Consider the following 72,089-nt stretch of genomic DNA (forward strand, 5'->3'; position numbering starts at 1 on the left):
AGAGTTCGCTTTTAGTTCGTCCAACGTACTGGATCTGACACGGACATTCCAGAAGATAGACCATCCCTTCTGTTCGGCAAGATATGAAATCTTTTATCTGGTACTCCCTATCAGTGACAGTAGATTTAAAGCTAGATTTTTTCTTTTTTGTTTCATTTGTATGCCTACATGTATAACATGTCTTGCAGGGGTAGAACCCTTTACCATCAAAGAAGGAAAACTTTTTTTGAGTAGGAGGATCCAGCACATTCATTGCAAAAAGATCCCTCAGAGTCGGTGCTCTCCCATATGTGAATTTTGGCTTTTCTGGTAATATTGCTCCTAAATGCCGATCGACTTTCACAATATTCCAGTATTTCTTGCAAATTTTCTCTATTTGTTTATGCTGGATGCTGTAATCCATAACAAGAGGTACAGCATTCATACATTCTTTATTTCTAGTTGAATCTTCAATAAGATTTCTTCTGTCCAAAGCCTCTACATCTTTAATTTTTTCCTTGATAAAACTATGTTGGTATCCCTTTTCTACAAATCTCTCGCAAATGAATTCCGCTTGTTTAATAAACACTTCCTGTTTAGTACAATTTCTTCTTAGCCTAATTAGTTGGCCTTGAGGTATATTCTCTAACCAAGGGGCATGGTGGTAGCTGTCCAATGGGAGGTAACTATTCCTATCAACCTGTTTAAAATGTGTTTGTGTAAACAATTTTCCATCTTCTTTGGAAATTTCCCGATCAAAAAACTGTATCTTCTCATCACTTATCTCCCATGTCAGTCTGATGTTCTTATTGTTTAAGTTCAAATTAAAACCAAAATCCATCAAGCTTTCTCTATCACCGGCCCAGATAACAGTAATATCATCAATAAATCTCTTAAATAGGAGGAGTTGCTGCGGCTTCTTGTTATAAAGAGCTTCCTCCTCCCATTCGGCCATGTAGAGATTGGCTACACTGGGTGCATATTTAGCGCCCATCGCTATTCCGCAAATCTGTTTATAATAATCACTTTCATACCAGAAGTAGTTGTGGTCCAGGCTATATCTAAGACAATCCAGCAAGAACTTCCTCTGCACAGCCTTCAATCCGCTAAATTCCTTTAAGGCCCATTTGGTTGCTTGTATTGCTTCTCCATGATTAATTATAGTGTAAAGCGATACTACATCTGTCGTTGCAAGGTACACTGGTCTATCATCAAATGTGATTGTATCAAGTAATTGTATCAGGTGTTTTGTATCTCTTTGTTTCTTACAGCCATTAGTAAGAAAAACAGTCTATATACTCTCCTATTCTCGCTCCAACTGAGTTTATTCCATTCACTATTGGCCTACCCGGTGGTTTTTCCTTATTTTTATGGATCTTCGGGAAAGTATATATTACTGGAATTCGGCATCCACGCGGCTGCAAGTATTTCGCTTCTTTTTTATTTAGAAAACCTTTTGACTTCCCTTTTTCTATTAGATAAGCTAGATCATCTTTACATCCTACTATTGGATTGCCAGACAATTTCTGATAAGTATCTCTATCACTCAATTGTCTATTCAATTCTTCCTGATAATCTTTCTTTGATTGGATCACTATGGCTCCTCCTTTATCAGCTTGTCTTACTACAACATCTTTCCTCTCTTCAAGTTTTTTAATGCCATTCTTTATATCAACAGGGTCATTTATTTTTGTGATCTTCAGATCTTGGAGATCTTATAAAACCATTCTTTGGAATACTTCAATGTGTCCTTCTGTTCCAATTGGAGGATTGAACAAAGATTTATTCTTCAAATCACTAAACTTAATCTCACTTTCCACAATAGTATTTCTTGGTATATTTTCTCCTGGTTTATTTAAAATGCATTTCTTAATATGTAGACTCCTAGCAAATTTGGTAATGTCTACATAGGCGTTAAATTTATTCAGATTCTTTTTTGATGCGAATTTGAGACCTTTATCCAATACTTTAATTTCATCTTTCGTTAATTCCACTCTACTAATATTTATTATTCCTTCTCCTACTACTCTCTTCTTCTGTTTTTTTGTTCCTGCTCTACATCTGCGCCTTGTTTTGCGTTTCTTCCAGATGGATTTTCTGACCTTCTTCTCTGAGATCTTCTTGGTCTCTCTTCCCGATCTATGTCTCTCTGCTGATCCTGATTTCTTTCTTCCCTCCTTGTCTCCTTCCTCATTGTATGATCTGGGCTCCGCCTGACTGATCTCCGAGGTCCATTCTCCATCTGGTGACACCTGGGAGAATCCAGGCGTCTCATCTCTAAAAAACGCCTCGGAGTTCTTTCACGTCCCCCATATTGATGTTTAGGTGTTCTTCCTCTTTCCTAATGATCTCTAGGGGTTCGTCCTCCCTCATCAATCCTTCTCAGATATTCATACCGGTTATACGTTGGAATACTATAATGATTATCGTAAGCTGCTTGTTCCCGTCGTCCATCATAATAGTGTGGCCTGATGTCTCTAGTACCATTTTCATATCTAGGATTTTCATAGTTTCTCCATGGAGGTGTTGGTGGCTCTCTTCTATCAAATGACTGTTGAAAAGGTCTCGGAGAATTGTAGAAATTATTATTCTGCCAATTGTTTTGTCAAAAAGGCTTTTTCCAATTATTATTCCCATTCCATCCTTGTCTCTGATTTGGAGTATTGTAATTATTACGGTTCCCCCCTGGGCCATTAATGAATTGATTCTTCACTTTTTCTGTAATGGCCATAGTCTTTTCATCTTTTTCTGGGGAGCTATTAGTAGAATCTGTTGTGGATTCTTCTAGTTTATTTCGCATTTAAAAACCAAATCATCCTCATAATCTTTCAAGTCTCTTTGATACTTTCTTCTTTTCCTCGCTGCTGTCTTATTATCTTTTTGTTCCATATCTCTCTGCAGCTGTTTTGATAGAGCAGTAAACTCAGGGAGTTCCTTTGAGATTTCTACAGATGCTTTCAATTCGGCAATATTCCTTTTTATTAAAAGATTAAGTAGTTCCAGACCTTTATCATTGAAAAATTGGAACCACTCATCAGTGGATTCCTTATCCAGCAATCCATCATTAATAGGAACATCCCATCTCAATCTTCTTGGTAATAATCTATCTTTTATATATTTTTCATGGGTGGCTATCACAATAAGATTGCACCATGTATGGGATTCCTTTTTCAATTGTATTTTTATTTATGATGGGTTTTTTTCACCTTTTAGCATTAAGCACTTTGTCCTGGACCATTGTGGACCTTATTATTTTAATTAATTCTTTAGTATAGAATTGTTGCACCTTTTGTGTATTTGCATGTTTTATCACATAGTTTGATGATTTATCCACTATTTTTATTATATTTAATTTTTGCATTGTTTGCACAGATTGCATATTTGCACATTATTTGCATGCACTTTCATTATTGTGATTTGTGCTTCTAGTGTGATTTATATTTTTTTTCATTCATTTGCTATAGGAAGATGAATTATTTTTGATTATTTATTTGTTAATGAGGTTTGAGGATTTCATTCATCTTTTAGGAATTACTTACCCTCTCATCAAGGGCTCACCTAATATTTATTTCTAGAGTGGGGTATCTTATATTAATTTATTGTTGTAACATTGTTTTTTGATAATCTCTAGCTACACAATCTAATGAAAGATTAATTGTTAGGAAGCATCATCCGTCTGGATTTTCCCTTTTGAATCTCCAAAGATTTTGTATCTTTACATTTATTTTATTATATTTTTTTAATATATTTTTTTATTAAGCGCTACATATATTTTATTTTACCATCTACCAATACCTCACACCCCGGAGGTGGGACTTTTGGGAATCCTCAATGACCATGTTCACCTCATCCACGCCAGGACTTTGCTACGTATACTATTATTTTATGCACGTAAAACCATCCTATTGCACTGGAAGGATGTGAGCCCCCTTTCAGCCCACACCTTCTTCCGCATTGTTCATGGGGTCCTTCCCAAATTCAAATTGATATACAAGAGTAGGGTATGCCCTAAGAAATTCACCAAAATCTTGCAACCATGGCTTGATGTCTCGGGGGATTTCTGGGGGGATGTCCTTTCTTCACAGCTTTCCCAGTAGGCCCACTACTAATGTACTCTAATATTACTTTTCTGCAAGATGCCAAAATTGATAATCACAGATTGTTTTATATGAAACATCCAATGCATGGGGGGATCCTAGATCTCTGCTGTCTTTACGGGGTTGCATGTGTTGCAAGTTTGAGTGAGTGCAAGTATGAATGTGTGAGTTTGTGTTACTGGGGTTTTATGTTTCTTATGAACTGTTAAAATTGATTCACTCTCCCTACTATGTAAGTGGTTCTGTTATGTGCACTTTACACAGATGCAGTTACAGTCCTTCTTTTATTGTTTTTATGTTACAAAATCAAAATAAACACCTTTTCAAAAAAAAAAAGATATTTTGGGGAGGGGTGCTGCTGGGGTCCATGTGTGCCTGTCCCCGACGGGGAATGATTGATTATTTGGCACTTCTGGGAGTTCTATCAAAAGAGGCAACTCCTCAAAATCTCCAATTCCGTCACTTCCGGTTTCTCTCCCGCAGTAGTAAACACATATTTTGATGACTTGCCTCTTTTCAATGAACACCAGCAGTGTATACACTACAGTAGACAATATAATGAGTGGGCATTGTTAATTTGCCCGCTACTAACCAACAACATGGCCGCCTCCAAGGTGGGGACAACTCTTTTACTGCTTAGCCGTTGTTCATTGTTCATCAAAACAGCCAAGTCCTCATATACCGTAGTGTATAAGCTACCGGTGTTCATTGAGAAGGGGCAAGTCATCGAAATCTGTATTTACTACTGCTGGAGAGAAACGTGACATAATTGGAGATTTTGACAATTTGGCTCTTTTGACAGAACACCAAGTCTCGGGACCATAGGATTGTGTCATTTCCTGTTTGGGATGGAGGCTTGGTTTCCATCTGCTTTACTTCCTGTGTCCCCGGTGGTCGCTGTGGATTACCTTTCCAAGACTATTAGCTGGGAATGATTTATTATTGAGGAATGACACTTTCACCGGAACGATTAAATCGGAGGATGTGAGGATGGACTTTGAGGCCTCATGTACACTGGATGTGATAAAAACGCCAATAGCTTTATCTGTAGAACGCCGCTTTGAAAACGTGAGTTTTTCTGCATTTTGCAGCAGCGTTTTTTTTTAACATTTGCGCTTTTCAGCTTTTTTTTTTAAAAACTACTCCCACAAAATCTTGAGGCTCAAAAACGCTCATAAATGCCAGATTCAGCGTTAGAGCATTTTTACAGCTAAAAAACTCCTCTTCAAACGCACTAGTTCTGTTTTTTTTTTCCAGCCAGAAAACGCTGATAAAAGTCTGATGCCCGAAACAAAAGGTATTATATGTTCTGACACCCGGGAGACTACGTATGTCATGTGACTAGTCAGTCTCCCGGGTAGACATGTGCAATTCGTTTCGTTCCAAATTCGTTTTTTTTTAGATTATATTTATTAATTTTTAGAAAAAGACACACATAATACATAACAATCAAAAATATCGACATGAAAAAAATACAAAACCTTCACATTACAGTAAACCTGGTACATGACATTCCTAAGCTATATAAATCATACAGCATTGCCACCTCCTATTGATGAACATATAATTCTAAGAGTCCTCCTTCCATATACTCAACTTTTATGAGAGTGATGGGAGAGAGAAAAAAATAAATAAATACATTTTAAAAAAATTGTTTTTTAATGAATTTTGACAAATTTATTAATTTGGAAATATCCGAATTAACGAAAAGCCGTTTAACTAACTTTTTAGAAAATTTGTAAATTAGTGAATTTGTAAATTCGAAATTCGAAAAACCGAAAACCTGAAAATTTGAAAATCTTAAAAAATAACTAACTATGAAATTATAGGTATTGGAATTTCCTTTTAAATTTGGCTGTTAGTGAACATAACGAAAAGGAATAAATCCAAAGTTACGAATTATCCAAAATAATGAATGCCGCATCTAAACGAATAGAACGTAGCTAATTAAAAATAATAACTAACAATAAGAATAGAATGTAGCTAATTAATAATAATAAATAACAATAATAATAATAAAATCGTTTCATTATTATTTATTATTAATTCATTCCGTTCCATTTGTTTAGATGCGGCATTCGTTATTTCGAATAATTCGTAACTTCGGATAAATTTGTATTCGTTACATTCGCTAACAGCCAAATTTGAAAGGAAATTCCAATACCTATAATTTCATAGTTAGTGTAATGGAAATTTGTACGTTCTGTATATAATTGTATTGTATTTTGTATGTATTGCACACTGCCCTCACTGTGCACACAGCACTAATAATGTTTTCAGTACATGTTTATATTCTTTTGAGTCCTGATTAGAATTAGCCTGTTTATGTAACGCCCCTTGTTACCATAAACGTACAATTGTAATATTAATGTGATACCTACGTAATCATGTGTATAAAAACCTTCAATTGCGTCATAATAAAGCAGAACAGTTATTTGGAAAGATGCTGAGCGTATCTTTTGTGTCTGTTCCCTACTGCAGTAGTTATTATTAATTTGGAACCACTAATCAATATGAGGATAGGAATTGCCTATCATTAATTTAACCGAGTCAATGGCGAGCCATTGCCTTAGGAGGGGATTCCAGGTGACCCTGAGTATCTGAAACGAGGAGCTTGAAACGATCCGGGAATTTCTGATAATCAGCCGGCTGAGGTAAGCCTTTTGCTTACATTTGAGTTATCAGACTTCCTTGATCGGTAAGGCATTTTCGGGACAAAGGGTACCTATTTTACTCCCCTTAATCGAACTGTATTGATTGGTGGTTATATGTTATGTTGTCCCTGTCTATTGTCCATTGGAGTGTTATAGATAAGAAAGGGAAGAATAGTGCTGTTCACAGGTATATGTAGTACATATGCTAGATAAAGTAGTTTAGAGGCAAGAGGGTATAGGTACATGTAGAGAAGAGAGAAGACTGGCCAGTCATTATGGGCATTGAATTAAGTAAGGGAATGAAGGGTAAGAGACGCTCAAAAATGCCCAGCGCAAGAGGAGCGCTATATATGAACCAAAGGTGAGGTTCCGCCTATACTGAGCCCCTAGATTAATGGTTAGAGTGGACAGGGATCCACAATGGGTAACTGGGTTACCAAAGTCCACAGGGACTAAGAATCATGCAGAGAAAACAGCTAGAGAAACAGCTAACTATGTGAGCAGGATGGATCAAGGGTGACATTAACACTAGACAGAAAGGGACATTTTCATGTTAAGTTGTGGGATGAATTTGGGGTCAGGCACTACAACTATTAGAGTCAGAAACAGAGAAATGAGAGGTAAAATAGAATACTTTATATGTTTTCAGAGAGGGAAGATGGGATGAGCACTCTGGCTGCCTGTCTGATCATAGAAGCTAGATATAAAAGATATCTGAACAAAATAAAAGAAAGTGAGAGAATGATATGCATGTGTTGTGTACAAATGGGAAAAATGTAAGCGATTTTAGAGAGATATTGGTGTATGTGTGTGGGAATGCTGGGACCTTTAGTTCTATCCCTTGTGTGTGTCATGTATGCAGATTTGACCCCCTCCTTTGTACTCTCCTGAAACAATGTGGCTGGGATGAGAGGTCAGTGATAAGCTGGAAGGACACCATGCCAATTCCAGTTTTTTAGACAAAACATGTGCCGGGTTAATGAATCTAATGGTAAACAATGTGATCACAATTATTTTTTGAATCTTTTCCAGACATGGTAAAATGAAGGTTACATTTAACCGTGTATTACACAAATTGAATATCCTTTGAGAGTGGAAACTGTGCATTTAAAAAAGGGAGATTAAGTCAAATTAAGTAATAATGAGTATTCATTTCTAATATGAGTTTAACAATGTTATTATTATAGATATATTGAAACTGGTTTAGACAACCTTTGGTTGGAAATGAAATCCAGGTTATTGGGGAAATTTGTAATAAATGGGATTAGTTAAGATTAAGATAACAATTTTGTAATTTTACGTTTATACAATAAGCCCTTATTGAGAGAAAAAAAGATTAAGATGAGGTTGTTATTTTGAATAAAGCTACCATAATATTTAACAAAGCCAAGATGGATGGGATACATTAAAAGTTTTTCTACAAAAATGAAATGTTAAGGTTTTTGATAATAACTTGATGTGCGGTCCATGATGTGAGAGTAATAATAAATAACATTTAAATATAACAGACCCATCACATCAAGTCCACACACCTTGTTAGGATAGATGCCACCTGCAGCCAGTTGTTTTATAGTTTTTGATGCTTTCTGGTCCATCATACAGATTGTTGGTCCTTTTGTTTTATTTATTTTTATTTTTGAAATCCAAAGCAGAATGTGTGGATTGTGATGTGCCCCTTTTCCTTGTACAGTGGTATAAGCAGAAGAATATTTTGGATTTATGGGCATCTCTGCATGACTGCAGGGTATTGTTATCATTTATTATAATATTGCCAGGAAGAAGTTGTCTTTTCAAACATGAAACTGGAGTTCTTACACAAACAGCATGATAGAAAACAAGCCATTGTAATATATTTATGCAAGCTGGACCCAGTAATGAAGGGTTCATCCCGATATATCAGAGCTGTAGCTTTTATGCAAAGGTGCTATTAGACAAAGTTAGATATTGTTTTGGTCAATGGTCCGACATTCTGCGCAGCAAATATACAGATAACTAAATGTTTGTCTAATGAAAGGTTTAAAATATGAGTTTGTTTATGTACAAATCTAACAATGAAAAATGTGTACATTTGAATCCAGACACCTTATTGCCTCTATTGGAGGAGGCTGGAGACAAAGGAAGACATGTGTGTTAAATTGTAGGAATCAGCTGCTGTGAGCCCAGTGCGGGACACACTCCCTGAAGACCCAGATATTTAATTTTTTGTAGATTTGAGTATGCAATTTATCACCCAGAAGGATACTCTGTATTCAAAGTCATTGGATCCTTTTGCCTCAGCTCAAGAAGCAGAGCTCCATGTTTTAGCAAAGCCTGTGAGCTATAAAAAGAGTGTACATTTATATAGATAGTCGAGATATAGAGAGCTTTTGGTTCCATTTAAAGGACCAGAAGTTTGTTTTTACTTCGGCAGGTAAACCAATAAAGCATGCCAAGTTAATTTGATTGGCTGTTTTCAGCCTTCCAGCTTCTTGCTGAGGTAGCCATATTAACTTTCACACATGGAAGCAGACCAGGCGACTAAGGATGCTGCATTTACAGCCCCGGACACTTGATGGGTCTGTGCAACTAACAGATTCCACCCTAGTTCTGGCCCAGTATAGCTGGGATTAATAATTAAACTTTAAGGACCCCAGAACGAGAAGAACAAGTGGTCCACAGGGGGCAACTTCTTATGAAACAGGACTTTGGAAAAGGTGATCATTTATGTCTGACAGCCACTCTTTTCCCTCCAGCTTGACACATGGACCGTGTCATCAGTCACAAGAAGTTATGACTGCCTTAGTAAATGAGCATGGGATAGAGCCAGGGTTCTCCACAGTTGTTTTTATAACATACCACTTCTTGCTTTACCTGCTACCAAAGGTGTTACCAAAAGCTGAACATCCCTCCCAGAGATTACAAAAAGATATATCCAGATGCCCAAGTTAGGATCTTACGAGTATGCATTTTGTCTGTATGGACATGTTCTCTGGATATCCAGTGGCAAATGCTACTGCAAAGGCCACAGTAAAAAGTGTTGTCAGAAGTAGTTTGTAAATATAGAGTGCAGAAAGTACAGAGAGTAACAAAAGAAATCATTTTTTATAGGAGAGTCCTTACTAGAAGTTTTGAGGTTTTATTTTTACACCCCCTACTGTCTACAATGTAGCGGACAAAGTAGAGTAAGAAACTAGAAAACTTTTGCCTGAATGTTTTCTTATATTTGATCAAGCCCCTAAGGGGGATGTTGGACTCTCTCCCTATGGGATTTGGTTTGGGAGTGTGTTACTCACTTGCTTATATTTTGTCTCAGCAGCTGAAGTCCTCCATTCGGATCTCACAGAGAATGTTGCTGATCTTTTAAGGTTTTTTGACAAACTCATTTATGTGTTTTCTCCCCAATTCCAGATCCTAAAAGTTTGGAAGGATCTAAAACTAAAGCCAGGTGACTTGTGGATTGTTAAGAGACATTTATATATAAGGAAAAGTTTGGAGACTCAATACAGGATCTATTTCATGTACAGTTTTTGCAAAACTTGAAGGAAAAGTCACCTGGATCCACACCAGACACTGCAAAAATGACTTAATTAAATAAATCTCTGTGTTTGATTTGTTTCCCTCTTGTGATCACAGTCTAGGGTACTTTTTGATACAATTACTTTAATTGTAAGGGATATATATATATTTGAAAAGTAGTTTAGCCATGTTGAAGTCATATTTTGTCTTTTGTACGTTTTCCATTTTATGTAGAATTGTCTGTGTTTACATATGCTGATAAGTCAGCATGCCAACAATTCAGCTAGAAGGCCATTCTGGCCACAGGAGTGTACAGCCAGTACTCTGTAAATATGTCTTATCAATCATTTGTTTTTCACAATGAAAAGTCATTTGGTAATGAAAAAAGTTGCTCAGCTATTATTTTCTCCACAATGGAGTTTTTTTTGCCTCTTTGGCCAGGACTACCTCCACCTAAGCGTGTGGAGGTTCCAGGTTAAAGGTGATAGCAGGTATGGTTAGTGATCAAAATATTGATCAAAAGAGGGGAGACTGTAATGGAAATTTGTAAGTTCTGTATAATTAATAATAATAATAATAATTGTATTCTATTTTGTATGTATTGCACATTGCCCTCACTGTGCACACAGCACTAATAATGTTTTCAGTACATGTTCACATTCTTTCAAGTCCTGATTAGAATTAGTCTGCCTATGTTACGCCCCTTGTTACCATAAACGTACAATTGTAATATTGATGTGATACCTACGTAATCATGTGTATAAAAACCTTCAATTGCGTCATAATAAAGCAGAACAGTTATTTGGAAAGATGCTGAGCGTATCTTTTGTGTCTGTTCCCTACTGCAGTAGTTATTATTAATTTGGAACCACTAATTAATATGAGGATAGGAGTTGCCTATCATCAATTTAACCGAGTCAACAGCAACTTGGCAACCATGGATAACAGATACCTCAGACCCTGGCCATATACCCTTTAGCTTAGATGTGGCCCTACTTGAGTTAGCTGATCTGACCTTGAAGGCACGCCTTAAAGATAACTAAATGGGAACTCTGCTTTATGTGCTAAAATACCAGTCTATTATTTATACAAAAGGGAGAATGGGAAAGAGCCACGTCTTTTCTTCCTTAGCCTGTGGTGCTGGTGGGGGTGATCGGAGAGGAGACGGAGTCGGACGCAAATTCCCAGGTATATCTCATTTTACTTTTCCTACATCTTACTACTTTTTCTATACCTTTTTTTCATTTATTGAAAGTTACGATTTAACTGGTTATAGTTGCATATCTAAAAGTAGATACTGTGTCTGAAGTTGTAGAGACAGGCAGAAATGGACAGACAGGCTGACAATGTGGCCTTTCAAGATCCGATGCCATGAGATACCCTGACCTGTTAGGGGTATTGGCACCTTTGTGCTGATGTGGTATGGATCTCTGGTAGATGGGGGGTCTGGGGGAGGTGGGGCCGTGAGGGTTGGTCAGATGGAGGCATTAATTGCCCCCCTGCCCTTGTGAGTCCCCGCCTCCCTCATCCCGTCACTCTCCTTGATAAATAAAGGTGGGAAAGAAGTGATGTAAGATGTTTGTCCTTTCTAGAAAGCTTAGCCATTGAGCCACACAGACTCCATTATATTGCCACTTGACCAAACTGTTTTAGACACAGACTAAAATACCAGCTACAGTTACAGCAGTTGCACATTCTTTATTTTGAAGTTGAATAGTTATTATTTATTTACTTTTACTCTTATGTTTATTACTATTTTTCTCCTGTATACATTAACAAAAAGAAAAAAGTAAGAAAGATTAGTGTATTACCTGGAGTTATCACTTTTTGAAGACATAACTGTACCTTACAGTTTGCTATTGTGCAATGTAATATTCTGTCATTCATAAATAAAGATTTTATAAAAAAAAAAAAAGTTATAGCTTAAATAAGGTGCAAATGTACAATCTAAATGTCATACTGTGCATGCCATGCACACAGCAAGCAAACACTACACAAAGTGACTTGTGCAACAGAACCAAAATCCTTGTGATTAAAAGTACAAAAATGTCCAAATAAAGTGAACATATAACAGTCCTCTTTAAAAAAATGGGGTGGCTGGAACCAATCTATAGTGATACTTCCACTTTGTGCAACAAACCACACACTTATATAAGTAGTGGCCCCTTACCTTCAGGTAATGGGGTAACAGCATAAGACCAGTATTAGCAGTAAGCCTTTTATCCTTATGCAGGAACTTGGTCCTTCCAGATAGCGGGGTATCAGCGTATGACCAGTATTATTGAGTAGCAACCTTTTATCTTATAAACGACATGCTCATGCAGAAGCTCAGTCCCTCCATGGATATAAGGGGGTAACCAATGAAAGAAAAGTAAGGTCCTAAATAGTGTAATATTGTCGGCTGAGAACTTGGTTTTTATTAATATATTAAAGTACTCACATAACAGTAAATAAACAGGAACCTTATCTCTGACGAGCGGCGAGCTCGTAATCTCCAGCTAGCATAGAGTGTCTGTCCCGGGACAGGCACTCTATGCTAGCTGGAGATTACGAGCTCGTCAGAGATAAGGCACCTGTTTATTTACTGTTATGTGAGTACTTTATTATATTAATAAAAACCAAGTTCTCAGCCAACAATATTACACTATTTGGGACCTTCCTTTTCTTTCATTGGTTACCCCCCTTATATCCATGGAGGGACTGAGCTTCTGCATGAGCATGTCGTTTATAAGATAAAAGGTTGCTACTCCCTAATACTGGTCGTACGCTGATACCTCGCTATCTGGAAGGACCACGTTCCTGCATAAGGATAAAAGGCTTACTGCTAATACTGGTCTTATGCTGTTACCCCATTACCTGAAGGTAAGGGGCCACTACTTATAAGTGTGTGGTTTGTTGCACAGGAGGAAGTATCACTATAGATTGGTTCCAGCCACCCCATTTTGTAAAGAGGACTGTTATATGTTCACTTTATTTGGACATTTTTGTACTTTTAATCACAAGGATTTTGGTTCTGTTGCACAAGTCACTTTGTGTAGTGTTTGCTTGCTGTGTGTATGGCATGCACAGTATGACATTTAGATTGTACATTTGCACCTTATTTAAGCTATAATTTTATATATATATATTTTTTAGATTATTTTCACCGATTGGGTCTGTAAGTTGTACCCATACACATTTCACATGCTTTGGTCACATGTGTGTTATGTTTGTTATGTTACTGTCACTTATTGCTATGTGATATTATTAGCACTGTCACTTTATTTCACTTGCATCATCTTGTGTTTTTTATCAGTGTGTTTATCAATAGTACTGTCACTTTATTTTACTTTGCAATATTTACCTGTTGAAAACTTGCTCAGCTGGCATCCCTTCTGGCTCCTGATCCTGCTTGCTGTACTACTACGTTGATCTCTGGCTCTCTGACATTGACATTGGCTGACTACCCAATCTGGTTACTGAACTCTGGCTATGTATTGACTACGCTCACTCTGTTTACCTTTTTATAATTATTAAACTAGTGTGATTAACTGAAAAGAAAGAAGGATAAGGGGAGCGCTGGAAATTGTGAAAAAACTAATGTGTAAAAAATATAAATATTATATTATAAATCCACTCAGTGTAAACCATAGATAATAAATTCAAATCTATGATAACCAGCCTACCTATGTGAATGAATAAAAATTATTGAAACTAAAAACAATGAAAAATAATAGTGTTCAATAATAATTGTGCAACCATAACATAATATGTGATGCCAATATTGAAAACTCAAAATGAAAAAATTAAAACAAATATGCAATATATAATAAAAGTCCATCAAAGATGAAAAATTAGTTGAAATGAAATCCTGATATGAATCTTGATATCAAGGCGTGAACAGCAAAATCCCTTCACCATCACTGAAAAACACCAATGTGCTCATGAAAATGGGTGTCAGCTTACCAGATGAAGTTGACCAATTTAGTGAAAAAAAGGTCAAATAATGCTTGCTGCAATGGAGAAAATTGGACCAGACTCTTGTCCTCACATCACAGGGTCTCACGCACAGGATATAAAACAGATGGAGAGGAACCAAACATAGTGTAACACCATTTTTTAAAAAACTGATAAAAGAAAACATAGCCAAATGGCTACTCACATACAAGGTGCCATCGCCCAGCACTAAGGCTGGAAAGCGTATCTTTTAGTGGGGAAACTGCTCTGCAGAAAAGTTCCCAGCTGATCGCGGCAGTGGCGTGCGTTCCACCCTCGACAGACAGACGAACCACGGAGGCCGGATGTGATGTAATTGCGTGACCAAGTACCATCCCTGGGTTTATCAGATGTAGCACTGCCGAGCTAGTTTAACCCAACACCGGGCACCATGCCTTGCCAGGCTCCAAAACCTGATGACAGTGCCGCCACCCGATTATTGTGTCTTGCAAGCATGCAGATGTAAACAGAAAAGGCCGGGGTGCAAAACCCGTTGATTCAGCCAAAAGCAACACCCCTGGCCTCAGGACCCCCAAAAGGCCGGGTATAGCGCTGCCTTGAGCACCGAGCTGGTACCCAACACAAAGGAGACCATGAGAGTGTGACAGATATGACACGGAAAAATGACCCATGATGAGAAGTCTGCTGAGCACAGCAGGAGGGCTACTCTTCAGGATCCCTGAGGATGGCTTAAATAGAGTGCACAGAAAACAAAGGAAGACCTGTCGGGGTCTACCAACAACATGAAATGCTGAGTCCCAATCAGATACGCCCCGACAGTGCTGTGCCGATATAAGTTAAAAGAGGCAAAAAACAAAACCAAGTAGGAACTGTATGTTAACCGTCAGGACTGGGAAAATATTTTTGACTGGAAAACATCCCAAGCAGTGTCATGAACCTTCCTGGTGTCCAAAATAAAGACTTGACGATCAAGGCTGCTGCGTCAGCCAAACAGAAACCCAATCCATCACAAATACTGGAAACCAAAGAGAAGGCGTGATGCCAGCATCTGCGGCCGAGACCTGAGCCTACCGATACTGGCTGACTTACCAATAGTTCCATACTTGCCAGTCCTGGCCAGACGTAGCTAGGAAATAAAAGGTCGTGTGCATTTGGACAGGGAAGAAACCACAGTCCGCTGGGTAACCTACTCCGCACTTGCGCTCAATGAGCAAGGGAACAGTAACTTAAAAACTGGGCTTTCCCTGCCAAAGCCAGGAAAGCAATCCACTGCGTAGGGATACTGCCCTCGGGTCAAGAAATAGAAGCTACCTGAGTGTGAAAAAAAAAAAATTAAGCATTGGGACGGACCAGGTTCTGAGAGAGGGTGAGCTACTGTGCTCCGACCCAACCAGCTGGAGAAGGAGGGAAAGAAGCGAAGACCCCAAAATCCGCTGCTTGAGACATGTCCTGCAAAAACCGGATATTTGCAACCTGAAAACGTATCCAGGTGCTGAAGTAAGTGGTAAGATGTAATTTATAAAAACAGAACTGAGATAAGAATGAACCTGGATGAGAATAATTGCTGCTGCCCACTCCAATTAAAACCGACCAACTCAACCGAGAGGACAAAACATATGAACGGTACCCCGCAAAATAATAAAAATAGTAACCATGAACTGAGTGGAAGTGACACACCACTGGGATAGCAACATGAACTATGAGAGAAACGTGAGCAGACTGAGAAACCTGCGCCAGGAACGTAAGCGGCGTGAAGGAACAAAACACATGTATAGCGCGAGCTGACGAAAACGTGAGCAGCATGAGAATCGAGGCCGCAAGAAAACCGCAAACTACATGAGAAACACTGGTAGCACGAGAACGTGAATTGATGAATAGCGTGAAAAACATGAGAACGAGAGTAACCTTGGGAAAACATGAAAATCCTGGGAAAACGAGAGAAACATAAAAATGTGAGTTTATCATAGAAACAACAAATTGCATGAGAAACGGAACTAGTATGAGAGACGTAAATTGCATGAGAAACGTAATTTGCATGAGAAACGTAATTTGCATGAGAAATATACATTGCATGAGAAAACGAAAATTGCATGACAAACGTGAGTTTGTACGAAATACATAAGCAGCGTAAGAACAGATGAGGAGACTTGCCACCGAACAAGCCAATTAAAAACGATCACCTCAATCTGTTAAACCCATAGACGTGATGGGTAATCTGCAGTGGCAGAACATGAACAACCCAGCTGTTTGAAAGCAACCAGATAACATTACAGACAACCAGCCCAAGACATAACACCCCTGGTACCTGACAAGTATGATGATGTGGGTGCAGAAATGACAAGACCAAGAGCGCAAGAATGTGAACCTAATGACAACACCCCCCTACTGTATGCAGTGAGCGAGCCCGAGCAACCTGCAGCCCCAGGACAGGAAATTAAAATGAACACTCAGGGCTAAGGTACCCACAGACCATGGTGGGTAGAAGTAAATGTGTAATGGTGAACGTGCACGTATGACGTATGGAAAACAGGCGGGAAGATTGTGGGGCAACAATCAATTAGAACGAAACCTCAGCCCGTACGGATCTGTAAACGTGACAGACCCTGAATGTGAGCACTAGCTAACGGAAATGCAGCGAACAAAAGGCCGTGACATAAAAAAGCATATGACATGAAACGTAAGAGACTGGGAAAACGAGAGAAACATGGGAAAATGAGAGAAACATGGGAAAACGAGAGAAACATGGGAAAATGAGAGAAACATGGGAAAATGAGAGAGCATGGGAAAACGAGAGAAACATGGGAAAATGAGAGAGCATGGGAAAACATGGGAAGCGTAAGAAACATGGAAAACATGAGAACCAAGGGGAAATGTGAGAACCAAGGGAAAACGTGAGAACCAAGGGAAAACGTGAGAACCAAGGGAAAACGTGAGAACCAAGGGAAAAACGTGAGAAACATGAGAAATGTAAGAAAAACATGAATAGGCATAAGAAGTGACAAATTGCATGAGAAACCGTAATTGCATGAGAAATCGTACATTTCATGAGAAAACCGTAAATTGCATGAGAAACGTAAATTACATGAGAAACGTAAATTGCATGAAAAACCGTAAATAGCATGAGAAACCATAACAAAGCATGAGAGATCGTAAAATGCATGAGAAACCGTAAAATTTTATGAAACCGTAAAATGCACGAGAAACCGTAAAAATGCATGAGAAACCGTAAAAATGCATGAGAAACCATAAATCGCATGGAAAAACCGTAAATCGCATGAAAAAACGTAAATCGCATGAGAAACTGTAAATCGCATGAGAAACCGTAAAATGCACGGGAAACCATAAAATGCATGGGAAACCGTAAAATGCACGGGAAACCGTAAAATGCACGATAAACCGTAAAATGCATGAGAAACCGTAAAATGCATGATAGACCGTAAAATGCACGAGAGACCGTAAAATGCATGAGAAACCGTAAAATGCATGCGAAACTGTAACATGCATGAACAACTGTAAATCGCATGAAAACCGTAAAATGCATGCGAAACCGTAAATTGCATGAAAACCGTAAATCGCATGAAAACCTTAAAATGCATGTGAAACCGTAAATTGCATGAAAACCGTAAAATAAATGAGAAATCGTAACTCGCATGAAAACCGTAAAATGCATGAGAAACCGTAAATTGCAAGAAAAAAATGTAAAATGAATGAGAAAACGTAAAAAATCGCAAGCAAACTGTAAAATACATGAGAAACCATAATTTCATGAGAAAACGTAAATTGCATGAAAACCGTAAAATAAATGAGAAACCGTAAAATGCATGAGAAACCATAAATTGTATGAGAAACCGTAAAATGCACGAGAAACTGTAAAATGCATGAGAAAATGTAAATCGCATGAAAAACAGTAAATAGCATGAGAAACCGCAAGTCGCATGAGAAACCGTAAAATGCATGAGAAACCGTAAAATGCATGAAAAACCGTAAATCGCATAAAACCGTAACATGCATGAGAAACCCTAAATTACATGAGAAATCGTAAATTGCATGCCCCCAAAGGACCCCCACAGAATATCATGAGATGACAGGTGATGAGCAAGTGTCATGACAACCCCACAGCTTGCATTAACCCCTGAACCCTGTGCTTATGCATGCGTGGCATGAGGTAACCGGGTGCTAGTAGCGTGGCCCCATGCAGGTGAAAAGGCAGCACCCGCAGGCTGCCCTGTCTGCAAACTGTACCATGGACACCCCCATCCGCATTAATACATTAAATACCTTTGCAATACCACAGCTGATCCCCTTCCCCCACGGCGCGAGTATCGGGATGGCGGCTTCCACGTGGAGGTGGATCTGCACAGGGAGAGGAGCAGACAGGTGGCCGATCACCCCCCATGTCAGCACCGGGAGGAACGGACAGGCAGCCCCCTAAAAAACTGGAGCAGCACAAGGAGAGGAGCAGAGGGTGGCCGAACACCCCCATCACCACCCTTTAAATACACAAGGCTTGCCCCAGAGCCGTCATGCTCCCTGCAACAGGCTGCCCCCCCCAGCCCAGGCCGGCACCTGAGCGGGACGGGTGGCATCCGATGTGGATCCTCCGTTGATGCCACCCGCCCACACCTACCGGAACCGCGACCACCGAGAGAGAGAAACCAATGAGAACCTTGCAGCCGACCGTGCTGCCGCTCTGCAACCCGAAACAGAAAGTGATATGCTGCGACCTGCCCTAACCCAGAAATGACATGTCGGCTCACCCGAGATCCTACGAGCACAGGGAAGGAGGAAAAGGAGGGCAGGCTTTATGCAGCCTGACTCCTCCTACAATTACAGACTGACCTGCGGTCAGCCTTACACTTATTATTGAACACTATTATTTTTCATTGTTTTTAGTTTCAATAATTTTTATTCATTCACATAGGTAGGCTGGTTATCATAGATTTGAATTTATTATCTATGGTTTACACTGAGTGGATTTATAATATAATATTAATATTTTTTACACATTAGTTTTTTCACAATTTCCAGCGCTCCCCCTTATCCTTCCTTCTTTTCACTTATGCATTGATGAATTTATTCATCTTGTTTAGGTTGTAGCTGCTTTTTATTTTACTTTCAAAATACTGTTTGGCGCGGAATTGTTCACTATTAATTCAGTGTGATTAACTGTACTTCTGTCTCGGTCTGATTCCTGGTTTCTGACAGACTGTAATGCAGGAAACCTCCAGAAGTCTTGGATCCTCAGGTCCATCTGCACGCTGATCCAGCTGGCTGTGCTCTGGAACACCTCAGAGGCTGATCGATTCTGCTCCACGCCTCACAGGCTGCAGTCTGCCGGTTCCACACACAGACCTCACTGCAGGTAGGTATTGAATGATGTTCCAAGAGGCCGAAAGATGGCTGCACCGTTCTTTTTATTTCTGCTCCCAGCAGGCAGCGCAACAACTTGGCCTTGTGGGTCCGTGACTGGGCATTGTGGGTCAGTAGTTCCCAAACTAAGTTCACACATGAGTCACTTTCCTCATTAAACTACATCTCCCACAATGCTTTGTAAACATTGCTTCACAGAAACTGTCCATAGGTCTCAATAGCATTAAAAGGACATTAGAGGGAACCAATCTCTTATTTAAGAACAATGCATTATTTAGCAGGATAACTTTGGTAATGAAACCCCTGCGCTACATACTCCCCCCGCTTTAAGTCTTTGGTCCCCAAAGATAGTCAAAATCGGTGAGCTGTTACATGCTGTTACAATCAAGCGATGACACAGGACTGACAGTGGAGCCTCCCACAAATTATCACATGGAGGGAGACTGTTCTGTACACCTGCTACTGACACCGTAGTGTCCTGTATAGATGTGCCAGTGGGTGAGACAGGGTTGTCCTCCACCAAATCAGCAGTGGAGAGACCAGGCATTTCAGAAGTTCTTTTTGAAGCGAGACAGACCTCCTCAGAGCATTTTCCCAGAATGCCATAGGTCAGTCTCTTGGGTGGTTGAATAATTCTCTTCACTCTCTGCTCTTTGGGTGCTACAGGCACACTGGTACTGTCTTTCTCCACTTCAGCTTCCGGTACTTCAGTATCTTTTATCTCGGCTCCTGTCGTGGAAAAAAAATCCTCAGAATCTGTTCCCCGCAAGGAGTATTCAGGGTCTCTGGTGTGCAAGACAACCACAACCAGTCTAGTCCCATCTCCTCATCTTCGCCGTCTTCATCATCTACAGCAAGAGGCTTAGACTGAGATCTAGTCACTGGTCGAGGTCTGTCAGAAATGGTGGATGTAGATGGTGAATCTTGCTGGGGTGTTACCTGGACTGCTTGTGATAGAAGCAAAAGTTGATTACGAAGTCTTTAGTGGCCCTGTGCATCCTTCTGGCCGAATCTGGTACACTGGCAGCCCTGGGAGTTGCTTGCATATGACATAGGGCTGTGACTTCCAACAATCAGCCAATTTGTGTTTCCCGGGTATACCTAGATTCCTCAACAACATTCTGTCTCCTGAGAGGTGATAAGGGCGCTCTGGTGGAGGTGGGTAGCTGGTCAGAGGGATGATAGTGATGAGATGGCACTTCTGGCAGCACTTTGGTTAGAGGAGAAGCAACTCTGAAGATATAAAAAAGGAAAAGAAAGGCGCCTCTAAGTGCAGTATGTAAAATTTAATAGAGTGCACAAAGGGTTAAAAGCACTTACAAGATTGTTGAGTGTTAAAAGACATGATAAAATCAGGAGTCCTCATCTGTGGCATGTGTCCATCCTCAGCACGGTGGTAGAGAGCCGTGTAGAGCCGTCCAGCAGCTGTAAAGCGTTCTCATGCGTGTTGAAAAGAGGAGGCAGCAGGGAAGCCTGTATTCACTGCGGGACACACAAGGCTGATGGTGTCAGTGTAGAGAAGGGGGTGGTAACGCGTTTCGGAGCATGTGCGGCTCCTTCGTCAGAGGTCTGACGTTTCTTTACTGTTCTGTGCAATATTTATCAGTTGGTGGTACAGTTCAGAAGCATTTTCCTCTTTGTAGTGGCTTTTTATTATCCTCCTGAGTTGTACTAGGGTCAGTCCATTCTTCATTTCTAGCATACCTCTGAGACTTAGGTGGGACTGATTGCTTTGACCACAGCTTCCACAATGTCAGATTGAAGATACCCTTTGTGGAATCCCATGTCGATCTGGTTCATAACGTTTGTGTAGGACAGCTTGTCTTTCTGTTCCTTTTCACCTATCTGACCGGCTATCTTAAAGTCCTTCCTGATCATCACCTCTGGCAGATTACCACGGGGAAGCCTCTGCACGACTGAAACAGGTCCTTGTTTTAGATGACTGTCACTCTAGTCCTTGCACTTAGTATTTAGCTCTCTGATCTGCTCCGCCATCAGTCTGGAGGTTTGCTGGAACCTCTCCTGTATATTGTGATACTGCTGCTTCAGATCGGCTAATTGCTGTCCTGGTTGGGGACCTCTCTTGTGGGTCCTGAATGTTTCAGCACTAACTCTCTTCTTATTCATAGGTGTTAAGTCGCCCCTATCTCTCCTTTGAACTTGGGTTGGACCTATAGATGTATGGATAGAACTCTCTGATGGATCGGGTAATCAAGACACACACATGGGATGGTGAATCTGAGCAGGCGCCTTCTGCTTCACACCACTGAATTACAGTGTTGGGATCCATTTTGGTGCTAAGGGGTGTTGTCAGGGGGGTTGATTGCAGAGTAACAGGATCCCGGACGAGCCCCCATGTGTAGCAATACCCCCTTAGGAGCTGCTAATGAATGTTCAATCCTGCACCCTGCCTATCAACCCCGAGAACAGTCTCAGCCCCTCTGGCACACCTGTATAATGATATTAGTATAGGACCCAGCAGTGGAGAGAAACACAGAAAGTATACACGATACAGTATATTTACCGTAACCTTGGAACCCGTCACTGCACCAGCTGCAATAAAGATAAATACTCACACAGGATATCCATTAACCATTTGAAAAGTTTACTGAGAAGAAAGTTCAACACAGTGAACAGTGTGATAACTCAAAGACAGTAAATGGCAATATAACAGTCAATGTGAATGTGAAACTGTAGATTCAAGGATCACCATGGAGAGCACATGCAAACAGGTGCACAATGGGACAGGCACTCAATACTAATCAACAGCTTTATTAAACACCTTCCCACTGAAACCCCAGAGCACACACACACCAACTCCACAGCACAATGCTATATATTTATCCTATACTCAAGGGCTCCCCCTAGGTGATAATGCAATGTTCCAAATGCAAAGTAAAGGGTGATAAAAGTTCCTTGTCTTCAGAATCTTCAGCTAGCTTATGGTATTAGACTGCAGTATTTCTAAATCCAACCGGGAAACAAGTAGAGAACAATCTGTAAGATAAAGATGTGCTGGTAATTGTGTACTTGCAAATATAAGGCACTTATAACACTTCCCCCTTAGCAGTGAGTGTAATTCTGCATGGACTTTATAGCACAGAGAAACAAATGTTAACGTTCTACCGCATGCAGCCTGTGGGTAAGTGAGATCACTTCTGTGGGACTACAAGTCCCACCGCAGTTTGCAACTAACTCACACAGTAACAGTGCACTCTACTGATCTGGGCAAGTGCCCCCTCACCACAGAAGGCCCAAGTACTGTAAGACTCCTTCCACGCTCCTTTCCTGATATCTCAGTCTGATCCGAAGTTGGTGCCGTCACACCGCACTGCTCCTTTTGATGACTGATGACTGTAATGCAGGAAACCTCCAGAAGTCTTGGATCCTCAGGTCCATCTGCATGCTAATCCAGCTGGCTGTGTTCTGGAACACCTCAGAGGCCGATCGATTCCACTCCGCGCCTCACAGCCTGCTTTCTTCCAGTCCCACACACAGACCTCACTGCAGGTAGGTATTGAATGGTGTTCCAAAAGGCCGAAAGATGGCCGCGCTGTCCTTCTTATTTCTGCTCCCAGCAGGCAGCGCAACAACTTGGCCTTGTGGGTCCATGACTGGGCATTATGGGTCAGTAGTTCCCAAACTAAGTTCCCACATGAGTCACTTTCCTCATTAAACTACATCTCCCACAATGCTTTGTAAACGTTGCTTCACAGAAATTGTCCATAGGTCTCAATAGCATTAAAAGGACACTAGAGGGAGCCAATCTCTTAATTAAGAACAATGCATTATTTAGCAGGATAACTTTGGTAATGAAACCCCTGCACTACACTTATATATGAGCACGCAGAATTACATATCTACCAGCCGGGTGTCCGCTTTGACTTCAATAAGCCTAAATGGCAAAGTTTTTCTAACTAGGATGCTGACCCCATGAGCATAGGTGGAATATGTGGCGTGGTAGTGGAGGCCCACCCATGATTTTTTAAGGCAGGTAGTTTTGGATCCCTGGGAGATGTGTCTCCTGGAGTACACAAATATGCAGGTTATGCTTCTGGAGGAAGCGGATTGCCAAGGACCATTTAACAGCAGAATTCAGGCTCCGAACATTCTAGGAAATCACAGTGAATTGAGACATCGGGAGTGTGGAGAGATAAATTGGAGATAAACACCTGCTCACAGGGGCAGCAGCCCAGCTCCTGAGTTATATAAGACAATTATATAGCACACATTACATAGTATTGCTTACCCAAAGCACAGTAGCATTCTAATGTCAAGATCATACATACAGAGAAAAAATGAAGCACTTTGAAAAACAAAAAAAAACCCATAACAAAACATCCCAAACCTCCCCCTCCCCGCATGTACCCTTAAACATGTTACACCCAATGATAGGAGGCGTGGACCAGTGGGTGTAGTCTCGTAGTGGAGTCTGTCAGCTTAGCTTGGAGGAAATGGAATCTCCACTGTAGAAGAATTACAACAGTAATAGAATAAAATGGAGAGCTTCTCCTGCATGAGAAGGAAAAGAAAAAAGAAAAGAAAACGGGCAAGAAAAAATTGAAAAAACGTAATCTGTTGATGGGAAAGGATGATCCAGGACATTAAAGCGGAGTTGCACCCAAAAGTGGAACTTCCACTCATTTGTATCCTCTCCCCCTCCAGTGCCACACTTCGCACCTTTTGGGGGGGGGAGGGGGGACAGGATACCTATCTTTGACAGGTATCCTGTTCCCATTTCCAGGAGTCTGGGCCGTGGCCCGTGACATCACCGTGGGGCTCCCTCACCCTCCCTCCTCTCCGTGTCACCGGGCCAGTAGAAGAGAGGAGCGAGGCCTCACGCATGCGCACTAAGGTTCCCGGCGTGAAGCCGTAAGGCTACACTGCCGGGTACCTTTACCTGCAATGGTGGCGGCAGCACCCGACAGCTAATGAAAACACCAGCTGCGGTGCCGACATCGCTGGACTCCAGGACAGGTAAGTGTCCTATTGTTAAAAGTCAGCAGCTGCAGTATGTGTAGCTGCTGGCTTTTAATTTTTTTTTTTTTTTTGGCGGAACACCACTTTAAGGTAACTGCTGAGGAACAGTAAGAGTTGACGTGCAGCCAAGGTAAGTGTCCCAGCAGAACAGTGATTGCGAGAAAAGAGTACCCTGGGATCTTGTAAACAAAAGGACCCTGTAATTCCCTTAACAGAGCTCGTCAAGCTGCAACAATAGGTTTTGAATGTAGAGAAAATTCCTCATCCCTTTTCCATTGTTAAAGGAGACATCAGCATATTTTCCCATAGGAGGTTGCCAATGGCAACAGGTGACAATACAGCATATGGAATACAGCAGGATCTTCCACAGTTCAAGGATAGATACAAGGTTAACCTGAAAAACACCTGGGTTTACCAAGGGCACAGTTCTTTAATGTGTTACTTGAGAGGAACACAGTAGGCACAACAGGTGCAAAATAACAACTTGGTGGTGCACATAGGCAACGGTTTTAGACGATAACAACCCTACACAGAAAATCAACAGTCCAGAGCAGTCACCCGACCCAAAAAGGACTCAAAGCCTACAGACTCCTGCAGGGTGTTGGGAAAAGGATGTAGAGCTCACCTCTCCACGGTGCGGTGGCCAAGATTCCAGCCAGGAGGATGCATCTCTGGGTGATGTAAAGAACCTGGTAGTTTCGCCATCTTGGACCCACAGCTGGGCCAGAAAGAGGACACTGTAGCGAATACCCCGGGTACACATGGCAGCTTTAACCTGGTCAAAGGATCACCTCAGCTTCTATCTCTCCACCGAATAATCTGGGAAGATTAAAAGTTTAGTGTTCTGGTAGTCGAGATCCCTCTGTACCCTCGCAGCTCAGAGCACCTCATCCCTGTCTCTAAAGTTGGGGAGTTTCAGGATAAGGGTGCGTGACCATGACCCCAGGGGCCCAGGTTTGGGGGAATAAGGTGGGCTCTCTCCAAAGCATAGAAGGGTGAGAACTGGACAGCAGGCAGGAGAGTACGCAGCAGCTTCTCCGCGAACTCCGTCGGGTGGGGACACTCCACCCCTTCTGCAAGACCCACTATGCAGAGATTGTTCCTCCGGTTGCGATTTTCTGCATCTTCAGCCTTGTATTCCAGGGCACGGATCTTGGTTTGCAGGGAGCGGAGATCATTGGAATGGTCTGCAACAGTGTCCTGCACATGCCCCAGCCTTTGCTCAGCAGAGGACAGCCTGGATCTCACTTTGTCCATGTCCTGCCTGAATAGTCCCACATCCAGCTGCACAGCATACACTTTGGATGTTAGAGTAGTGGTAGAAGCCTGACAGGTGGCTATGGCCGCCAGGACTTCAGCCAGGCCTGGCTGTGTAGAAGAGGTTTCTCCCCCCTGCTCAGTCTAGGATTTCATGCTGGCAAAGGAGCGTGCAGATGCCTCCACACAGTCCCCGCAGGCCAGGAACGATTCCTTCGGTATAGGGGAAAATGAAGCCTCTTTCCACATACTTTAGTTGCCCCAGAGGATCAGCGTCACATGAGGGTGTCAGCAAGCTATCAGCGGGCGATATTGGAGCCGGATGGCAGGAGATTGGCCCTGTTTAACAGCAGAGCTCCAGCACAGATATCCACTCAGTTTGCCATCTTGGCCACGTCCCCATGGTTGTTGTTTTTGTAGTTATTATATTTTTTTGTCTTCGAATGGCTGAGATTGTTATTTGTTGTATTGTAACCAGAGATATGTGGGCCCCGTGCACTGTGTTTTTGTTTTAACTCTTGGCCAATGAGGTGCCAACTGGCCCAACTGGTTCTCCTTTCCTGTCGATGTGGGGGTGGTGCCTGGACTGGTTTTTACTCCAGCGAGTGTGTGGTCCCTTATGCAGGACACTGCGGACACCTTGCAGTCTATCTGCCGTCCACTAGGTGTCACTGGGTTGACATCATGTGACGACAATATCCTGTATTGCCCAGGGTGCCCAATGGACTGGACTCTTTACCATGGCAACCCTCGTTAGACACTACTCATGTGCTGTTTTCGGCGCATGTGCAGTACGGGATCGGGCCCGGTGATGTCACTGGTGGCCGGGCAAGAGCCAGGGCTATATATAGGGGGATGGGCTCCCCTAAAATTGTCACAGACCCTCTGGCAGTGATATGTGATCTTTTGGACCTGTTGGTAAGATTAGAAACTTTGTAATTTTGTTTTAAGGGACTTACCTGAATCGGTCGATCAGCTGAATTCACTTATATGTATCTTACCATGGTTGTCCTGTTTTTCAATTATAGTTTTCCCTCAACTTACCCTTATCTCTCAGTCTGTGAAACTATCAGCACATAAATTATACCCTTACATGTTTTAATGGAATTACACTTATTCGCTCCAAGGATGGCTGGAACATTATATGCTTAGGATTATGACATCATTAAAAGTGGTATATACATCTAACCTCAGGCTGCTGTCATGATCTGCTGATTCAGGCTGATTTCTGAGGTGAGCTATGAAGTCCATCTATAGAGCCCGAGATGCCCACAATTTTCGATAAGGGTTAATGATTACCAGTTTTGGATGAACCTTTCAGGCTGAACATGAGTTCGGGCCAAATATTGGGAACACCTGAATTTGCAGGGTGTTCGGTGGGTGTTTGCACAGTGCATTCTGGGCTCTGATTGGGCAAAGCTTTGCCCAATCAGGGTGCAGTAAAAGCTGGTTGTAAAGGAGCAGGGCCTGGTAGCCGGCCGCGGCGTCCTTAACAACTGATGAGTCATCAGCTGTCAATGAGCTTCCCCGCTGACAGCTGAATAAAAGAAAAAAAAATTGCCGGTAAAAAAAATAGTAAAAAAACCCCCAAAGGGCCTGGTATGGAGTGGGGGGACCCCATGCCGTTTTTTTCTTTTTTTTCCCAAAAGCCGGGTCCCAGCAATTGCAACCGCGAGTTAATATAACCACTTGACAACTGGGCACTTAAACCCCCTTCCTAACCAGACCAATTTTCAGCTTTTGGTGCTCTCACATTTTGAATGACAATTACTCAGTCATGCAACACTGTATCTTTATGAAATTTTTGTCCTTTTTTTCACACAAATAGAGCTTTCTTTTGGTGGTATTTAATCACTGCTGGGTTCTTTATTTTTTGCGCCGTAAAAGAAAAAAAACGAAAAATCTGTAAAAAAATACATTTTTCTTCATTTCTGTTATAATATTTTGCAAATTAGTAATTTTTCTTCATATATTTTGGCCAAAATTTATACTGCTACATATCTTTGGTAAAAATAACCCAAATCGGTGGATATTATTTGGTCTTTTTGAAAGTTATAGAGTCCAAAAGCTATGGTGCGAATATCTGAAAATTGATCACACCTGAATTACTGACGGCCTATCTAATTTCTTGAGACCCTAACATGCCAGAAAAGTACAAATACCCCCCAAATGACCCCTTTTTGGAAAGAAGACATTCCAAGGTATTTAGAAAGATGCATGGTGAGTTTTTTGAAGTTGTCATTTTTTCCCACAATTCTTTGCAAAATCAAGGTTTTTTTTTACTTTTTTTTTTTTTCCACAAAATTGTCATATTAGCAGGGTATTTCTCACAGACCGCATATGCATACCACAAATTACACCCCAAAACACATTCTGCTATTACTCCCGAGTATGGTGATACCACATGTGTGAGACTTTTACACAGCGTGGCCACATACAGAGGCGCAACATGCAGGGGAGCACCTTCAGGCGTTCTGGAGCACCCAGGCCAATTCTGACATTTCTCTCCTACATGTAAAAATCATCATTTATTAGCTAGAAAATTACTTAGAACCCCAAAACATTATATATGTTTTTTTAGCAAAGACCCTAGAGAATACAATGGCAGTCGTTGCAACTTTTTATCTCGCACGGTATTTGCGCAGCAATTTTTTTAACGCTTTTTTTTTGGAAAAAAAACTGTTTTGTGCTTTACAAAAACCAAAACAATAAGGTTAGCCCAATGTTTTTGCATAATGTGAAAGATGAAGTTACGCCGAGTAAATAGATACCCAACATGTCACCCTTCAAAATTGCACGCGCTTGTGGAATGGCGCCAAACTTTGCTACTCAAAAATCCCCATAGGCGACGCTTTAAAATTTTTTACTGGTTACATGTTTTGAGTTACAGAGGAGGTCTAGGGCCAAAATTATTGCTCTCGCTCTACCGATCACAGCGATACCTCACATGTGTGGTTTGAACACCGTTTTCATATGTGGGCGGGACTTACGTATGCGTTCGCTTCTGCATGCGAGCACACAGGGACAGGGGCGCTTTAAAAAAATTTTTTTTTTTTTTTATTGTTCATTTTACTTTATTTATTTTAGTTTGATGCTTTTTTCCAAAAAAAAAAATTTTTGACAACTTTTATTCCTATTACAAGGAATATAAACATCCTTGTAATAGGAATATGGCATGACAGGTCCTCTTTACAGTGAGATATGGGGTCAATAAGACCCCACATCTCACCTCTAGGCTGGGAAGCCTGAAATTTAAAAAAAAAAAAAAAAAAAAGATCCTGGCTTCGATCGTAGCGGTGAGTCGGTAGAAGCACCGCAAGGCGGCGGGAAGGGGGGACGTCCCCTCTCGCCTCCCGTAAGAACGATCAAGCAGTGGAACAGCTGCTATGATCATTCTCATGGTGTAGGGAATCGCCGGCTGAAAAAGCTGATATCTGAATGATGCCTGTAGCTGCACCCATCATTTAGATATCTCCGCACAAAGTCAAGGACGTTGTATGACGGCCGGCGGGCGGGAAGTGGTTAAAACGCTTTTTTTTTTTTTAACACAAAGTTGTCCATTTATACAATATTTCTACCACATAGCATGTACATACCAAAAATGACACCCCAAAATAGATTCTCCTGCTCCTCCTGAGTACAGCGATACCACATGTGTGAGACTTCCACAGCCTGGCCACATACAGAGGCCGAGTACAGCTGAGCATGGCTCAGCATGGCACGGGGTATGGCGGGGTATGGCGGAGTATGGCGGGGTATGGCGGAGTATGGCGGGGTATGGCGGGGTATGGCGGGGTATGGCGGAGTATGGCGGGGTATGGCGGGGGCATGGCAGAGTATGGCGGGGGCATGGCAGAGTATGGCGGGGGGCATTGCAGAGTATGGCGGGGGCATTGCAGAGTATTGTAGGGGCATTGCAGAGTATTGCACAGCATTGCAGAGTATTGTGGGGGCATTGCAGAGTATTGCACAGCATTGCAGAGTATTGCACAGCATTGCAGAGTATTGTGGGGGCATTGCAGAGTATTGTGAGGGTATTGCAGAGTATTGCACAGCATTGCAGAGTATTGTGGGGGCATTGCAGAGTATTGCACAGCATTGTGGGGGTATTGCAGAGTATTGTGGGGGTATTGCAGAGTATTGTGGGGGCATTGCAGAGTATTGTGGGGGTATTGCAGAGTATTGCACAGCATTGCAGAGTATTGTGGGGGTATTGCAGAGTATTGTGGGGGTATTGCAGAGTATTGCACAGCATTGCAGTAGTAAGGGATGGCTGAGCATGGATGGATGGATGTCTCTGTGCAGCGCTGTGGGCACTACACCTACAGCCCACAGCGCTGCAGACATCCATCCGTCCCCCTCCCTGCTCACTGTGTACCGATCGGTACACAGGAGGGGAGGAGAGGAACCGGCGTCATCAGATGACGCCGGTCTGTTTACATGCGATCGCGCCGTCATTTGACGGCTCGATCACATGGTAAACGGCCGCGATCAGCGGCCATTTACCGGGATCCGTGATGCGCCGGGTCCCCTGGACCCGGCGGTCACGGATGTGTTCGGGTGCGCGCCCCAGGGGGCGCGCGAGAGGGGAATTCTGGGAGGACGTCATAGTACGTCCTCCCAGAGTTATCCAACCGCCCTGCAGCCGTCATTCGGCTATGGGCCGGTTGGTAAGTGGTTAAATGGGATTTGACTCTTTTTTTGTTTTCTTTAGAAATGTCATTTTTGCTGCAGCCGGTTCTATATATGCTACAGATGCTCCACTTTAGAGGCAGACTAAGGGGACCCTCCCCCCGGAATATATATTTAAAGGAATTTTTCATTTTTTATGTTGCACTTTAAAAATGTTTTTGCATAGATACATATCCCCCAGTACCCGGCCCCATATCCCTTTTATGGCCAATTACTAGCATATAAGCCTTTCAAATGGGGACTTTTGATTTTTTTCCTGGTCGGCTCCCATAGACTTCAATGGGGTTTCACCGTTTGGGTTAGAACCTTTCCCCTGTTCAGGAATTCTGCTGCGAACTGAACCCAGGAGTGTCTGGCCCATCTCTAGTGATTTCTCTCTACTTATCTATATAGGTTTGGTTTTGACCAGCTGGTACTTTTGAAGGATTACTATTTCTTTGATCACGCACCGCCAGTGTACAATATTATAGGATCCTTACATTTCCTTGGTGTGTTTATAGAGTACTCTGTACACTATGTACAACGTCTGGTTGGCTACCCTTACAATGCTATAATATTAAGAAATACGTATATCAAACAGAGCTTATCAGCCCTCACCTTACCTGGCTTCCATACTGACCGGGGGAGACCTCCATATGTGGCGTTCCCTTCCTGGATGGGTCTGTGTGAATTTTTGGGTGAGTGTTGCCCCCCCTCCTCCCCTTCTCCTGTTTCCATTGGCCATATGAGTTTCTTGCACAGTGCATGTGGTGATGCATTGCATATAGTGAATTTATTATGTGTGTGTATCTTGTGTGGACATGTGTATGTGTGTTTTATCATACGTGTATACATGGGCACATACTATATTTCTATACATATTTTGTTGGTGTGCTATGATTTATGTCTTGTGCTCTGCAGATTATTACTCCTTCTAAAACTCCTGAGGAAGCGCTTACCCCGCAAAACATGTCGGCAGGAAGGCTGGACTAATATCTATTATAGGTTCCTTACATTTGTGGGGGACTATATGAAGACATCCAGTCTTTGAAGGGGTTTAGTTCCCTTTTCTTTTTTAATATTATTACATTTTGTCGCTGGTGTGTGATGTATTTATTAATGGTTTTGTATAACTTTTGTAATAAACATAATGATTTTACACTGTATTTAGTGTAGTGAGTTCAATGGTACCATGAAAGTCCTTAGTGCCTCAAAACATTTCTATTTCTAACCTTCAACTTATACCAGAAGTGACCCCCAGACTCTGGTGAGTAGAAAAATGGCCGATTACAGCTATTCATTCAAAAAGTGAACCCCCCAATCCCTCAACCCCCCGCAGCTAGCACCATTCCTATTTTCTATTGGCTGCAGTTAGTGTCCTCTCCTCTCTGCAGATCTCTGACATCTCTTCTGATCCTCCATGGGCTTTCATCACCCCGTTTCCTCTGATCCCCCGTGTCCACTGATCCCCCTCCCCCATGTGCTTCAAGGGACATGTATATGTGCAGCTGCAGGGTGAGGAATGTCTCCTCAGCTTATGATTGGCTGTCTGTGGTGCACCAACACACATGAGAATCGATCACACTAGCAGTTGGGGGGTGGTATAACCCCCTGGTTGAGCCCAAAACTGCTCCCCCTTTAGCTGCAGTTAGGGGTGTACACATGTTGTGGCCATGAAGCAAAGCAGGTACCTCTTTATTGCATTCGGCAGATACCACCACCCACCAAACATGACCCATTCATAGATTTCATAGGATCTGGTTTCCATCACATGATTCTGATTGCAGCTTCCAGGTCAGTCGTGCCCAGAGGAACCCTTCCCTCCGGACTCTACAATAGATAGGGCCAATCTGTAACCACCCTATATCCACGTGCAATGCACACAGGTGCAGGGTGGTGGCATTGCTTTAAGGGGTTAAAACGGGTGGTGAGGAGGTGAGATATTGTCAAACACCTCTGAAAAGTGATCTGAGTATGGACCACTTTCGAAGGAGTGTCAGTCCCTGCCCCTAGTGTGAATGAGCCCTAAAGCTGTCCATACATGGATGGAAATTCAGCCGGTTCAGAGGGGATCGGCTCAATGTCAATCAGTGTGCGGCCGTCCCTGCTCAGCAGAAGTCAATCGTTACAATGATTTCTATAAAAGGGGCGTGTTGTAAAATTTTGTCTCAATCCCAACTGGCTTCCTTCATTGGTCAGTGAAAGTCGCCTATTTACAGTTCTGTGTTCCTTCAATTCTCACTGGTTTACAAAAAACACAATTTAAAATTTACAAATATTTGTTATTTATTAGCTCAATACAGGTTCATGTTCTAGAAATAGAGGGAATTTTGTAAGTTATGTTGTATTTGTATCCGATAATAATGATTTTCCTGTATTTTCAGCAAAAATATTATTTTGATAAACACTTACGCAATTATCATGTGACTTAAATCTAAAAATCTAATAAATCAAAAACCTAAAAATCAGTATAAGTGATACAATAATAAATCAGTAGTTATAAAAGTGATCCCATAGAATTCTATTGGTGATCCATTCTATGGGGACACATTATATTAGGATCCATTATAAAAGTGATATAATATATGATATAATAATGTAGATACACTTATCAATCATACATGATGACAGCGATATATGATGAAAAAGAACGACACAATCTTCAAACTTATTATATTCTTATTTCTACTACATATTGTAATCTTATATTATAGATAGATAGATAGATAGATAGATAGATAGATAGATAGATAGATAGATAGATAGATAGATAGATAGATAGATAGATAGATAGATAGATAGATAGACAGATAGATAGATAGATAGATAGATAGATAGATAGATAGATAGATAGATAGATAGATAGATAGATAGATAGATAGATAGATTTGGTCTTAAAGGGCCAGTACACCTCCATCTGTGCCTCCCATAAGTCATGTTACACTCTGCGCTCTGTCTCAGGTCCAGCACTCTATACAATGTCCCATCTCACTATACATAATGATCATGTACTGGGAGGAGCATCGGAGGAGAGCAATATTGGGTAATATAAAGGGGAGTGGATAAGTGACAGAGTCTCTTTAAGACCATTTGGGGTCCCAAAACAATGCAATATACTTGGGTCTCAAAAAATAAATAGCCTCATATAGGATCCCTAGCATACTTGCCAACTGTCACGAATTTCCCGGGACATTCCCGGGATTTACCCCCCTTTCCCGGATTTAGCCATTCACGGGAAATGTCCCGGGAAATTCAAATTTTACCGATTTTTTTTTCACCGCCGCCCACCGCCGCCCGCTGCTAGAGGTTTGTGGCCGACGGAGACCATGTCTCCACCGGCCGCCATTTTCCCAGAGGCCAAATTACTATTTAGTAATGGCCGGGTGACTGCCAATAGAATTTGAGCTGTGGCACCGCACACCTCCCGCCCCATTGCGACCTGATGTGGGAAGGGGCAGGTGTGGGCGGCGCCGCAGCTCAATTGCTATTGGCAGCCACCCGGCTATTTTGTCCCATTCTGCACTGCTGGGAATGCCTGACTCCATTGGGGGATGCCTGGTGTAAAGACAGGACTCTGCTGGCAGTGCCTGATGTAGGGGGGGACTCCGCTGCAATGCCTGATGTAAGGGGGGACTCCGCTGCAATGCCTGATGTAAGTGGGGACTCCGCTGCAATGTCTGATGTAAGAGGGGACTCTGCTGCAATGCCTGATGTAAGGGGGACTCCGCTGCAATGCCTGATGTAAGGGGGGACTCCTCTGCAATGCCTGATGTAAGGGGGGACTCCGCTGCAATGCCTGATGTAAGGGGGACTCCGCTGAAATGCCTGATGTAAGGGAGACTCCGCTGCAATGCCTGATGTAAGTGGGGACCCCTCTGCAATGCCTGATGTAAGGGGGGACTCTGCTGCAATGCCTGATGTAAGGGGGACTCCGCTGCAATGCCTGATGTAAAGGGGGACTCCGCTGCAATGTCTGATGTAAGGGGGGACTCCGCTGCAATGTCTGATGTAAGGGGGACTCAGCTGCAATGTCTGATGTAAGGGGGGACTCCGCTGCAATGCCTGATGTAAGGGGGACTCTGCTGCAATGCCTGATGTAAGGGGGGACTCTGCTGCAATGTCTGATTTAAGGGGGACTCTGCTGCAATGTCTGATTTAAGGGGGACTCTGCTGCAATGTCTAATGTAAGGGGGACTCTGCTGCAATGTCTGATGTAAGGGGGGACTCCGCTGCAATGTCTGATGTAAGGGGGACTCTGCTGCAATGCCTGATGTAAGGGGGGACTCCACTGCAATGCTTGATGTAAGGGGGACTCCACTGCAATGTCTGATGTAAGGGGGACTCCGCTGCAATGCCTGATGTAAAGTGGGATTCCGCTGCAATGTCTGATGTAAGGGGGGACTCCGCTGCGATGTCTAATGTAAGGGGGACTCCGCTGCAATGCCTGATGTAAGGGGGGACTCCGCTGCAAAGCCTGATGTAAGGGGGGACTCCGCTGCAATGCCTGATGTAAGGGGGGACTCCGCTGCAATGTCTTATGTAAGGGAGGACTCCGCTGCAATGTCTGATGTAAGAGGGACTGCGCTGCAATGCCTGATGTAAGGGGGACTCCGCTGCAATGCCTGATGTAAGGGGGGACTCCGCTGCAATGCCTAATGTAAGGGAGGACTCTGCTAGCAATGCCTGACGTAAGGGAGGAGTCAGCTGGAAATGCCTGATGTAAGGGAGGACTCCGCTGGGGACACCTAATGGCATCTGGTGGCAGGTTACGTGGCAGGTGACACGCTCAGGGTTCCCACTGATTCTGGATTATGGTGAGTTAAATAATTTCATTCTATATTACAATGTAATAACAGAAATAATGCACTTCAATCATCCTGACACCATAACAACCATGGTGCCGGGATGATTGAAGCGCCAACACCAGGTGCTTGGAGTATCTTTATCTGCTGATTTGTTAAACTTTCTGGAATACACATATTTCTATTGTGGTGTAGGATCTGGGCCTGCTGTCCCTCCACCCCTCTTTCTTTCTCTTTTTCTTTCTCTCTTTCTTTTTCTTTCTTTCTCTCCCTCTTTCTTTCTTTCTTTCTCCCTCTATCCCTCATTCATCTCATACCACACCCCTTCCGAGCCACGCCCATTTAAGACACGCCCACTATTCCGCGTAAGCCACGCCCATATCTTGCAGTGGCGCGCTTAGCGCGCCACATTTTTCTGTTGCAGTATGCCCCGCCCACAAACGAATGCCAAGTGTGTTCCCAAGCCTTATGATATATTTGGGGCCCCTAAACAATGTGATATTTTTGTGGCCTGCAGACAATGTCATATACAGTATTAGGGCCCCCGGCTTCCCTCGTAGGCTTTCAGAAAGATAAAGTAACAGATTAACCCCGTGTTCTCCTTTTCCCATAATACGTCTCTTCTTATTCAGCACATTGATGCAGAGTGTGAGACCCGGAGCAACCAATCAGATGGTGTGACTGTTAGCAGCACTGTGATGTATTTTGCTGTTCAGCGTGTTCAGGGCCACAGAGGGGGTAGAACCGGCCCTCCTGTATGGGGTCTGGGCAGCTTTATGGTGCAGGCAGTTCAAAAAGCTGCTGATCACAGCTCAGAGCCTCCACTATCTGCCCCGCAGTGCAGATGACTTCTCCTTCTCTCCTTCCCACCAGCTGCTGCAGGGGGAGCCACAGGGGGATCAATTTCATAGACTGCCCCCCCCACAGCTCTGATCACCCCTCTCCTGTCCCCAATCCCTATTCCCCACAACTCTAATCCCCCTGTGTCCCCCCCTCCCCCCACAGCTCTACCAGCTCCTCCTCCTCTACCTGACACTGGCTGTCAGCTGCTGTGGGCACACAGGGGGGCCAGTATATATGTCATATTTATCAGCCCCTTCATTTTCTGAGTGAACACAGTGAGTGATTGATAATGATCACTCCTGTGTTTATTCATAACTGAAGCATGATAAACTGTGCTTACTATGCTTTAGTTTGTGAATGAACAGTAAGCCTCTGTACAGAACACTTCCTGTTCAGTCATTCTCTGCAGCTTCAGCTCCAAAAAAAAAGAGTGGGGATCTCTGTCCTCAATCTCTTCTTCTGTCAAAAGAGTGTATCATCAGGGGTCTGTATGGACCCCTAATATTTCACCAAACCCCTCCACACACAGGGCTGTTAAAAAATGTAAACAATAAAACAAAAATAAATTGTAAAAAACAAAAAACACAATTAAGGGTTTCTTCCCACCGGTACTCTGACTGCATGAATTTGTTCATGCGGCTGAAGCCGTGTTCAGGGCCATACACCTGACCCCACACACCCATCCAGGCTGGGGGGTCCCTGTCAGGTAATGTACGGGGCCCCATGATTTCTAACAGCAGCCCTGAGCGTGTTCTCCGGTCTCACCCTCTTTGGCTTCCCGTATATTCTACATATTACCAGCCTAATGTATGCCGTGTCTCTGTAAGGTATTGTCCTCTCTGGTGGGGAAGATGAGGGTGAGACCGGAGAACATGCTGCACAGCAATATACATCTCAGTGCTGATAACAGTGACACCAACACAATTATATTACTGATATATTCTATTAAAGTCTATGCCAAGCTAAGAACTTTTCTTTATAGTTTTGGATGGAGTGAGGGAGGATTAGAACACCTGTTGGGTTTTTAATGATATCTGGCGATTCCCCTCACTGCCTGTCCTGCTGACAACATTGTACCGGGCAGGAAGTGAGAGAAAATCAGCAAAGGGGACCCAGACATACATTTTTAGTATTATAGGGGAAGGCTAGAGCCCCAGTCAGATTTTATTATAATTGTGGAGAGCTCTCCTCACTTCCTGCTTGGTAAAATCTTGTCACCGGGACAGGAAGTGAGGACAAATCTCTTTAATGGAGTTCTAATTCTCCCCCACTCCATCCAAAACTAAGAAAAGAAAACATTATGGGTGGACATACACTTTAATGATACATCACATTTTATTGTCTTAGCAGTAAATCTCTAGATCCCTTCTTCATATATTTTCTCTGAGATTGTTACATTTCTTTTCATCTCTATTTAGTATAGATTGTATGGAATAGGAGGAGGAAAGAGAGGAGAGGTGACCCCATCCTATCCAATCACAGCGACCGCACTGCACCCCGCACAGAGTGACTGCATGTGGGGGAGGGGCAGAGAGTAGGGGGAGGGGCCAGAGGAGGAGATTGGTGATGTCACACACTGTGATAACTTTCTGTTTAATGATTACAATGAAAGTAATTGTCATGAGATAGATAGATAGATAGATAGATAGATAGATAGATAGATAGATAGATAGATAGATAGATAGATAGATAGATAGATAGATAGGCCACACCCCTCTTTACTGACAAATAGGAACATGTCATTCACTGTTACTCCAGTAACTGGAGAGATCTCCTACCCAATCACAGGGAGTGACAGAGGGAGAAATCTCACATTTAACAAAAACCTGCAGGGCACTGACTGAAGTCCCACCCACTGCATTATCCTATTGGCTGAATACTCTACCAATCCCATTACCCATCCCTGTGACATCACCAGTCTCTGGGCGGAGTTCTCACTATGACTATTATTCCCTATTCCCCCCACAGATCTTTATACAACCTCTCCTTACAAATATCCCAGGATGGAGGGGCTCAGTGAAGGTGGTGGTGAAGGTGTGGAGATGTCGGATCGGGTCACACAGATCATAAAAGGAGATCCGTCCGACCTCATAATCCAGATATATCCTGACTCTGTTACTGGAGATATTGGAGGGTAAGAGGGTCTGTTTACTGTCATGTATCACCAAATACTGATCACCTTTCCTCCACAAACACCAGGACTTGTTATTATTTCCAATCAGTGACTGCACTCCCCCTCCCCTCTCTATACTGGGGTAACACATCCCGACTATCCACCAATCTGATCCCCCGACATCCACTTCCCAGTAATGTCTCCCTGAGGAGAAACTCTGACTGCTTATCACCTGAGGACAATACTGAAATCTCTCTGGTGTTTCTGGATGATTCTGTTTTCTATCTGACAAGGATACAGTTTTCCTGTCATCTGATATATGGAGATAATTACTGGCTGTGTTTACATCCAGTAATATGTCTGCAGCTCCCTGTATATAGAAGTATACATTTACCTCTGTTATTATATCAGATAAACCTGTGTGTAAGACCCCTGCCACATCCAGACCCCCTCCATCATGGAGGAGTTCCTCATGTCTCTCTCTGTCCTCATTATCTCCATCCTCAGTATCACACAAGTCACCTGTGTCTGATTCCTGTAAGACAGTCAGTGGATCCGTCATGTTACACAGCTCCTCAATGTGACGCAACTTCCTGGACAGCTCCTCCTTCTTTATTTCCAGATCCTGGATGGAGATGGAGATCCGCTCTGCCCTCCCGGAGATTTCCCTCAGGACTCTCTTCTCCAGGTCTTCCAGACGTCTCCCGAGATCTCTAAACAGGGCAGTGACTTTCTCGGTGTCACCAGATGCTTTTTCTTCTACTTTCCTCCTGTGTTCCTGCAGACTCTGGACTCTGTCCTCCATCTCCTCTCTCTTTGTCAGAAGGTTCTGCAGAACATTCCTCAGTGTCTCCTTCTTCTTCTCAGAAGCCTCATCCAGCATCTCCACCTGGTGTCCACAATGTTCTCCAGCCAAAGTGCAGGACACACAGATACAGGTCTCATCCTCAGTGCAGTAATACTCCAGGATCTTCTTATGGACGGAGCATTTCCTGCTCTCCATGGACAAGCTGGGGTCACATAAGATGTGTTCTGGGGACTTTTTGTGGACTCTCAGGTGTTTATCACACAGAGAAACCTCACAGTGCAGACAGGATCTAACAGCAGGTATAGGATAGTCCACACAGTAAGCACAGAAGACCCCGGACTCCTCCCAATCTGGCTGAGCAGACAGGAAATTCTCCACTATGTTACGTAGTGTTATGTTCCTCTGCAGTGCAGGCCGATCCTGAAACTTCTCTCTACATTCAGGACAGGAATATCCTCCAGACCCCCCCTGTGTATGCAGGACCCGATCAATACAGACCCGGCAGAAGTTGTGTCCACATCTCAGCATTACAGGATCTGTATAAATGTTCAGACAGACGGAACATTCCAGCTCAGCTCTCAGATTAGCAGATGCCATCGCTGACAGTAGAAGAGAAATGAAAGTGAGAATCTCTGACACCGGAGAAGAATGCAGTTGGGAGGGTCACTTCCTCCTACACAGAGGGAGGCTGATCCAGATCTGTATTATCAACCACTTTTTGAGATGTGTTGTTTACAAGTTAAATACAGTTTTTTTTGCTAGAAAATTACTTAGAACCCCAAACATTATACCTTTTTTTTGTCTAACACCCTAGGGAATAAAATGGCGGACGTTGCAATACTTTCTGTCACACCTTATTTGCGCAGTGGTCTTACAAGCGCACTTTTTTGGAAAAAGTACACTTTTTTGAATTAAGAAATAGGACAACAGTAATGTTAGCCCAATTTTTTTTTATATTGTGAAAGATAATGTTACACTGAGTAAATTGATACCCAACATGTCACACTTCAAAATTGCGCCCGCTTGTGGAATGGTGACAAACATTTACCCTTAAAAATCTCCAAAGGTGACGTTTAAAAAATTCTACAGGTTGCATGTTTTGCGTTACAGAGGAGGTCTAGAGCTATAATTATTGCTCTCACTCTACTGATCGCAGAGATACCTCACATGTGTGGTTTGAACACCGTTTTCATATGCGGGCGCTGCTCACGTATGCGTTCGCTTCTGCATGTGAGGTCGGCAGGATGGGGCGTGTTTAAAACTTTTATTTTTTTATTTTTACACTGTTCTTTTTTTAAAAAAATGTGTCACTTTTATTCCTATTACAAGGAATGTAAACATCCCTTGTAATAGAAAAAAGCATGACAGGACCTCTTAAATATGAGATCTGGGATCAAAAAGACCTCAGATCTCATATTTACACTTAAATGCAATTAAAAAAAATTGTCATTTAAAAAAATAAATAGCCCTTTAAGAGCTATGGGCGGAAGTGACGTTTATGATGTCGCCTCCGCCCTGCATTGTTATGGAGACGGGTGGGGGCCATCTTCCCCTCACTTGTCTCCATACCCAGCAAGGGTGAAGATCCGATCGCCTCCGCCGCTGGCAACTGCTCCGGTAAGCAGCGGAGGGCACCGGAGCGCGAAGGGAGGGGGGCCCTCTCCCGCCACTGATAAAAGTGATCTTGCGGCGATTCCGCCGCAGAGACCACTCTTATCGGAAACCGGACCGCCGGCTGACAAAGAGGATACCGGGGTTATGGCAGCTAGCTGCTGCCATAACAACGATATCCCCCTTCAAAGTAAGGACGTATATCGTCGTGCGGCGGTCCGGAAGTGGTTAAAGTACTGAAAAGGAAGTTTTTTTCCACAGTAGTAAAGATAATCAAACCTCCCAACTTTGAGAGAAAGAGGGAAAGATGGGTGTAAAGAAGAACACACTAAGGCCTCATGTACACTGCTGCTGGTAGACGAACATTTAGGAGCAGTTGGCAATTTTTTTCTACAGCCCCTGAACTCTCCTCTATGTTATCTTATCTGTCCATGTACACAGGGTCATTTATAGTCCTTTCTAGGAAGTTGAGTTTAGAGGCATTTTTTGGAACGCAAAATGCTTCTAAACACGGTAACTCGCCTTTAGCCACGTTTAGTTTACAGGCCTTTTTCATTTTTGGCTATTTTTTTTTAAGTTCTTCTGAATGCAAACGCAGCAAAACGCCGCTATACACGGCATGTAAACGTGGCAAAACGAACGTTTTAAACGTGGGTTACTATCTGTCAAGTTAAATTGTTAAAGGAGAGGTTGTAAAAGCGTCCCGTGTACATGAAGCCTAAGGCCCCTTGCACACTAGAGTCCAAGTGTGTCCAATTCTGGGATATTAGTATTCCCAGGAGCCACAGGTGCAGCATCTAGACCTGCTTCCTGCAGCCTGTCGCAGTCTTTGAAAGGCTGACATACACTGCAGCTGGATGGGGCTGAACACTCTACTGCCTTAGGGAGAAAGGAGGCCCAGGGACTAAAGACCCCCATTTCTTTGTGAAGAACAAGGAAGGGTTCCTTACTGGATAAGATTGCTAATTCTGAAATCTGTCTCATTGACATGATACACTGATAAAACCCACCTTACAAGTAAGGTCAGCCAAGGGAATATCCTGAATGAGCTCAAGGAGAGGCTTCTGTAGAGCCAACATGACCAAATTGAGATCCCGTTGTGACACAGGTGAATGAAAGTGGAAGCAATGTGAGCCACCCCTTAAACAAAGTCCGCTTCCCGACCGCCTCATGCAGATATACTGTGGCAGAAGGGCGCGTAGAGGCAGATAATTTACCTGTACGTTGCCCTTTAAGAGGCGGCTTGCAGCGCATGCGACAGGAGGTCAGAGGCTGTGGAGGGGATGACAGAAGGTCAGAGGCTGCGGGGAGGGACAGGAGGTCAGAGGCTGTGGCGGGGATAACAGGAGGTCAGAGGCTGCGGGGGGGACAGGAGGTCAGAGGCTGCAGAGGGAGTTTAGAGGCTTCGGGAGGGCGAACGGGAGGTCAGGGGCTGCAGGGGGGAGGGACAGGAGGTCAGAGGCTGTGGGGGGGGCACAGGAGTTTAGAGGCTGCAGGGGGGGCGGACAGGAGGTCAGGGGCTGCGGAGGGGAGGGGATCAGAGGCTGCAGGGGGGAAGACAGGAGGTCAGAGGCTGCGGGGGGAGGGGATCAGAGGCTGCAGGGGGGACGACAGAAGGTCAGAGGCTGTGGGGGGGACAACAGGAGGTCAGAGGCTGCGGGGGGACAACAGGAAATCGGAGGCTGCGGAAGGGGATGACAGGAGGTCAGAGGCTGCGAAGAGGATGACAGGAGGTCAGAGGCTGCGGGGGGAGACAGGAGGTCAGAGGCTGTGGGGGGGACAGGAGGTCAGAGGCTGCGGGGGGAGACAGGAGGTCAGAGGCTGCGGGGGGAGACAGGAGGTCAGAGGCTGCGGGGGGGCAGAAAGTCAGAGGCTGCGGGGGGGCGGACAGGAGGTTAGAGGCTGCGGGGGGACATAGGAAGAGGCACACGCCACCAGACGAGACCTCACTGAGCGCTGTAACTGCTTTAATTTTAAAAATGGCACCTCTCTGTGCCATCATGTCACTGCACATGCACCCGCCTTTTCAAAAATTGCCAAGCGTGTACGGGCTTTCCCGAGCACAGCTAGCTTCGGAACAGTGCTGGCGCCTGCGCAGTTGTATGTCGGCCCGGCCCCGCAGCCATATTTTTTTCAGGCGCCGCTGCCCTCACTGCGGCCTCAGGGGCAGCCAGCCCACCAGGAAATTTCCAGGTATCCCGGTAGGCCAGTCCGGCCCTGGTCAATTTTGTTTGGGAGCCACGTCGCACGACGCAGTGCCGAATCACAAAAAGTGTTCTGGTCTTTGGCCAGCAAAATGGTCCGGGGCTTAAGTGGTTAAAAAAGGAATAAGTGACCATCAGTCTCTGAAAGAGAATGGCCAATGCTAAGACTTGACCCTTCAGGGTGCTAAAGGGAATTACTGCTCCAGAGAAGCTATACAGAGCCCTCCAAGGTGAGAGACCTTGTGAGAGGTTGATTTCTAGCCTTAAGCAGCATAGAAATAACAGAGTCAGAGAGACCTCAAACACTCACGACTTGGGTGTTAAAAGCCAAGTGTTAAAGCCAGCGACCATGAAGCAGGATGGTACACTGGTCCTTGAGACAGCGTGTCTGATTGGTCTGAAAATGACCATGGATTGTCTCCCAGGAATTGGAGGCTGTCCAAGTATCAACTTCTTCTTGGTCAAAATGGTTCAACTAAGATGGCTAGAATGTCCTCTATCTCGATCCTGCAAAGCTGTTGAGAGACATCTGTAGCAAATAGAAAATGCATCAGTGGCGGCCCCTCTATTAGGGGCACAGGGGTGCCGCCCCCCTATCCATGCGTCCAGTCCCCTAATCTACATGCGGGGCGCCAGGCAAATGGATTCCAATGTGGGTTTTTTTTTTTGAAGCACGTGATTAAGCACGTGATTGGCTTCAAAAATGGTGGGCTTGGGGTGCAGAGCACTGTACACCAAATTGTGTGACGTTAGCAAATTAATATTCTCTAATGTCTTCCTGCTTCTCCTCTTGGCCAATCAGGAAGCCAGTCCTGAGACCCGGGAGTCTTAGAACAGGTCTCAGGACCCACCTCCTGTTCGGCCGGGAGGAGAAGCATCGGCCATAGCAGCAAGAGTCTCTTCTAGGAGGAGTCCTACCCCAGAGCGGATTGCCACTGTGACTGATCGAGAGCCATGGGGGGGGATCACTGTTGATAACTAATTATGGACTTACTCCTAGTTGTCAGGAATATTCACCTCCCCAAGTTACAAATCAGATGTCGCTACATTTAAACTTGAATAAGAGTCACATGCTCCGCATTTCCGAGTAAATCAAATGCCTAATAGGAAGGCCAGAGTAGACGACAGCTGATATCACGGATATGTGTATATATGTGTATATCCTGGCTATCCCTCCACTTTCCTATACAGTGGTGGCTGGTGAAATTTTAGGATGGGGGGACGCCAGACCCGCCCCTCCTTTTTGACCCCTCCCACTTATAAGCCCCACCCCTTATAGCATCCACCCACTCCATCCCCTGTATTCCACTTGCTTCCACTCATAGTTTCAGGAGTATACAGCTCAGGACAGCTCATCACAGGACAGAGTATACAGCCCAGAATTGCAGCAGAGTATACAGCCCAGAATCACAGCAGAGTATACAGCCCAGAATCACAGAGTATAGCATATAGCATTTCTATGGTATATAGCATTTCTCACAAAGCCTGGTATATAGCATGTCTCACAAAGCCTGGCATATAGCATTTCTCATTGGTATAATACACCCATCGTCATCATCCCCACAATATACACCAATAATCATCATCCCCATCCCCATATTATACACCCATCATCCCTATCCCCATCCCCATATTATACACCCATCATCCCTATCCCCATATATTAGACCCGCCATCTTCATCATTGCACTGTATGATGACATATATAAAGAACACTGCAATGAGAAGACTCATTATGATATGTTGTATGCTGCAGAGTATCTTATCAGCCAGGCAGATACAGTGAAGGATCTGCAGAACAATGCTCTGTATAATGGCATGTTTGCAGAACATTGCTCCGTATAATGGCATGTCTGCAGAACATTACTCCGCATAAGGGTATGTCTGCAGAACATTGCTCCCTATAATAGCATATCTGCAGAACATTGCTCTGTATAATGGCATTTTTGCAGGTCATCGCTCTGTATAATGGCATACATACAGAACATTGCTCTGTATAGTGGCATATCTGCATAAAATTGCTCTCTGTAGTGGCAAATCTGCAGAACATTCATTGCAATGTGAACAAACTCATTGTGATATACTGTATTCTGCAGAGTATCTCACCAGCCAGGCAGCTAAAGTGATAACTCTGCAGCACATTGCTCCATATAATGGATATCTGCAGAACATTGCCCTTTATACTGGCAAGTCTACAGAACATTGCACTTGCTGGCCCTGGCTCCCTATACTCTGCTAGCTTCCAACCCTGGGAACATACTACCTCTCATGCCCCCTGGCCACCTACACCCCTCATGCCCCTTGGGCACCTACCACCCCTCATGCCCCCTGGACACCTACACCCCTCATGCCCCCTAGGCTCTCACCTGTCTTCGGGTGACTGTCCTTTGTGTGTCTGGCAGCAGTCACCACCACTGAAGCCACGGGAGCCATCGGGGGCGGGGGAAGGTCACAGGTGTTGCCGATCGGAGAGTATGCACTGCTGGCGGGACTCTGGAGAGTGGACGCAGCTCCAGGGCAAGGGGGGGTGCTGCTGGTGCTGGCGCTGGCAGTGGGGGCTGGAGGTAACTGGCTAGAGCATATGCCGCAGCCCGGGTTTCAGGAGAGCAGACAGCCAGCACTTACCTTCAATGGCGCCGCTCTCTCAGAATCCGAACCTAGAAACAGGAAGTGATGTATATAGCACCGCCCACGCCCACTCTATTCTCCTCCGGTGTCCTGTCCCCCATAGTGACGCAAATAGTACCGCCCACTGTCCTCTCCTCCGGTGTCCTGTCCCCCATAGTGACGCAAATAGTACCGCCCACTCTCCTCTCCTCCGGTACCTGCCGCGCCAATTCTAGCCACTACTGTAGGCATACTGACCAATCAAAGTAGAGTGGGAGTGTGTGCGGGCGCACAGCTTGCGCCCTGCACATGCCCTAAACACGGGCAAATTAGCTTCCTAGCCTGCAATCTGCTGATTGCAGGCCGGGAAGCTTTCCATAGACCGTTGCATGTCCGACGCCTGCTCACTCTTAAAATGACATTTTTTTTTCTTTATTCAGCTTGGGGGGGGCGGGCGGCGCCCAAGCGCCCCCTATGGACGGGCCACCACTGTTCCTATATGAAAACTGTTTATTTCTTGGTATTGTCCTAAAGCTGACCATACTCTGTCCAAATGTCTTTTTTTCAGCAGAACATATACAATACAGTAATATAGAAAATTATTGCGCTACTAATATAGAAAAGATGAGCTGCCAGCACCAACAATAATACTAATTGTGTGTAAATGTCTAATGGGAAAAGTGCAGCGGTAGAGATACAAATGTACCCCAGGTATGAACCTAGGGGAAAAAGGGGACCTGCACAATAAGAACTGTCTTGAAATGTGCAGAAGGTTAGTGGAAGTGTTATGCTCCGTACACACGGTCAGATTTTCCGATGGAAAATGTGTGATAGGACCTTGTTGTCGGAAATTCTGACCGTGTGTGGGCTCCATCACACATTTTCCATCGGATTTTCCGACACACAAAGTTTGAGAGCAGGATATAAAATTTTCCGACAACAAAATCCGTTGTCGGAAATTCCGATCGTGTGTACACAAATCCGACGGACAAAGTGCCACGCATGCTATTGGCCACTGCCCCGCTTATAGTCCCGACGTACGTGTTATACGTCACCGCGTTTATAACGGTCGGATTTTCCGACAACTTTGTGTGACCGTGTGTATGCAAGACAAGTTTGAGCCAACATCCGTCGGAAAAAATCCTAGGATTTTGTTGTCGGAATGTACGAACAAAGTCCGACCGTGTGTACGGGGCATTAGGAGTGTTTGTGAAAAGTGTGATGTGCACTGATAATGAATCAAGTGCAATCAATGCTATCAAAGGTCGGGTAGCACCATGTGATCAGGTGACACCTTAAAATACAAAAGTATACATATACATTATATATATATATATATATATATATATATATATGTAGCGCTGACAACTTTTGTTTTTAGCCATATGTGTGTTATGCAGTACATAAGTTGTATAGTGCCATCTTGTGGATAATTGAAAAGGTACAATACTTTTATGTTTCATGATTAAGTGAAGTGACATGGAAGGGATTGATTGTTTACTTCAGAACTTTAGCTGTGACCCACAGATAATGCTCCTGGACAAGAGGAGAACTGAACTGCATTGTGGGAGGATATAAAAGGGTAAGGAGTGGCCATCTTAGGTCTCTTGTTCCTGGAACGCGTGGCCTGCCAGCAGAAATCTGTGGGTGTGTGTGTCCCACAGGGTTGCGGCCTACTTTGTGAAGGAGCAGAGCAGCTGCAAGGATCCTGCCGTAGTATCACAGTGTGCTGGAGCAGCAGAAGTGATGATTCCGGAGACCCGTGGGGAGGACTCCTGGTCGTTAGTGAACGGAACAGTGTGACGGCGTGGTGGTGCCTTCATACGGACTGAGAACTGCTGAAACGGAGACATCCATTTGCCTGGATCCCGTGTGGTGAGAGGGTTAACACCCGGAAGTTTGTTTAATACTACACACACACTTAGAACTGTTACAGAGTGTTGCTGGGACTGATAGTCCCACAGAACAAGTTAAGTTGGAAAACAGTACATCTGCATAGACTTCAGTATTCAAGAGCGGATGCTAGATGTTTGTCTTCTTTATATAAGAACACTTAGTCAGTCTGCCGGATTATAACTGCTTTAGTGTATTACCTTACACTGCGCCACAACCAAGAGGAACCCCTTGTGGATTACAATTACAAGTTCTTAGCTAGCGAAGACTGAAGATGTCAAGACTATCTTTTTCATTGCAGGGGCCTGCATTTAGTTAGAAAGAATAGTGACTTTACGGTTTAGAGCAGGGGGAGCTCCCTGTTAAAAATTTATATATAATTAGGTAAATTTGTGTATGTTACCAATTGTCATAACCATTTCCTATACTGTTGCACTGCTTTGGTGTGATAGTATAGTCATTGTAATAACTCTTGATATAAATATATTATTTACTCAAAGAAAGAAGTTATTCTTGGTTATTATTGAAGTTTGTGTGCAGTGTTGTTATTTCTCCTGCAGGTGGAGCCACCAGCACCCAGGTAGAGGTAAATATAACTATAAGAGTGTATTGTGGGTTAAAGTTGATATTCATATTATTACAACACTGCACTACAGTTGTGTCAAGGGGATTGAACAATTTAAGAAGGGTGAAGAGCATAGAGGACAGGCCCGCTTTAAACCAGCAGCTCCACCGAGAGTTATTGCAACATGTGGGGGCTCATCCGGGATAACTGTAGCTCTAAAGCCAAGCACCCCCTTAAGAACCCTAGAATGGATCCCCCCACTGTGGCACAGTGGTGTGAGGCAGAAGGCGCCCACTCAGAAGCGAGCATGGCCATGGAACTCTGGGGAGATATCTGGGAGAAGGAACACATCAACCAAGTGGTAAAAACACTATCCCCAGGACAAAGAGCCAAGGTGGTCGCAGTAAGGCCCGATCATGAGACATTCCGCACCTATGCATTATTGGAGTGGAGGAAGGGAGTTCCGGAACATTTCAAGGGTGCAAGTGTTGAACTTGCTGACAAGACCAAATTTTATCTGACCCACCCAAGGGAAGAAGGGAAGAAACTTGCCACCTTCTCCCAAATGAGTTCAGCAGAAATCAAGGTTCCATCACAGTCAGCCCCAGCTTCAATTGAGCCAGAACTCATCACAGCCCTGGGAAATTTGGTGTCCCAATGTCAAAAAGGGAACCCAACCTATTCAGGGGCTGGGTACCGAAAACTGGGTCATTTTCTCATTTTTTCAACGGCCTGTACCCAAAGGTGAAGACACCTTTGAAGAGTGGTTGGAACAGACCACGGAGGTGCTGGACGAGTGGGACATCCCTGAAACACAAAAAAAAACAGCGGATTACTGAGAGTCTCAAAGGGCCTGCTTCCAAGGCCATTCGAAATTTAAAGCTCAGCAAACAGAACTGTGTAGCCCAAGACTACTTCGATATCCTGCAAGATGTGTTTGGACATACTGAAAAGGTTTCTGACCTAATTTACCAATTAGAACACACCTATCAGGAATCTGGAGAGAAGTTGTCAGAATATATGAGACGGCTGGACAGGATTATTCACCAGATATTACTGAAGAAGGGATTAGATCCTTGTAAGGTGGATGAAATTTGAGCCAAACAAGTCTTAAGGGGTGCCCGGCCTTTGGACCCCATCACCCTCCAGTTAAGAACTTGCCAAGATGGAGGCATATTGAAGTACCCAGATCTAATTTGGATTGTACAGGAGGAAGAAGCTATTATAGAAAGGAAGAAGGAGAACATTTAAGAACCAAAGCACACTGTTGGAGTCAGAACAGTTAGTGTGATGGAGGATGATCCCCAGATTGAGCTTCTTAAGACTCAGGTGGCTCAGTTAATGGAAATTATGGCTTTGCTGACCACCAAACCCCCAAATCCACCCAATGGAGGAACAAAAAAATTGAAGAGAGTATCAGAGCCCACCTTCAGAAGCCGATCTGGACTTTGTTTCAACTGTGGAGGGGTTGGACATTTCGGGAACGTGTGCCCAAGTACAAGGGCAGCAGTACAACGTCAAAAGCCGGTGGAAAACTTCAAAGGGCCCCAGTGAAGGAGTCAGCTGGGCGCCTTGTAACTGTCGTCAACTCCAACGAAACCCAAGTTCCCAAAGTTTTGGGAGTAAGGGGAGGAATGAAGTTGAGTGAGCGGCCATGGAAACGAGGAGTCAAGATGTGCACTAACCAGCAAAGGAAGACCCACACTCATGGTGAATTTCCCCTCAACTTAGTGGGGCCCTCCCCGATTATCCCCATCCAGGTAGAAGGAATCTACGCCAAGGCACTGTTGGATACTGGAGCCCAAGTGACCTTATTGTATAAAGATTTCTACATGAAGCATCTCAAGCATCTGCCCCTGCAAAAGTTGGAAGAATTGGAAATATGGGGCCTAGGTACCCAGAACTTCCCCTATGAGGGGTATATCCCTATCAAACTTACCTTTGACCCGAGTGTGGCTGGAAAGGCCGAGACTTTCGACACCCTGGCAGTTGTGTGTCCTCGGCCCCCTGGGGCTCATAAAAGTTCCCTTATCATCGGAACAAATACTGATCTGGTCAGAAGATTCCTGACACCGCTTGTACAGAAGGAAAGTCCCCTGGCCATGAAGGTGCATCCCATGCTAACCCAAGTGTACAAGAATATAGTACACGAACAGAAGGCCCACAAGAAGGGGTGGGAAAAGTTTAGCGTTTAGACTGAGGTGAAGAACTGCTACAACCGGGCGAAGTGGTATGCATGAGAGCCTCTGTCAAGTTGAGCTGGAGACAACCTGGTCCTTTCATTGTCTTGGAGACAGACACTCAGGAAGAAGATGTGGGTCTGGAGATACTCGCAAAAGTGTTATCTACTAAGGCACTTAAGAGAAGCAGGGGGAGAGTCTCAGTTAGTGTTCGGAACATGACAGCCTTGCCTGTGAAGATACCAGCAAGAATGCTGCTTGGGCAGGCGAATCAAGCAACTCCAGTTTCGCCAAGAGATGTGAAAAGGAGACCCGAAAAGGAGATTACCATAGAGAATTTCTAACCGAAGAACACCTCCCTTATGCCGGTTTGGATGGAGAGGGCCAAAGCCCAGCTCTTGAGATGGAAGGAAGTTTTCTCAAAGAGTGAGTTTGATGTGGGGTATGCCAAGAGTGCAGAGCACAAGATCGGGCTGGAAGAAGACAAACCTTTTCGGGAAAGGGTCAGGAGGATCCCACTGGGAGATCTTGAAGAACTCCGAGAACAACTGGCTGAGCTGAAAAGGACTGGGATTATCAAGGAGTCCAGGAGTCCATACGCCTCCCCGATAGTGGTAGTGAGGAAGAAAAATGTGTCACTCCGGCTGTGTATCGACTACAGGACTCTGAACCGACGGACCATTCCTGATCAATACACTACCCCTCGTATAGAAGATGCCCCACAGAGCCTGTCAGGGGCGAAGTGGTTCAGTGTATTAGATTTGAAGAGTTGTTATTATCAGATCCCCATGAGTCCTGAGGATAAGGACAAGACTGCTTTCATCACCCCCGTGGGGTTTTATGAATTCAACCGGATGCCACAAGGTCTGTCTGGGGCCCCAGCAACTTTCCAGCGGCTCACGGAGAAGACAGTAGGCGACATGAACTTAATTGAGGTCTTAGTATACTTAGACGATATCATTGTATTTGGCCAAACTGTTGAAGAGCATGAAGAGTGACTGGAAAAGGTTCTAAATCGGCTACATGAAGAGGGTTTGAAACTTTCAATGGAGAAATGTCAGTTCTATCAATCTTCAGTGAACTATCTGGGGCACATTGTATCTGAAGAAGGGATAGCAACTGACCCTGAGAAACTGGAAGCTGTTACCTCTTGGCCAAGGCCCACGAATGTGACTGAGCTCAGGTCATTCCTAGGATACTGCTCCTACTACCGGAGGTTTGTGGAGGGGTTCGCAAAGATAGCCCACCCACTTACAGAACTACTGAAGAATCAGGAAGAGGCTGATGTGGATTCAGAGAAACCTGGGAGAAAAAAGAAGGGCCTCGGAAGAAAAGGGAATCTATCCTGGATCAGTGGACTCAGGAATGTGAAGAGACATTCAGTCAATTTAAGAAAAGTCTTACAACTGCTCCAGTGTTAGCTTATGTGGATCCTACCAAGCCCTATGAACTACATGTGAATGCCAGCTGAGATGGGCTGGGCGGAGTACTCTATCAGGATCATAATGGACATTTAAGGCCTGTTGCTTATGTGAGCTGCAGCCTGTCTCCTGCTGAGAACTACCCAACTCATAAACTTGAGTTTCTGGCCTTGAAGTGGGTCGTGGTAGACAAGTTGAGAGATTATCTGTATGGTGCCGAATTTGTAGTTAAAACAGATAACAACCCCCTCACATACTTACTCACCCCTGCAAAATTGGATGCCACGGGCCATAGGTGGTTGGCTGCTCTCTCAACATTCTCCTTCAGCCTGAAATACAGACCGGGAGTAGGCAACAGAGATGCAGATGCGCTGTCAAGAAGACCCCACAGTCCCCTGAGCTCCCAAGAGGATTGGACTCAACTTGCCCCCCCGAAGGGGTAAGAGCCCTTTGTGAAGGAGCAGAAAAGCAGGAGAAAGGTAGAGCTAGAGCAGAAGAGATTGGAGTGACTACAGCAGGAGTACCCAGGTATTACTGTAATGTCTCCCAGATTGCTGCAGAGGGTTTACCTAAGTTATCAAGGAAAGATCTTAGGAAAGATCAACAAGAAGATCCACTCTGCAGCTTGGTATTAGAAGCTCTGGAGGGTAAACACCCTGATTCACTTTTGAGAAGCGCCCGAAAAGAAACTCTGTTGTTACACAAAGAGTGGGATTGGTTGCAGTTGTTGCAAGGGGTGGTCTACCGAAGGGGCCCCTCTGAAGATCCAGAGCAGAAGTGGCAACTGTTTCTGCCAAAGAAGCACAGAGAGACAGTGTTAATCGCTCTACATGATTGTCATGGACATTTGGGTCAGAAAGAACTCTTCAGTTGATAAGAGATAGATTCTACTGGCCTTACATGAGGAAAGAAGTGGAGAGTTACTGTCACTCCTGCCATAGGTGTATCCAGAGAAAGACTCTGCCGCAACGGGCAGCCCCAATGGGTCATTTATCAAGTCAAGGTCCCATGGATTTAGTTTGCATAGACTTCTTGTGTCTAGAATCTGACTTGAGAGGGCAAGGAAATATTCTGGTAGTCACAGACCATTTTACCAGATATGCTCAAGCTTTCTCCATGAAGGATCAGAAGGCAGTCACAGTGGCAAAGACATTAGTGGAGAAGTTCTTCGTCCATTACGGCTTACCACAGAGGATCCACTCAGATCAAGGAAGGGACTTTGAGAGTACACTCATCAGGAGGTTGCTGGATCTATTGGGAATTCAAAAGTCCAGAACTACACCCTATCACCCACAAGGAGACCCTCAGCCGGAGAGGTTTAATAGAACTCTTCTTAATATGTTGGGGACACTAACCTCTGAGCAAAAGCCTAACTGGAGTAAGCATATTGCCACTTTAGTACATGCATATAACAGCACCAAGAGTGACATCACAGGATAATCACCTTCTCTGGACCACACCTCAGAGGCTTCTCATCGAGGATATACAAATAGGAGGAGGAAGAGTCTGAAGGTTGCTTATGAGAGGGCTCGGACTAGGTCAGACAGCAGAGGGAGTAGAAATAAAAGAAACTTTGACCTCAAAGTGAGGGTTCAAGATCTTCAACCCGGTGACCGAGTCCTATTAAGGAATTCCTGGCAAGCACAAGTTGGCGAATCGCTGGAGATCACAGCCATATGTCGTATGTAACAAGCTCCCAGGACTTCCAGTATTTGAAATTAGGCCAGAAGGAAGTGCTGGACCAACAAAAACTTGGCATCGGAATCACCTTTCGCCCCTAACTGATGCAGTCAGGATAATTCCAGAGGAGGAGTTATCATCTACATCAGAAGTTGCACAATGGCCTGTAACTAGGTCCCAGTCTGGGGCTTTGACAACTGAACACAGTGAGGAGAGAGACATGGACATTAGCTGGTTGTGGTCATCTAATATACCCGAAACTGAAGCAAGTGTTTCATCACCAACAGCCGAGGAGAGTAGTGAGGCTCTCAGGCCAGAAGCTCCAGAGTTTGTGCCATTGTCCGGAAAAGCTGAGAAGTGTTTATCTCCCACTTAAGTAGAAGAGAATAGTGTCCATCCAGAAATAGAGGACACACCAAAAGAACAAAGGGGAAAGAGGAACATTCGCCCACCTAAGAGACTAACATACGATACATTGGGCGAGTGTTCTGAGACAACAAAGGTTACCAGCAAAAGAAATGTTGATGAGCCTAGTTGCTCCTTAGTCAATCTGGATAATGAGAGCCCTGTTTCACCCCTTGGCACATCTGTATCTAATACTAAGGTGACAGTTGTGGGTACACAGAGTAGCTTTCCAACACCTGAGAATTGGTGGGAGGCTCCTCTGTCGGTCCTGTGCACTCGTTTAGATGCTAAGATGTGTAGCAGGAACAAGGTCTTACATATCTTTGGGGACCAAAGATTTAAAGCAGGGGGAGTATGTAGCGCTGACAACTTTTGTTTTTAGCCATATGTTTGTTATGCAGTACATAAGTTGTATAGTGCCATCTTGTGGATAATTGAAAAGGTACAATACTTTTACGTTTCATGATTAAGTGAAGTGACATGGAGGTGATTGATTGTTTACTTCGGAACTTTAGCTGTGACCCACCCACAATGCTCCTGGACAAGAGGAGAACTGAACTGCATTGTGGGAGGATACAAAAGGGTAAGGAGCGGCCATCTTAGGTCTCTTGTTCCTGGGACGCGTGGCCTGCCAGCAGAACTCTGTGGGTGTGTGTGTCCCACAGGGTTGCGGCCTACTTTGTGAAGGAGCAGAGCAGCTGCAAGGATCCTGCCGTAGTATCACAGTGTGCTGGAGCAGCAGAAGTGATCGTTCCAGAGACCCGTGGGGAGGTAACTGAGGACTCCTAGTCGTTAGTGAACGGAACAGTGTGACGGCGTGGTGGTGCCTTCATACGGACTGAGAACTGCTGAAACGGAAACATCCATTTGCCTGGATCCCGTATGGTGAGAGGGTTAACACCCGGACGTTTGTTTAATACTACACACACACTTAGAACTGTTACAGAGTGTTGCTGGGACTGATAGTCCCACAGAACAAGTTAAGTTGGAATAACAGTACATCTGCATAGACTTCAGTATTCAAGAGCGGATGCTAGATGTTTGTCTTCTTTATATAAGAACACTTAGTCAGTCTGCCGGATTATAACTGCTTTAGTCTATTACCTTACACTGCGCAACACCCAAGAGGAACCCCCTGTGGATTACAATTACAAGTTCTTAGCTAGCGAAGACTGAAGACGTCAAGACTATCTTTTTTATTGCAGGGGCCTGCATTTAGTTACAAAGAATAGTGACTTTACGGTTTAGAGCAGGGGGAGCTCCCTGGTAGAAATATATATATATAATTAGGTATATTTGTGTATGTTACCAATTGTCATAACCATTTCCTATACTGTTGCACTACGTTGGTGTGATAGTATAGTTATTGTAATAACTCTTGATATAAATATATTATTTACTCAAAGAAAGAAGTTATTATTGGTTATTATTGAAGTTTGTGTGCAGTGTTGTTATTTCTCCTGCAGGTGGAGTCACCAGCACCCAGGTAGAGGTAAATATAACTATAAGAGTGTATTGTGGGTTAAAGTTGATATTCATATTATTACAACACTGCACTACAGTTGTGTCAAGGGGATTGAACAATTTAAGAAGGGTGAAGAGCATAGAGGACAGGCCCGCTTTAAACCAGCAGCTCCACCGAGAGTTATTGCTATATCTATATCTATATCTATATCTATATATATATATATATATATATATATATATATATATATATATATATATATATATATATATATGTATTTTAAGGTGTCACCTGATCACATGGTGCTACCCGACCTTTCGTAGCATTGATTGCACTTGATTCATTATCAGCGCACATCACACTCATTCTTCAAGTCAAACTCAAACACTTTAGTGGCGCACAGCAATTTTTTTTATAGTATAAACTATACATTTATTTTGCAATTAAATAACATTTCTAATCATATGAAGTTAATCACAAGATTCCCCCTTTACAGCAGAGTCCACAGAGTTCCCCTTTTACATCTGAATCTGCAGAGTTCCCCTTTTACATCTGAATCTGCAGAGTAACCTCACATTGTAAGGGGGGACTCTGCAGAATCTGATGTAAGGGAAAACTCTGGGGACTCCAACATAAGGGATACTCTGGGAACCCTGATTTAAGGGGGAAAACTGAGAACTCTGATGCACAGTGAAGACTCTGATGTAAGGGAGAACACTGTGGCCTCCGGTGTAAAGGGGATCTGTGATATAAGGGGTGCTCTGAGAACCCTGATTTACCTTACTGTACTCACTCAGAGGCAGGAGATAGAAGGGGGAGACTTCAGTCACAGACAGGGATGGATGGTGAGCTCACTCACCCCTTGGCAGTCAATACCTGATATCCAGCTGTATCTGAGGCTGCTGGACTTCAAATTTCCAGTCCCCCACTTCTGAGGCACAGCGCCGGGGATTGGAGTGTGGGCAGACACAGAGGGGTAGGGACGGGATGAAGAGGAGCAGATCGAGCCCTCTCTCCTCTCCCGTCTGTATGTGGGGGGAACTGTTAGTGTTGGCTTTGGGCAGTGTGATAGAGAGTGTAACAGACACTCTCAGCTCAGACAACTGCAGCCAGCAACCCTGCTGGGAGGCCATAGTCCAGTCTGAATCTTGTGTCTGGGTTTTAGGCAGTCTGAAACCTGGATGCCTGATTCCAAACCCGAACTGTCCGGGTGAATCCCGGACAGGTGGCAACCCTAACAATACAGTCTGTGCAATCTCCTATAGATCTGCCAACTACTATGTAGTGCAAGAGCCTGCCTTGGGGAGCGGTTGGTGCGAGTGAGGGGCCGTCCCCCCCCAACATATTTGACCACCAGCTGCCACTGAAATGTATATTAGCTGGAACTGATCACATAGGGCCACCAGTGTGTCCACCACAAAGGCCTTTGAACTCCTGATCCCCCGCTGAAAGCTGAATTGAAAAAAAACGGCGTGGAGTCCCCCCCCCAGTCCATACCAGGCCCTTTGGGTCTGGTATGGATTCAGAGGGGATATCCACGCCAAAATAAAAAAACAAAAAAAGGTTGTGGGGCCCCCCTCAAATCCGTACTAGACCCTTATCCGAGCATGCCGCCTGGCAGCACTGGAAAGGGAGGGGACGAGCGAGCGCCCCCCCCGGAACCATACCAGGTGACATGCCCTCCACATGGGGGATGGGTGTTTTGGGGCAGGGGGGCTATGAACCTTGCCCCCATGTTGATGAGGACAAGGGCCTCTTCCCGACAACCCTTGCCTGGTGGTTGTTGGTGTCTGCGGGCGGGGGGCTTATCGGAATCTGGAAGCCCCCTTAACAAGGGGACCCCCAAATCCTGCCCCCCACCCTATGTGAATGGGTATCGGGTACATCGTACCCCTACCCATTCACCAAAAAAGCAGTGAAAAGTTAAAAAAACAAGAGCCTGTTTTTGACAATTTCTTTATTAGTAAAATAGCTCTGAGTCGCCGTCTCTGCCGGTGCCCTCGCCTTTTTCTGTCATCATTTTCTCCCCGTGCTGTCATCTCCCGGTGTCGTCGTCTTCTTCCTCCACCTCCTCACGTCGCCGCCGTCTTCTTCTTCCTCGCCAGTCACCGGTTACCCGCTAAAAAACAAAAAAAAGCTGGTCTTGTCACAAAGCTGTGTTCCTCCGTTGTTATGTTCCCTGCTGTCCGATGCCTCTTATATAGGCATGTGGGGTGGCCATCCAATGATGTCGTCCGGAGAGCCCGCCGCTTCTGACATGTGACGCCACAAGGGGCGGGCTCTCCTAGAGAGGAGAAGATCTCTCTCTACGTGGACAATGCCCTTATATATTTGAACGGTAGAGAGAGCTTGTTTCATAAATTGCTGTGTGTCATGGAGGAGTTTGGTGTGGTTTTCGGAACTACAGGTGGGTTGGGAAAAATCTCAGGCCTTTCTTATAGGCCCCCCTTCCCCATTGATTATCTACAAGGGTTGCATATTCAGTTGACATCCTCCTTTACATATCTAGGTATTCAAATACATGCTGATATTTCTAAATACGAAGAACCTAATGTTATTCCTATAGTCAAACAAATGATAGATAGGTTTCATACCTGGTCGTCATTGCCCTTTAATCTTGGTCACAAACATTTTTAAAATGATTTTTCTACCAAATTTTCTCTATTGTTTTCGAGCTGCCCCAGTCTTTTTCACTAAAAAGTTCTTTGGGAAAATAGACTCCACTGTTTCCGCCTTTGTCTGGAATGGCCACCAACCTTGTATAGCCAGGTCCTCCTTACAGGCGGCAAAGGCTGCGGGTGGCCTGGCTTGCCCAAACCTAAGAAGTTATTTCCTTGCTTCCCAACTTACCTATGTCCATGCTTGGTTACACTCTGACCCACTGACTCCTGCTATGCCACTTTTATTGACCCTCTTTGAACCTCCTACCTCTCTGTGGGATGAACTCCATAGATCAAAAAGATTGGGTGGTTCCAGATTCTACCCTGTTGAGGTTAGCTTTATTGCCTGGAGGGAGGGGGGGAACTCTGACACAGTCTTCGCTGGATATCTCGCCACAGATTTCTCTGTGGAGGAACCCCAACCTCCCTGAGCTCTTCGGTCACCCAGACTCAACATGGTGGAGCCGATTTGGTATTACACATCTGACCCACATAGTTGAAGAGAATACCTTACTACCCTTTGATGTACTCAAATATGACCTGGATAATAAATTCTTTTTCAAATATCTCTTGCTCAGACACGCCATTCGGGCACAGTTTGGGTCACAGCCATTGAGCCCATGGAATCATCTATTGAAGACCTCCTGTCATTCCTTGAAATTGCCAAACTGGTGACGACCTTTTATGGTCGCCTCCAGCTGGTGGGAGCTGATCCTTTTCAGAACTCTCATCGCAAATGACCATTGTCTATGCCTGAGCGTTCTGAAGAAGACTGGGAAGAAGCAACTGAGATATGTTTTCAGGACATAATTAGCACTGCTGACCTACTGGTACAATTTAAGTTTATACACCACCTGCATTACACCCCAGCCAGGCTGGTCCGGATAGGTCTGGGACAGGATATTGCATGTACTAGATGTGATATGATTGCTGCTGACTTTTTTCATATGTTTTGGACCTGTCCCGGACTTTCAACCTTCTGGAAGGAATTATTTGCTTTCTTCGACCACAAACTACGTCTACCGATACCTCACACCCCGGAGGTGGGACTTTTGGGAATCCTCAACGACCATGTTCACCACACCCAATCCAGGACTTTGCTATGTATACTATTATTTTATGCACGTAAAACCATCCTATTGCACTGGAAAGATGTGGGCCCCCTTTCAGCCCACGCCTTCTTCCGCATTGTTCATGGGGTCCTTTGAGTGAGAGCAAGTATGAATGTGTGAGTTTGTGTTACTGGGGTATTTCGGTTTCTTATGGACTGTTAAAATTGATCCACTCTCCCTACTATGTAAGTGGTTCTGTTATGTGCACTTTACACATCTGTAATTACAGTCCTTCTTTTATTGTTTTTATGTTACAAAATCAAAATAAACACCTTTTAAAATCAAAAAGTGATATTTTTTGGGGGGGGGGGGGGGTGCTGCTGGGGTCCATGTGTGCCTGTCCCCGACCGGAAATGATTGATTATTTGGCACTTCTGGGCGTTCTATCAAAAGAGGTAACTCCTCAAAATCTCCAATTCCGTCACTTCCGGTTCCTCTCCCGCAGTAGTAAACACAGATTTTGACGACTTGCCTCTTTTCAATGAACTCCGGCAGCGTATACACTACAGTAGACAATATAATGAGTGGGCATTGTTATTTCGCCCACTACTAACCAACAACATGGCTGCCTCCAAGGTGGGGACAACTTTTTTACTGCTTAGGTGTTTTTCATTGTTCATCAAAACAACCAAGTCCTCATATACTGTAGTGTATACGCTGCTGGTGTTCATTGAAAAGGGGTAAGTAATTAAAATCTGGATTTACTACTGCTGGAGAGAAACCGGAAGTGACGTAATTGGAGATTTTGACAAGTTGGCTCTTTTGACAGAACAGAACACCAAGTCTCGGGACCTCAGGATTGTGTCATTTCCTGTTTGAGATGGAGGCTTGGTTTCCATCTGCTTCACTTCCTGTGTCCCCGGTGGTCGCTGTTGATTACCTTTCCAAGACTATTAGCTGGGAGTGATTTTTTGAGAAATGACACTTTCACCGGAACGATTAAATCGGAGGATGTAAGGATGGACTTTGAGGCCTCATGTACACTGGATGTGATAAAAACGCCAATAGCTTTATCTGTAGAATGCCGCTTTAAAAACGTGAATTTTTCTGCATTTTGCAGCAGCGTTTTTTTTTAACATTTGCGCTTTTCAGCGTTTTTTTTACACTCCCACAAAATTTTGAGGCTCAAAAACACTCATAAATGCCAGATATTTTGTCTCTGCCACACATTACGGCATTGGCGAGATGGGTAGCATTGTCTCTGCAGGCAGCACATGCGTTATGGGCCATAACACATGTGCTACCTGCAGACAGTGCCACCCATGCTGCCAATGCCATATTGTGCTGCAGACAGTGCCACCCATGCCGTCAATGGCATAATGCCATTGGCAGCATAGTTGGCACTGTCTGCAGCACATAATGCCATTGGCAGCATGGTTGGCACTGTCTGCAGCACATTACGGCATTGGCGGCATGGGTGGCACTGTCTGTGGGCAGCACATGCATTATGGCCCATAACTCATGTTGTACCTGCAGACAGTGCCACCCATGCCGCCTATGCCGTAATGTATAGATGCTGCTGCAGTAGTAGTAGATCTCAAATCCCCCCCAAGCAAGCACACACCTGTGTTAGCCGGGCCCCAGGAGTCACTTCCTCCCTGATCCTGCTGCTGCCTGGACTGGAGTGCGAGAGTCCACAAACTATTCCAGTCAGATGCCAGCTGTTTTTTTTTTTTTTTCTTCTGCCGCCGGCGTCCCGCTCGCCTGACTGCTTCTTCTCTCGGGCCAAGTGAAGAACAGAGCAGAGGGAGAGGAATCACTCTGCGGTGCCAAGGAAGGACGTGCTGGCCGGGACTTGAGCCAGCATGAGGAGCGGGGAGCGGAAGAGACATTCCTGTGTGTCCAAAATAGAAAAATAGTCCCTCCCCCTGTTGCCACCTGCAGGGGGGAGGGATAACTCGGACGGGCAATGTTTGGTCGTGGTGGCTGGAGGATTTTTTTTTTTTACATTAATTTGTTCTGTGTTCAGGTTGCCCCCCTGCTGGCCCGGCCCGGTACAACAGGGCCAGTTATACTGGCCTATCAGTGGCCCTGGGCATACCGATAGATTTGGAGACATTCACCGTCAGGCCCAATAGTGATGAGAATGATTTAAGATATGTCATAAATTTGGTAAAGCTATATTGGGTTGTGTGAGGAATAAAATCATATCGTCCGCATACATACTCAATTTATAGGTGTTATTATTAAATTCTAACCTTTGATATCTGGGTGTTGCCGTATTGCTGTAGCTAAGGGTTCAAGCGCTAATGTGAACAGTAAGGGAGAGAGGGGACATCCCTGGCATGTGCCCCTGACCAACATGAAAAAGTCTGAAATACAGCCTGGTAATGTAATCCTAGTAGATGGGTTATGATAGAGAGCGTGAAAGGCCTGGAGAAATTCACCTATGAAGCCATATCTCTGCATCACTAAATTGAGGAAATTCCAGGATACACCATTAAATAGACATGTGCAATCCGTTTAGTTTTTTAAAAATTTTGACAAATTCGTTAATTCCAAAATTTCTGAAATTACAAAATTACGAATTTCCGAATTTTCAAATTTCGCAATTTCGAATTTCCGAATTTCCAATTTTCCGAAAATTCGGAATTTCGGAAATTCGAAATTAGGAATTTCGGAAATTAGAAATTTTGGAAATTTGTATAATCGAAATTTCATAAATTTAAATGTTCTAAAATTTGGAAATTTGAAAATGCAAGAATAAGAATGAAAATCTGAAAGTTTAAAAACCCGAAAATCTAAAATAATAACTAATAATAAATATTAAATTATAGGTATTGGAATTTCCTTTCAAATTTGGCTGTTAGGCTATAAGTTACGAAGTATCTGAAATAACGAATGCCAAACAGCCAAATTTGAAAGGGAATTCAAATACCTATAATTTAATAGTTAGTTATTATTTCAAATTTTATTGATTATCTTTCTTTTTTTCAGATTTTCCAATTTTTGAATTTCCGAAAATCTGAAAACTCGGGAATGTGAAAATTCGGAAATTAGAAAATTTGAAAATCCGAACATTCGAAATTCAGAAATTCGAAAATTCGAAATTCAGAAATTTGAAAATTTACAAATTCGGAAATCCTAAAATGCGAAATTTGGAAATTCGAAAATCTGAATTTTAATTTTTCCGAAAAAAACGAATGAAATGAAAAAAAAACAAATTTTTGGTCAGTGCACATGTCTACTATCAAATGCTTTATTAATATGAAGGCTAAGTAATGACACAGATCTGGAGTTGATATTTGCGTCTTGTATTATGTTTGTAACTAATCTAATGTTATATAAACAGAATCCACCCTCCAATGGTGCAGATGGATAGCGGCGCTAACTATAACAATGATGAGAAAAAAAAATTTAAAAAATTTTGCTTGAAACCCCACCGTTCTTAGTACCTTGGGGTGAGTTAGAGATGTGCTGAATCTCAAAGGTGATGAATCATAACTTAGCTCTCACTCTTATAACACATAAAGTATTAGTGATTTAAATTAATAGAACACTCCCGTGTGTACAACAAAATAAATGCCCCCCCCAATATTCGAACTAATATGTGATGAATATATATTACCATACACCACGTGAAAAAATACAAATAGTTCCTACAATATATAATCACTTGAAAAATATATATAAAAGCTAAAAATAAAATTGTATATGAAAACTAAAAGTAAAAATAAAATAATATAATTAATAAATAAAGTCCAAAGTGAAATCAAAAAAATCCAAAAATAGTCCACAAAAACAGTGATGATAATGTGTGACAAGAAAACACCACTCCAAGAAGAAAGTGCAGGTGTCCTCAAAATTGTTTTGCTGTGATCCGCAAATTTCTCCACACCTCAGTGACGCGATTCCACTCCCTTCTGAAATTCAAACTCACCAGCTATTCAGGCCTCCCACTCTCGTGTTTGGCCGAACAGAGCCTCAACCCACTCTCATGGGGGTTAGCATGCGTTCCAGATCTCCACTGCTACACACTGGCTTTCCTCCTCATAATCGTGAATTCATATATGAGATAAAAGAAATGCTCCAATAGTGTAGTATCATTAAAAAGATCAATTTATTCACACTAAAACTGCGTCAAATGAACTCACATTCAAATAAAAACTGGTAGGCAAAACACACTTCACAGTAGTATGGAAAACAGCACGGCACACTGAACAGGATACAAAGCGAAACCACAACACACGGCCACGGCGGACCCAGGGAGTATGGAAGCTGGAGTACGTCTCACCCGCCTGCAGCGACCCATCCCTCGGCCGATCCCCGCTCCGTCACCCTTCACTCCTTCCTCTAATCTAAGTATTAGATTTCCAGACGGCTACGCCCTGACATGTTTCGTGACCAGCACTTATTCATGGGTTTGCAAACCCATGAATAAGTGCAGGTCACGAAACATGTCGGGATTGCAAACCGAGGGATGGGTCGCTGCAGGCGGGTGAGACATACTCCAGCTTCCATACTCCCTGGGTCCGCCGTGGCCGTGTGTTGTGGTTTCGCTTTGTATCCTGTTCAGTGTGCCGTGCTGTTTTCCATACTACTGTGAAGTGTGTTTTGCCTACCAGTTTTTATTTGAATGTGAGTTCATTTGACGCAGTTTTAGTGTGAATAAATTGATCTTTTTAATGATACTACACTATTGGAGCATTTCTTTTATCTCATATATGAATTCACGATTATGAGGAAAGCCAGTATGTAGCAGTGGAGATCTGGAACGCATGCTAACCCCCATGAGAGTGGGTTGAGGCTCTGTTTGGCCAAACACAAGAGTGGGAGGTCTTAATAGATGGTGAGTTTGAATTTCAGAAGGGAGTGGAATCACGTCACTGAGGTGTGGTGAAATTTGCGGATCACAGCAGAACGATTTTGAAGACACCTGCACTTTCTTCTTGGAGTGGTGTTTTCTTGTCACACATTATCATCACTGTTTTTGTGGACTATTTTTGGATTTTTTTTATTTCACTTTGGACTTTATTTAATAATTATATTATTTTATTTTTAGTTTTAGTTTTCATATACAATTTTATTTTTAGTTCATATATATATTTTTCAAGTGATTATATATTGTAAGAACTATTTGTATTTTTTCACGTGGTGTATGGTAATATATATTCACACACGGGAGTGTTCTATTCATTTAGATCACTAATACTTTATGTGTTATAAGAGTGAGTGCTAAGTTATGATTCATCACCTTTGAGATTCAGCACATCTCTAACTCACCCCAAGGTACTACGAACGGTGGGGTTTCAAGCAAAATTTTTTTTTTCTCATCATTGTTATAGTTAGAGCCGCTATCCATCTGCACCATTGGAGGGTGGATTCTGTTTATATATGATTTGATATTTAAGTGGCAGCTCTATTCTGTGCTCTCTATTTCATCTAGCGCGGAGGTGGTAGTGCAGGTTTAGGCGGACTCTCCTGGTTACCTTTCAGTTTACAACTAATCTAATGTTGTCTGTAATTTGTCTGCTGGGTACGGAACCTGATTGGGGAGGGGAGATTAGTGAGGGATTTATTGATGCCAGTCTATTGGCTAACAGTCTACAGAATATCTTAAGGTCGTTGTTTATTATGGAAATTGGTCTGTAATTGTGTGGCAATGTATGGTCTTTGTTTGGTTTTGGAATGAGAGACGTGTTAGTGAGAAGCATTTTGTCTGAGAATTGTTCTCCTCTAAGGATGTTGTTATATCATTTTGTTAAATTTGGTGTTAACAATTGTTGATATTGTTTATTATAGAATGAGGAGAATCCGTCTGGGCCGGGGCTGAGTTTTTTTAGGGATTTTATTATAAGAAGTATTTCCTCTTTTGTACATGGGGCGTTTAAAGCTTCTATTTGTGTTTTGGGTTCGCTTTGGAATAGGGATTTTATCTATCCAGGGAATCGCTGTGGGCGCGATCGATGAGGTAGAGAGGAGATTGGAATAGAATTTTTTGAATATAGATAATATTTCTTGTGGATGGGTGACCAATTGATTTGAGTTATTTTTTTAGTTTATAAACATGGGTGGGTTTTATTGATTGATTAAGATTGCGAGCAAACATTGTAGAATACGGATTACTAGACAGGAACATTTTTTACTTTTGACCATCGAAGAGCCTTTTCTGCTTTTTATGTGAGTAATGAGTATAACTCGTTATGTTTTTGGGAAAATTAACCACTTAAGGACCGAGCCTCTTTCTGAGATTTGTTGTTTACAAGTTAAAAACAGTTTTTTTTTGCTAGAAAATTACTTAGAACCCCCAAACATTATACATTTTTTTTCTAACACCCTAGAAAATAAAATGGCGGATGTTGCAATACTTTCTGTCACACCGTATTTGCGCAACGGTCTTACAAGCGCACTTTTATGGAAAAAATACACTTTTTTTTAATTAAAAAATAAGACAACAGTAAAGTTAGCCTAATTTTTTTTATATTGTGAAAGATAATGTTACGCCGAGTAAATTGATACCCAACATGTCACGCTTCAATACTGCGCCCGCTCGTGGAATGGCGACAAACTTTTACCCTTAAAAATCTCCATAGGCAACATTTAAAAAAAATTACAGGTTGGGGCGGAGCTAGCCGGAGTCCAAGATGGACGTGTGAGAGCAGAGCTCCAACACCAGCGGGAGCAACGCGGCTCACAGCACCTTGCCCGGGACCGATACTGAGCCCAAACCATGGCGTTCCGGTCCGCAAGAACCCGGGGAACACACCGATACCATGACCAGGAGGAAAAAGGAGGGGAACCGGCCGATGAGACTGACGGAGTTTTACTCCTATGAGGCCAGGCAAGATGGCGCCGGCCCGACAACCACGCCGACATCCGCGGCCAAAATCAACTGCAAGCAGATGAAAACACAGAAAAGAAGCAGCCCACCTAAAGACTCAAGGTCTCCCCCAGCTACCCCATCAACAGGGAGCCCGGACAAGTCCAGATTCAAGGCGGATGCCATGGATGACAGCACTGAGGTGAGCTCTCCCCCTGACTCAGGTGATGATACCAGGGAGCTGCCTGACTCCATTGATTCATTCCCTACAAACGGCCAGCCTGTCATAGATACTATGTTAAAAGAGATGTTAGTGTCACTGAGAGGTTAACTCCACTCAGATATGATCTCCTGTATGCACAAATTCAGCAATGAGATCAAATCGGTAACTAACAAAGTGACCCATATAGAACATAAAATGGGGGAATATGCCACAACAATAAACAACCTGGTAGATGCAAATGAAGCTAAAGATGAAGAGTTAGAAAAGATCATAGCCAAAATGGTGGACATTGAGGACAGATCCAGAAGAAATAACATGAAGATTAGAGGGGTCCCAGAAACAGTTAAACAACAAGATTTGAGGGATTATGCCACCCAGCTATTCACAGACATTTTACCAGAACTATCGACATTAGATCTCACGGTGAACAGAATTCACAGGCTACCTAAACCCGCATACCTAGGAGAAGACATACCGCAGGACGTGATCCTATGCCTACACTTCTACCACACCAAGGAAAGAATAATGGCGGCTGTAAGACAGAAAGAAGCTATTCCATCGCCATATTCAAACCTGCAATTCTACGCAGACTTATCACAATACACTCTACAAAAAAGGAGAAATATGGCAACCCTAACTAAAGCACTCAGAAACCACAAGATTGAGTACAAATGGGGCTTTCCAACCAAATTGATTAACAAAAGAAAGCAAGGAGTATGTGATGGACTCCCTAGCAAAAGGCATGGCACTACTCACCTCTTGGGGGATAATCTCAGACAACCAGTCACCCCATAGGTCAAGAAGCCCCAACACAAGCCCGGGACCAGAATGGCGCACGGTTGGTCGCAGGAATGCCCGCACTCACCACTGAAACCAGTATGGGCAAATCACATTACCAACGACCCGTGTTGGAGTACACATTTCTGTTCCGTTAAGTTTGTTTAAACTTATTACCCACAAGTTAATACCTGAGTGACTGAGAGTCACACTTTAACATACTCACTAGTTGGCACGCAGCCACAAATGTTGAACCTCGGTTCCTGCAAGTTTTTTTTTCTTTTTCTCCTCTTTTTTTCTTCTCTTCTCACCCCGACAGTCAAGACCATTGCTTCACACCTGGGAGGATGTCGCATCAATCAAGAAAAGTCATCTCCAGACAGTCTCAAAGTCCAGCAAGAAATCAACATCCAGGTCAGGCACCTAAACAAAGTAAGTGACACCTATATTATAAGTCATACACACCATCACATAAACCGAATACATGGCAGTGAATTTCCTGACCATTAATGCAAAGGGACTTAATCACCCGGCCAAGCGAAAGTCCCTATGGAAGGAAGTGATACAAAAAAACAGCGACATCCTATGCACACAAGAAATCCATTTTCACATTGACTCACCACCTAAATGCTCCCACCCGAGATTCCCCCATATTTTCTGTGCAAACGCAAAAGCCAAAACGAAAGGGGTGATGATCGCAATTAAGGACACTATCACATTCCTCCTGCACAAGATCTTATTGGATCCACATGGCCGCTACATAATTATGGTGCGACATTAACTCTGAAACTTTCACTTTGGCAAACATTTATGCCCCAAATACAGGACAATCCAAATTCCTGCACTCAGTCCTCAAGAAAATTGATCAGATATGCCAAGGAGCAACAGTGATATGCAGAGACTTTAATATGGTGCCTGACTCTGGACTCAACATACAACCCTAAAAGATCTCCACCAACCCTACAACCTATACTTCACAAGTATTCATTGTATGATGCATGGAGATGCCTCAATGCTAATGAAAGAGACTACTCTTTTTTTTCCCACTGTCATAATTCTTACAGTAGAATAGACCTATTTCTGGTAGATAAACGATTGCTGTTTAAATGTAGAACTGCTAAAATACATAGTATAACTTGGTCGGATCATGCCCCAGTGGAGCTACAAGTGGGGAAACCCTCTACGATTAAAAATACTTATATATGGAGAGCCAATCCCAGGCTGTTCCAGCATGGCCCGACCAAGCTGTACATAGAGCAGCAGATGAAGGAGTTTTTTTTCACTCAATAAGGGGTCGGTTTCAGATCCATTCACCCTGTGGAATACCCACAAGGCATTTGTAAGGGGGGTGTTGATACAACAAGAGGCGAGGTCCAGGAAGATGAGGCAACAGCAGACAACGAGAATCATAAACCAAATTGAAATTTTAGAGAAGCAAAATATGACACTTACTTCTCAGAAATTGATAGATAAACTTAATATGCTCCATACAGAGCTGAGACTAATTCTATTGGAGGACTTCGAAAAGGCCTCCAGGAAGCTAAAATTGACATACTATACTAGGGGCAATAGAGCAGGGAAACTACTTGCCAATCAATTAAAAGGTCACAGACATAAAACACACATACCATATATCACGCATCCAAAAACACAAATCAAACACCAACATCCACAAGAAATAGCCGATGCCTTTAGCCACTACTACGGCTCTTTATATAATCTTAAAAATGACTCCACAATACCGCAACCTAATATAGAAACATTCCTACAAACTATACATTTACCTACACTAACCGCAGAACACCTTCATACATTGAACTCTCCTATAACAGAGTCGGAAGTCAATCTCACCATTCAGTCACTGCCTATAAACAAATCCCCCAGACCAGATGGCTTCTCAGGGGAATATTATAAGGCCTTTCATAATATACTAACCCCACATATGACAGAGATGTTCGGTGCTGCTGTTGCCTCCTCGTCATTCCCTCCAGAGATGTTGAAAGCAACCATAATAGCATTACCTAAAAAAGGGAAAGCTCCGGATTCCCCACAGAATTTTAGACCTATTTCCCTATTAAATACGGATATTAAAACTTATGCAAAATTACTAGCGAACAGGTTAATGCACATTCTTCCTGAAATTATTCACGTAGATCAATCAGGGTTCACAAAGGATAGGCAAACTTCAAATGCCACAAGAAGACTGATTAATGTAATCCACATTGCGGACAGATGCAAAACGCCTTCTCTGCTCCTCGCTTTGGACGCAGAGAAGGCATTTGATAGAATCCACTGGCAGTTTCTCTCCCAAGTATTGGGGAAATTTGGGTTTGAGGGTACAGTATACTCAGCCATAATGGCCCTATACACACATCCATCAGCACAAGTACTCATAGCAGGAGCGCTTTCTGCCCTGTTCCAAATTACTAATGGGACGAGACAGAGTTGCCCTCTTTCCCCCCTGATCTTTAACTTATTAATGGAACCATTAGCAACCAATCTATGAACACAACCAAGCATCTCCGGGGTACAGATAGGACAAAGAAGCCATACCATCAGCCTATTCGCAGATGACATCATACTGATGCTCACAGACACAGAAACCTCCCTACCGTCAGTCCACAGGGCCTTACAAACATTCAACAAAGTATCGTATTATAAAGTAAACAAATCTAAGTCCTATATCTTAAACCTAGGAATAACGCCACAGGTTAGTCACAAACTAGAACAAAACTTCCCATACATATGGAAAAAGGAAGGAATAAAATACTTGGGCATTACACTAACTCCTAAGTCTGGAGATTTATTGACAGCCAATTACACCCCCTTTTTGAAACAGCTTCCCGGCAAACTAAAAAAACTGGCAAAAACTGAACTCTCGTGGCTGGGTAGGCTTGCAGCTTTCAAGATGCAAATTCTACCACAAATACTCTATCTATTTAGGACCCTTCCAATCCCACTACCAAACTCTTTCTTCAACTCCCTTCAATAAATAGATACATATGGCAAGGAAAGAAGGCAAGATGTGCCTTCACCAAACTTATAAAGCATTGGACAGCAGGAAGGGTGGGACATATACACATGCAGGACTATTACTTTGCAACCATATTAGCGCAAACAAGAAATTGGATGACATCAGAGAAGGATCTCTCTACACTGTGGGCAGAGACAGAAAAAATCCAAATAAATAATAAATCATTGAAAGACTTCCTCATGATAGCCCATATGAACTTCTCCCTAGATGCAAAGCTATCCCCAACCATACTAGCAGCAATAAGAGCATGGGGTTACCTTAGAAATTACCCAGGTTGGACGGGAACATTGGCTCCACTTAAGCTCCAGATCTCCGCACTTAGCCATATTATCCCAGATAATAACTTAAAAACATGGAAGATGAAGGGTATACAACACATTGAAGACCTAGTAGAAGGTAGTTCAATTAAAGCATTTAACATGCTACAGAAGGAATATGGCATACCACATACAGAATATTACAAATACGCACAAATTACTCAACTCCTGAAAAAACACCCTAACGTATTTACCAACTTACCAACAAAGATACTCCAATATCTAACACAAACCACAACAAAATTAAAAGGGATATCAACCCTATATCTGGGTCTCCAAGAAAAAAAGGTTTGCACCAAATCCCAAAACATAATAGCTTGGGAAATGGAAATAGGACAATACTACCCGGTGGAAAAATGGGAAACAACTTTTAACAATATATACAAATCCACCAAAAGCACTAACCTAAGGGAAATGCAGCAAAAAATATTCCACAAGTGGTACCTCACACCCAGTCGTATATCTAAAATCTATCACAACTCCTCTCCTGAATGTTGGAGACTGTGGGAAGTGCGGCACGTTATCCCACATCCTATGGAACTGCCCAAAAATAAAGCCATTATGGAGGCAAATAGAAAGTATAATACGTAATTTTTCACAACAAACCCCTCCTTTAAACGCATCAATGGAGATATTATCAATGAACCTAGATTCTACTCCAAACCAATTCAGAACAATAATCTCTCACATTTTGTTGGTAACCAGGCTTACAATTCTTAGACACTGGAAGGACATAGAGCCCCCTTCCATATCAGAAGTTATAACTACAGTCCACAATTATGGTACATATGAAGTTTTACACGCATCAGCTGTGGGGAATTATGAGAAGATATCCAAACTATGGGCACCATGGAACTCATGGTACTCAAGATGATTGATTTATTGAGAGTAAGAATAAGTTGAATTGAGACATCAACCCAGGGGAAGCAGTAAGTCTGTTGGGACAAGTTTTATTTGTTTATCTGTTCTCTTTTTTTTTTTTTATACGTTACCTTAAATAAATATTAAGACCAGAGGTACTTTATCTATAAAGGTACAAGTAATTACTAACTTACCAATACAAACAGTCATAGTATTTGTAACCGCTAGAAGCACTAAGAGCAAGTTGTAGAAGACATGGCTTCATGTCGGAGGATGCGACCATAATGAGAGATCGCTCATTCCAACGATGGAGAAGTCATGAATATATTCCACAACAGGAATATTACAATTACTTAACATAACGTAAGATACAGTTATTGTAATGAGAAAAATGTGTAGAATGCTACAGCAATATGGAACGAAAGTCAACAATACACAATTGTATGTATCATATCTTGTACATTGTTCAATAAAAAATATTTAAATAAAAAATTTTACAGGTTGAATGTTTTAACTTACAGAGGAGGTCTAGGACTAGAATTATTGCTCTCGCTCTACTGATCGTGGCGATACCTCACATGTGTGGTTTGAACACCATTTTCATATGCGGGCGCTAGTCACGTATGCGTTCGCTTCTGCATGCTAGCTCATCGGGAAGGGGCGCGTTTAAACTTTTAAATTTTTTTTAATTATTTTTTTAAACTTTTTTTTACATTGCTTTTTAAAAAAATTGTGTCACATTTATTCCTATTACAAGGAATGTAAACATCCCTTGTAATAGAAAAAAGCATGACAGGACCTCTTAAATATGAGATCTGGGGTCAAAAAGACTTTAGATCTCATATTTACACTGAAATGCAATAAAAAAAATAAATACATTTTGTTTTAATTAAAAAAAAATGAAAAAAAAAATGGGTTATGACTAAGGCCTTATAGGCTGAAACACGTCAACTGTTCTTATTTGCGTTTGGTCACTGTGGCTTGTCAATAAATATTATACTTCTTAGAGCAATCACTGGAGTGCGGATCATCTTTTCCTCATTTACCTACTCAGCCGGCGACTGTGGATCGAGCACCTGGGATCTCTGCTTTCTATGTGATGTATGGGTAGTAGCACTGACTTTTTTGTTTATATAAAAAAAAATGGCCCTTTAAGAGCTATGGGCAGAAGTGATGTTTTGATGTCGCTTCCACCCTGCAGTGATATGGAGATGGGTGGGGGCCCATCTTCCCCTCACTCGACTCCATACCCAGGCAGGGGACAGATGCAATCGCCTCATCCACAGCCGACGGCTCCGGTAAGCGGTGG

General features: G+C 43.4%; 1 protein-coding gene across 1 annotated transcript; it reads right to left on the reverse strand.

Moving 5' to 3' along the window:
• Window positions 1-36,245: 36,245 nt before the first annotated feature.
• On the reverse strand, window positions 36,246-39,630 carry LOC141133666 (E3 ubiquitin-protein ligase TRIM39-like). The gene has a single exon (XM_073623162.1). It carries the CDS (start codon window positions 39,600-39,602, stop codon window positions 38,031-38,033), a length of 1,572 nt encoding a protein of 523 aa, XP_073479263.1. The 5' UTR covers window positions 39,603-39,630; the 3' UTR covers window positions 36,246-38,030.
• Between the last annotated feature and the right edge of the window lie 32,459 nt (window positions 39,631-72,089).

This window comes from Aquarana catesbeiana, linkage group LG03, assembly GCF_042186555.1.
Source record: "Aquarana catesbeiana isolate 2022-GZ linkage group LG03, ASM4218655v1, whole genome shotgun sequence".
In the NCBI taxonomy this organism is placed as follows: domain Eukaryota; kingdom Metazoa; phylum Chordata; class Amphibia; order Anura; family Ranidae; genus Aquarana; species Aquarana catesbeiana.

Excerpts from the sequence above, each read along its gene's own strand:
- LOC141133666 (XM_073623162.1), bottom strand. The coding sequence starts at position 39,602 with ATGGCATCTGCTAATCTGAGAGCTGAGCTGGAATGTTCCGTCTGTCTG.